We start from the raw sequence: 72,089 nt of genomic DNA, 5'->3' as shown, positions 1-72,089 counted from the left end.
GATTTATGTCATAGGTGTTCTGCCTATGTTTTCGTCTAAGAGTTTTATAGTGTCTGGCCTTACATTTAGGTCTTTAATCCATTTTGAGTTTATTTTCATGTACAGTGTTAGGAAGTTTTATAATTTCATTCTTTTACATGTAGCTGTCCAGTTTTCCCAGCACCATTTATTGAAGAGGCTGTCTTTTCTCCATTGTATACTCTTGCCTCCTTTATCAAAGATAAGGTGACCATATGTGCGTGGGTTTATCCCTGGGCTTTCTATCCTGTTCCATTGATCTATATTTCTGTTTTTGTGCCAGTACATGCTGTCTTGATTACTGTAGCTTTGCAGCATAGTCTGAAGTCCAGGAGCCTGATTCCTCCAGCTCCATTTTTCTTTCTCAAGATTGCTTTGGCTATTCAGGGTCTTTTGTGTTTCCATACAAATTGTGAAATTTTTTGTTCTAGTTCTGTGAAAAAGCCATTGGTAGTTTCACAGGAATTGCATTGAATCTGTAGATTGCTTTGGGTAGTAGAGTCATTTTCACAATGTTGATTCTTCCAATCCAAGAACATGATATATCTCTTTATCTGTTTGTATCATCTTTAATTTCTTCAACAGTGTCTTATAGTTTTCTGCATACAGGTCTTTTGTCTCCTTAGGCTTATTCCTAGGTATTTTATTCTGTTTGTTGTAATGGTAAATGGGAATGTTTCCTTAATTTCTCTTTCAGATTATTCATCATTAGTGTATAGGCCTGCAAGAGATTTCTGTGCATTAATTTATATCCTGCTACTATACCAAATTCATTGATTAGCTTCAGTAGTTTTCTGGTAGCATCCTTAGGATTCTCTATGCAGAGTATCATGTCATCTGCAAAGAGTGACAGTTTTACTTCTTCTTTTCCAATTTGGATTCCTGTATTTCTTTTTCTTCTCTGATTGCTGTGGCTAAAACTTCCAAAACTATGTTGAATAATATTGGTGAAAATGTGCAACCTTGTCCTGTTCCTCATCTTAGAGGAAATGGTTTCAGTTTTTCACCATTGAGAACGATGTTGGCTGTGGGTTTGTCATATATGGCCTTTATTATGTTGAGGTAGGTTCCCTCTATGCCTAGTTTCTGGAGAGTTTTTATCATAAATGGGTGTTGAATTTTGTTGAATGCTTTTTCTGCATCTACTTAGATGATCTTATGGATTTTATTCTTCTGTTTGCTAATATGGTGAATCACACTGATTGATTTGCATATATTGAAGAATCCTTGCATTCCTGGGATAAACCCCACTTGATCATGGTTTATGATCATTTTAATGTGTTTGTTGTTGGATTCTGTTTGCTAGTATTTTGTTGAAGATTTTTGCATCTATGTTCATCAGAGATATTGGCCTATAGTTTTCTTTTTTTGTGACATCTTTGTGTGGTTTGGTATCAGGGTGATGGTGGCCTTGTAGAATGAGTTTGGGAGTGTTCCTTTATCTTCAATTTTTTTGGAAGAGTTTGAGAAGGATGGGTGTTAGCTCTTCTCTAAATGTTTGTTAGAATTTGCCTGTGAAGCCATCTGGTCCTGGGCTTTTGTTGTTGGAAGATTTTTAATCACAGTTTCAATTTCAGTGCTTGTGATTGGTCTGTTCATATTTTCTGTTTCTTCCTGGTTCAGTCTCAGAAAGTTGTGCTTTTCTCAGAATTTGCCCATTTCTTCCAGGTTGTCCATTTTATTGGCATACAGTTGCTTGTAGTAATCTTTCATGATCCTTTGTATTTCTGCAGTGTCAGTTGTTACTTTTCCTTTTTCATTTCTAATTCTGTTGATTTGAGTCTTCCCCCTTTTTTTCTTGATGAGTCTGGCTAATGGTTTATCCATTTTATTTACCTTCTCTAAGAACCAGCTTTTAGTTTTGTTGATCTTTGCTATTGTTTCCTTCATTTCTTCTTCATTTATTTGTGATCTGATCTTTATGATTTCTTTCCTTCTGCTAACTTTAAGGTTTTTTTTTTTCTTCTTTCTCTAATTGCTTTAGATGTAGACTTAGGTTGTTTATTTGAGATTTTTCTTGTTTCTTGTGGTAAGATCATATTGCTACTAACTTCCCGCTTAGAACAGCTTTTGGTGCATCCCATAGGTTTTGGGTCATCGTGTTTTCATTGTCATTTGTTTCTACATATTTTTTGATTTCCTCTCTGATTTCTGCAGTGATCTCTTGGTTATTTAGTAGTGTATTGTTTAGCTTCCATGTGTTTGTATTTTTTACAGTTTTTTTCCTGTAATTGATTTCCAATCTCACAGTGTTGTGGTCAGAAAAGATATTTAGTATGATTTCAATTTTCTTAAATTTACCAAGGTTTTGTGACCCATGATATGGTCTATCCTGGAGAATATTCCATGAGCACTTGAGAAGAAAGTGTATTCTGTTGTTTTTAGATAGAATGTCCTATAAATATCAATTAAGTCTATCTTGTTTAATGTGTCATTTAAAGCTTGTGTTTCCTTATTTATTTTCATTTTGGATGATCTGTACATTGGTGAAAGTGGGGTGTTGAAATCCCCTACTATGATTGTGCTATTGTCGATTTCCTCTTTTATGGCTGTTAACATGTGCCTTATATATTGAAGTGCTCCTATGTTGGGTGCATAAATATTTACAATTGTTATATCTTCTACTTGGATTGATCCCTTGATCATTATGTAGTGTCCTTCTTTGTCTCTTGTAGTAGTCTTTATTTTAAAGTCCATTTTGTCTGATACGAGAATTGCTATTCCAATTTTCTTTTGATTTCCATTTGCATGGAATATCTTTTTCCGTCCCCTCACTTTCAGTCTGTATGTGTCCCTAGGTCTGAAGTGGGTCTCTTGTAGACAGACTATATACAGGTCTTGTTTTTTTGTAACCATTCAGCCATTCTATGTCTTTTGGCGGGAGCATTTAATCCATTTGCATTTAAGGTAATTATTGAATGTATGTTCTTATTACCATTTTCTTAATTGCTTTGGGTGTGTTTTTGTAGGTCTTTCCCTTTTGTGTTTCCCGCCTAGTGAAGTTCCTTTAGCATTTGTTGTAGAACTGGTTTGGTAGTGCTGAATTCTCTTAACTTTTGCTTGTCTGTAACGGTTTTAATTTCTCCATCGAATCTGAATGACATCCTTGCTGGGTAGAGTAATCTTGGTTGTAGGTTTTTCCCTCTCATCACTTTAAATATGTCCTGCCACTCCCTTCTGGCTTGCAGAGTTTCTGCTGAAAGATCAGCTGTTAACCTTATGGGGATTCCCTTTTATGTTATTTGTTGCTTTTCCCTTGCTGCTTTTAATATTTTTCCTTGTATTTAATTTTTGATAGTCTGATTAATATGTGTCTTGGCATGTTTCTCTTTGGGTTTATCCTGCATGGTACTCTCAGCCCATCCTGGACTTGACTGACTGTTTCCTTTAGGGACGTTTTCGACTATAATCTCTGCAAATATTTTCTCAGACCCTTTCTTTTTCTCTTCTTCTTCTGGGACCCCTATAATTCGAATGTTGGCGCATATAATGTCACAGAGGTCTCTGAGACTGTTCTCAATTCTTTTCATTCTTTTTTCTTTATTCTGGCAGGCCGATTCTTAACCACTGTGCCACCAGGGAAGTCCAGGATTTGGGAATATTGAAATTTAGAGTTGTTTCCCCTAATTCCTAGCCCTAAAGAACATTTAATAAAATGTTTCTTAATTTCATCATCCAGTGCTAACTGCTGTTAACATTTTAGTATATGTTCTTTCAGCTCATGCATGTGGGCATGTGCTTGCATACACAGACACACACACGCACATTTTAATGAGATCATATTATTTATTCTGCTTTGTAGCTTCTCTTTTTCATTTAGAAATATATTATAGACTTTTTCCTATGTTAATAAACTTTTTTACCTCATCAGGTTTAATACAGAATTTTAAAAATAATGTTTTTAGGATTGTACTATGATTAGCTTAATATCTCAGAGTCTTTTTATATGTAGGGTTTTTAAAAATCTTTATTTTAGATACATTTTTAAATGTTGACCTTAGTTTTTAAAAATGTTTTCTATATTTTAAGACACATTAGAAAATAAACTAATTATCTTCTGCATCTTGCATTTCATTATATTTTGGACCAACACACACTTTGAGAACCATGGAGAATATCCATCTCCCTCTTTTAGAAGAAGCCAAGCATTCCTATATAGATGATACTTTTTAAAGACCCTAGAAAAAAATCAATAGGACAATCAGTAATTTTTTTTCTTCCTTAGGAAAAAAAAAGTGTTTCCACCCCATTCCATTGCCAAGAAGAGCCTTGTGACTTAGATTAATCTGCCTCCCTTTCTGTGATGTTTAGTCCACTGGTAAAACTCCCAGAGTCAACTTCAAAGAAAGTTGAGATCCATACCTATTTTACTGTCTGTTTCTGAGTTTCTTCACCCCTTGTTTCGGAGTTTTCCAATCTGTTACTATAGAACTCAGTCCTGTCCCTTTTGTTGACAGGTTGCCAGGATACATCCTGGCAACAAAGGCTGGGGTTCCTGTTCCAGGCAGCCAGCCTCACATACTACATGAACTCTTGCAAGAGGGGATGTGAATCGTGGAGCTCCCAGCTATTCTGCTCCTGTTTCCACCAGCTCCCTCACTGAGGGGTTCAGCAGGCCATGACAAAAGCCAAAATAGAAAGATGAAGAAAAAATGTTACAAGGTGAGTCTCCCAGAAGGTGTTCTTTCTTGGTTGTCTGTCTCAAATCTTACCTTTCAACTAGCAATAATAATCTTGATCTCTTCCACTTCCTTCTCACCACTATGTAGTAATATTTCCTTGCTATAGAAAAGGAATCCAAAGAAAAGTAACCAATTCTTAAGTTAAAAAAACCCCTCAAATACTACTTAACAAATGAACAAATATTGTTTTACTTCATTGGATGATTCTGACAATAATTGAACTATGGATTAAATGTTTTAATGGCTAAAAGAATCAAATTCCATTTAAAGGGATGATTTTTTAAATTTTCTTAAGAAAAGTTGATAAAATATATTTTTAACATAAATTCAGAATTATATGTTTATAAGCCAGATTATCCATGAAAGAAAAGGGGTGATAAAGGCTATAGTTACTCAGTTGACTTGGTAGTTTTTTTTTAATTGAGATAAAATTCACATGGAGTGAAATGTAACTGATCTTAAGTTTAAATTCAAGTTCCTAAAAAAACAATGAATTTGATATATATATACAACCATGTAAACCATCACCTTAATCAAGACATAGGACATTTCTATCACACAGAAAGTTTCCTCACATCCCTTCCAGTCAGTCTCCCCTCCATAGGCAACCACTGTTCTGATTTCTATTACTAGAGAATAATTTGGCTGTTCATGAATTCTATATGAGTAGAATCATACAGTATGTATTCTTGTATCTGACTTCATTGGCTCAGCAGAATGTTTTTGAGATTGTTCCTGTTGCTGTGTATATAAGTAGTTCGATTCCTTTTATAGGTGAGTATTAATGCAGTATAGAATTATTCCACATCTGTTTATCTATTTTCCTATTGATTGATATTTGGTTTGTTTCCAGTTTGGGTCTCCTATAATTAAAGTTGATTTAAACATTCTTGCACAAGTCTTTTGGTGGGCATATGTTTTCATTTATCTTGGGTTCAGACCTAGGACTAAAACTGATGGATGATAGGGTAGACATATGTTTATCTTTATAAGGAGCATGAAATGATATGTCATTGTGGTTATAATTTGCATTTCCTTCATGACTAATGAAGTTAAGCATTTTTACACAAGCTTGTTGGAGATTTGCATCTCTTTTTTGTTAAGTATCTATTCATATTTCTTGCCCGTTTTAAATGTTTTTATTTTTATATCATCTTTATTGATACATAATTCACATACAATAAAATGCACCCATTTTAAGTACACAATCTGATGAGTTTTGCAAGTGATTACATCCATTTTACCACCAATGATAAAATATAAGAATATGTCCATTAACTTTGTATTTCATTCTCCACCCACCTACCCACCAAGTAATCACTGATCTACTTTCTGTCACAGATTAGCTTTGCCTGTTTAGAATTTCATATAAATGAAATAATTCAGTATATTCTCTTTTGCATATGATTTCTTTTATTCAGTATAATATGTTTGAAAGAGATCTATGTCATTGTGTGTAATTTGTTCATTTTTATTGTGGAGTAATATTCTGTTGTATGAATGTGCCATAATTGGTTTATCCATTTACCTGTTAATGTGTATTTATGTTGTTTCCAGTTTTTCACTGTTAAGAGCTGTTATGAACATTTGTTTTATATTCTATTTGTGGACATATATTTTCATTTCTCTAGGATAATTATTTAGGGACAGAATGTCCATATCATTAGGTAGGTATATATTTAACTTTATGAGAAATTGCCAGATGGTTCTCCAGAGTGGTTGCAATGTTTCACATGCCCACCAGGCATATATGGGAGTTTTGGTTTTTTCACATCCTAACACTTGGTATTGGTAATTTTAAAAATTTTATCCATTCTAGTGTGTGTACAGTGGTATCTCTGTGGTTTTATTTTGCATTTTCTTGACAAACAACAACTAATGATATATACTATTGTTTCATGAGCTTGTTGCTATTTTATACGTTTTCTGTTGTGAATAATCTATTCAAAGCTTTTGCCCGAATTAGGCAACCCATATTATGTTGCTTGCCATATATGTGTCAAATACATGTATTGAAAACATTTCTTCCCAATCTGTGGCTTATCTTTTAATTTTCTTAATGGTATTTTTTAAAGAGTAGAAGTTTCTAATTTATATGAAGTAAAATTTTAAATTCTTTTTCTTTTATGTTTAGTGCTTTTTGTGTTTTGTCTAAGAACTCTGAAAATATTGAGGTCATAAAGTATTTTCCTATACTTTCTTCTAGAAGCTTTATAGTTTTAATTTTTATATGTAGTTCTATGATCCACCTCGAGTTAATTTTTGTGTTTGGTGACAGTAGATGGTTGATATTCATTTTTCTGCTACATGAATCCAGTGGTTCCACCATCATTTGTTTAAAAGATTTTCCTCGCTCTATTGAATTGTCTTGGCATCTTTGTCAAAAAAGAATTGATCACATATGTGAATCAGCCATATTTCTGGACTCTATTCGGCTACATTAATCTATCTATTTGTCTTTATTGGCATCATTAATTTTTAATAAGCCAGCTCATCTTGGCTTGCATGTAATGAAACAAATATTCAAAACAGATATACGAGTTGAGTCCTTCCATGACTGCTTGCCAGTGGAACCACGCACAAGAGTTTGAATCAGGTTGGGCATTCTGTCTTGTATGTTGTCCAAATCTTTACCTAGGAAGTAATCTGACTTTAAGCAATTCTGTAATAAGCAAAAGCCAAAAATATGCAGTTATAAATTTAATCAAGAATGATAATCCCAGGAAAAGGGATGTATTTTTCAAACCCATTTACACAGAATGTAGCTTGAACTTAATTTTCATTCGTTCAATAATTTATTGATTGTCTACTGTATTCCAGGCACTGTTCTAGACAAGGAAAGTGGGAGGAAAATATTTCTTTTTTCGTAATTTCTGTAAGGAAACAATACTTAATATAATCTCTACTCTATTGCCTGTTTAACAGTGTATGTCTCACAATTACAGAGAAAAGAAACCCTATGCCTGATAAAACAAGCATCAGATTAAAAGTTTTTATGCATTCCTATGAATTGACAGAAAATTATCAGCACTCAAATGTTTAATAAGGAAAAACATTTCCTCAGTCTTTCCAAGTTTGCTATCACCGTCATAAATATACATTTCTTTTGAGCCTGAGAATGTAAGCTATCATTTCTGTCAGTTGCATTTTCCAACTTGTTTTAGAAATTGAATCTTATATATTATTTCTAAGAGAACTTGGTTCACAAACTGGACCTTAATATGGCTGTTTCTTCTCTGGATCTATATAATTTAAATGAATATTATTTTATTCTATTTAAAAAATTTTTTAATTTAATTTTATTTTTATACAGCAGGTTCTTATTAGTCATCAATTTTATACACATCAGTGTATACATGTCAATTCCAATCACCCAATTCATCACTCCACTATCCCCACACCCCGTGGTTTTCCCCCCTTTTTGTCCATATGTTTGTTCTCTACATCTGTATCTCAACTTCTGCCCTGCAAACCGGTTTATCTGTACCTTTTTTCTAGGTTCCACACACATGTGTTAATATACGATATTTTTCTCTTTCTGACTTACTTCACTCTGTATGACCGTCTCTAGATACATCCACGTCTCAACAAATGACCCAATTTGGTTCCTTTTTATGGCTGAGTAATATTCCATTGTGTATATGTACCACAACTTCTTTATCCATTCGTCTGTTGATGGGCATTTTGGTAGCTTCCATGACCTGGCTATTGTAAATAGTGCTGCAATGAACATTGGGGTGCATGTGTCTTTTTGAATTATGGTTTTCTCTGGGTATATGCCCAGTAGTGGAATTGCTGGATCATATGGTAATTCTATTTTTAGTTTTTTAAGGAACCTCCATACTGTTCTCCATAGTGTCTGTATCAATTTACATTCCCACCAACAGTGCAAGAGGGTTCCCTTTTCTCCACACCCTCTCCAACATTTGTTGTTTGTAGATTTTCTGATGATGCCCATTCTAACTGGTGTGAGGTGATACCTCATTTAGTTTTAATTTGCATTTCTCTAATACTTAGTGATGTTGGGCAGCTTTTCATGTGCTTCTTGGCCATCTGTATGTCTTCTTTGGAGAAATGTCTATTTAGGTCCGCTGCCCATTTTTGGATTGGGTTGTTTGTTTCTTTAATATTGAGCTGCATGAGCTGTTTACATATTTTGGAGATTAATCCTTTGTCTGTTGATTCATTTGTAAATATTTTCTCCCATTCTGAGGGTTGTCTATTCGTCTTGTTTATGGTTTCCTTTGCTGTGCAAAAGCTTTGAAGTTTCATTAGGTCCCATTTGTTTATTTTTGTTTTTATTTCCATTACTGTAGGAGGTGGGTCAAAAAGGATCTTGCTGTGATTTATGTCATAGAGTGTTCTTCCTATGTTTTCCTCTAAGAGTTTTATAGTGTCCAGTCTTATATTTAGGTCTTGAATCCATTTTGAGTTTATTGTTGTGTATGGTATTAGGGAGTGTTCTAATTTTATTCTTTTACATATAGCTGTCCAGTTTTCCCAGGACCACTTATTGAAGAGACTGTCTTTTCTCCCTTGTATATCCTTGCCTCCTTTGTCATAGATTAGTTGACCATAGGTGTGTGGGTTTATCTCTGGGCTTTCTATCTTGATCCATTGATCTAAGTTTCTGTTTTTGTGCCAGTACTATATTGTCTTGATTACTGTGGCCTTGTAGTATACTCTGAAATCAGGGAGTCTGATTCCTCCTGCTCCATTTTTTTCCCTCAAGACTGCTTTGGCTATTCGGAGTCTTTTGTGTCTCCATACAAATTTTAAGATTTTTTGTTCTAGTTCTGTAAAAACGCCATTGGTAATTTGATAGGGATTGCATTGAATCTGTAGATTGCTTTGGGTAGTATAGTCATTTTCACAATATTGACCCTTCCAATCCAAGAAAATGGTATATCTCTCCATCTGTTTTTATCATCTTTAATTTCTTTCATCAGTGTCTTATAGTTTTCTGCATACAGGTCTTTTGTCTGCCTAAGTAGGTTTATTCCTACGTTTTTTATTCATTTTGTTGTAATGGTAAATGGAAGTGTTTTCGTAATTTCTCTTTCAGATTTTTCATCATCAGTGTATAGGAATGCAAGAGATTTCTGTGCATTAATTTTGTATCCTGCAACTTTACCAACTTCATTGATTAGCTCTAGTAGTTTTCTGGTGGCATTTTTAGGATTCTCTATGTATAGTATCATGTCATCTGCAAACAGTGACAGTTTTACTTCTTCTTTTCCAATTTGTATTTCTTTTATTTCTTTTTCGTCTCTGATTGCCGTGGCTCGGATTTCCAAAACTATGTTGAATAACAGTGGTAAGATTGGACATCCTTGTCTTGTTCCTGATCTTAGAGGAAATGCTTTCAGTTTTTCACCATTGAGAATGATGTTTGCTGTGGGTTTGTCATATATGGCCTTTATTATGTTGAGGTAGTTTCCCTCTATGCCCACTTTCTAGAGAGTTTTTATCATAAGTGGGTGTTGAATTTTGTCGAAAGCTTTTTCTGCATCTATTGAGTTGATCATATGGTTTTCATTCTTCAATTTGTTAATATAGTGTATCACATTGATTGATTTGCGTATATTGAAGAATCGTTGCATCCCTGGGATAAATCCCACTTGATCATGCTGTATGATCCTTTTAATGTGCTGTTGAATTCTGTTTGCTAGTACTTTGTTGAGGATTTTTGCATCTATATTCATCAGTAATATTGGTCTGTAATTTTCTTTTTTTGTAGTATCTTTGTCTGGTTTTGTATCAGGGTGATGGTGGCCTCATAGAATGAGTTTGGGAGTGTTCCTTCCTCTGCAATTTTTTGGAAGAGTTTGAGAAGGATGGGTGTTAGCTCTTCTCTAAATGTTTGATAGAATTCACCTGTGAAGCCATCTGGCCCTGGATTTTTGTTTGTTGGAAGATTTTTAATCACAGTTTCAATATCAGTATGAGTGATTGGTCTGTTCATATTTTCTATTTCTTCCTGGTTCAGTCTTGGAAGATTGTACCTTTCTAAGAATTTGTCCATTTCTTCTAGGTTGTCCATTTTATTGGCATAGAGCTGCTTGTAGTAGTCTCTTAGGATGCTTTGTATTTCTGTGGTGTCTGTTGTAACTTCTCCTTTTTCATTTCTAATTTTATTGATTTGAGTCCTCTCCCTTTTTTTCTTGTTGAGTCTGGCTAATGGTTTATCAATTTTGTTTATATTTTCAAAGACCAGCTTTTAGTTTTACTGAACTTTGCTATTGTTTTCTTTGTTTCTATTTCATTTATTTCTGCTCTGATCTTTATGATTTATTTCCTTCTGCTACTTTGGGTTTTGTTTGTTCTTCTTTCTCTAGTTCCTTTAGGTGTAAGGTTAGATTGTTTATTTGAGGTTTTTATTGTTTCTTGAGGTAGGCTTATATAGCTATAAACTTCCCTCTTAGAATGCTTACACTGCATCCCATAGGTTTTGGATCATCGTGTTTTCATTGTCATCTGTCTCTAGGTATTTTTTCATTTCCTCTTTGATTTCTTCAGTGGTCTCTTGGTTATTTAGTAACGTATTGTTTAGCCTTCATGTGTTTGTGTTTTTTATGGTTTTTTTCCCTGTAATTTATTTCTAATCTCATAGCGTTGTGGTCAGAAAAGATGCTTGATATGATTTCAATTTTCTTAAATTTACTGAGGCTTGATTTGTGACCCAAGATGTGATCTATCCTGGAGAATGTTCCATGCGCATTTGAGAAGAAAGTGTAATCTCCTGTTTTTGGATGGAATGTCCTCTAAATATCAATTAAATCTATCTGGTCTATTGTGTCATTTAAAGCTTCTGTTTCCTTATTTATTTTCATTTTGGATGATCTGTCCATTGGTGTAAGTGAGGTGTTAACGTCCCCCACTATTATTGTGTTACTGTCGATTTGCTCTTTTATAGCTGTTAGTAGTTGCCTTATATATCGAGGTGTTCCTGTGTTGGGTGCATATATATTTATAATTGTTATATCTTCTTCTTGGATTGATCCCTTGATCATTATGTAGTGTCCTTCCTTGTCTCTTGTAACATTTTTTATTTTAAAGTCTATTTTATTGGATATGAGTATTGCTACTCCAGCTTTCTTTTGATTTCCATTCACATGGAATATCTTTTTCCATCCCCTCACTTTCAGTCTGTATGTGTCCCTAGATCTTAAGTGGGTCTCTTGTAGACAGCATATATATGGGTCTTGTTTTTGTATCCATTCAGCAAGCCTGTGTCTTTTGGTTGGAGCATTTAATCCATTCACGTTTAAGGTATATTCCTATGACCATTTTCTTAATTGTTTTGTTTCTGTTTTTGTAGGTCCTTTTCTTCTCTTGTGTTTTCCAGTTAAGGAAGCTCCTTTAGCATTTGTTCTAGAGCTGGTTTGGTGGTGCTAAATTCTCTTAGCTTTTGCTTGTCTGTAAAGCTTTTGATTTCTCCATCGAATCTGAATGAGATCCTTGCTGGGTAGAGTAATCCTGGTTGTAGGTTCTTCCCTTTCATCACTTTAAGTATATCATGGCACTCCCTTCTGGCTTGTAGAGTTTCTGCTGAGAAATCAGCTGTTAACCTTACAGGAGTTCCTTTGTATGTTATTTGTCGTTTTTCCCTTGCTGCTTTCAATAATTTTTCTTTGTCTTTAATTTTTGCCAATTTGATTCCTATGTGTCTTTACATGTTTCTTCTTGGGTTTATCCTGTATGGGACTCTCTGTGCTTCCTGGACTTGGGTGGTTATTTCCTTTCCCATGTTAGGGAAGTTTTCAACTATAATCTCTCCAAATATTTTCTCGGGTCCTTTCTCTCTCTCTTCTCCTACTGGGACCCCTATAATACGAATGTTGTTGTGTTTAATGTTGTCTCAGAGGTCTCTCGGGCTGTCTTCATTCTTTTTTCTTTATTCTGTTCCACAGCAGTGAATTCCACCATTCTGTCTTCCAGGTCACTTATCTGTTCTTCTGCCTCAGTTATTCTGCTATTGATTCCTTCTAGTTTAGTTTTCATTTCAGTTATTATATTTTTCATCTCTGTTTGTTTGTTCTTTAATTCTTCTAGGTCTTTGTTAAACATTTCTTGCATCTTCTCGATCTTTGGCTCCATTCTTTTTCCGAGGTCCTGGATCATCTTCTCTATCATTATTCTGAATTCTTTTTCTGGAAGGTTGCCTATCTCCACTTCATTAGTTGTTTTTCTGGGGCTTTATCTTGTTCCTTCATCTGGTATATAGCCCTCTGCCATTTCATCTTGCCTATCTTTCTGTGAATGTAGTTTTTCATCCACAGGCTGCGGGATTGTAGTTCTTGCTTCTGCTGTCTGCCCTCTGGTGGATGAGGCTATCTAAGAGGCTTGTGTAGATTTTCTGATCAGTATTATCATTTTAAGTAATTTCCCCAAACTCTCTGGTGAATGAAACATTTTCAGGCATATATGCAATTCAAGAAATAAGTTGTGAGTGGTAAAGAATGTGAATGATTCCAGAGCACCCTTCCTGAGGCAGCAGTGGAGATTCCCATGGAGTCTTAAAAACATAGAGAAAGCTTTTCTAAATAGTACAGTATACAAGTACAGCAGGAGGCACACACAGTGTTGGGGGCAACAGGAAAGGAAAATGTAAAGGAGGCAAGTTGCTAACAGTTCAAAAGTGATGACAAACTGCAAATAGAATTTCCACAGTGCAGTGCAACCAAACATTTATTTCAGAGAAGCCTCTAAGAGGAGGCTAATGGAGTTCTCTGCAAACAAAATTTAGTAGGATTCTGGTTGCGCTGAGTGCTATTTTGTAGATTCACATTGATTAATAATTGGATGTTTCACTGTTAAAATAAAATGGAGTCTCATTTGTATGCTCTAATTCAGGGGTTAGGAAACTTTTCCTATAGATGGCCACGTAGTAAATAATTTAGCCCTCATAGGCAAAAACAGTCAAGACAAATACATAAATGAACAAGCATGGCTCTGTTCCAGTAAAACCTGATTTACAAAAAGAGGTGGGCGGCTGGCCAGGTTTGACCAGTGAGCCCTAGTTTGTTGACACTTGTTCTAATCTTCAAGGAATTCTGATAAAATATCTTCCAAAATTATACATTGACATTTAAAGAGCTGTGACCTTGAAACTGTTCTTCCTCAGAGTGCTCAGTACTTTGGGGGGCTCTCTTCAGAAGAAATATGACTTCAAAGGAGAATTAAACTTTGAAAGTAGTATGTATTCAAAATGCATGTGGTCAAGAAAGACAATATATGAATAAGCTCAGCTCAGGAAAGCCTAACTCTGTGTTTTTCCTTCAGTTTTCTACCTAGTCATACAGCACCCGATACCTGTGTCTACCTAATCATAAGGCTACCTCTGGTGTGCTTGTCTAGCTTTGTTCTTGGGGGGAGCTCTATGCCGTAGATGCTCGTTGCTCATTACTTGATGAGCAGTCTTTACCATAAGGTCCAGGGCTTGGCCAAGCCAATGACTGGATTCTCTTTTCTCTTAGATTTGGTAAATAGACAGTCTTCCTTCAGTATCCTTGGGTGTTTGGATCCAGGACCTCCTGTGGGAACCAAAATTCATGGATGCTCAAGTCCCTTATACAAAATGGTGTAATATTTGCATATGGCCTATGCATATCCTCCAGTATACTTTTAAATCCTCTCTAGATTACTTGTAATACCTAATACAAAGTAAATGCTATGTAAATAGTTGTAAATACAATGTAAATAATATGTAAATAGTTCCCAGTGTATGGAAAATTCAAGTTTTTTTTTTTTAACTTTCTGGACATTTAAAAAATATTTTTGATCTGATGTTGGTTGATTCTGCAGATGCAAAACCCACAGATATGAGTGACTGACTGTAGTTATGCTTCTAAATCTAGAATGATAATCCCTTTTTAAAAAATTATTGTAATATAGTTTATTTACAATGTTGTGTTAGTTTCAAGTGTACAGCAACATGATTCAGTTATACATACATTCATTCTTTTTCAAATTCTTTACCCATATAGGTTATTACAAAATATTGGGTAGAGTTCCCTGTGCTATACAGTAGGTCCTTGTTGGTTATCTATTTTATATATAGTAGGTGTATATGTTAATGCCAAGCTCCTAGTTTATTCCTCACCCCACCCCAGCGTTTCCCCTTTGGTAACCGTGACTTTGTTTTTGAAATCTGTTAATCTGTTTCTGTTTTATAAATGAGTGCATTTGTATCATGTTTTAAAATTAGATTCCACATATGAGTGATATGTTTGTCTTTCTCTGTCTGACATACTTCACTTAGTATGATAATCACTAGGTCCATCCATGTTGCTGCAAATGGCATTGTTTCATTCTTTTATATGTCTGAGTAATATTCCGTTGTATATATGTACCACATTGGCTTTATCCATTCATCTGTCAATAGTCATTTAGGTTGCTTGCATGTCTTGACTATTGTAAATAGTGCTGCTATGAACATTGGGGTACACATATCTTTTCAAAGCATGGTTTTCTCCAGATGTGTGCCCAGGGTTGGGATTGCTGTATCATATGGTAACTCTATTTTTAGTTTTAAGGAACCTGCATACTGTTCTCTATAGTGGTTGTACCAGTTTACATTCCCACCAATGGTGTAGCTGGTGTCCCATTTCTCCATACCCTCTCCAGCATTTATTGTTTGTAGACTATTTGATGATGGCCATTCTGACCAGGGTGAGGTGGTACCTCATGGTAGTTTTGATTTGCATTTCTCTGATAATTAGTGATGTTGAGCATCTTTTCATGTGTTTTTTGGCCATCATATGTCTTCTTTGGAGAAATGTCTATTTAGATCTTCTGCCCATTTTTTGATTGGGTTGTTTGTTTTTTTGATATTGAGCTGCATGAGCTGTTTGTATATTTTGGTGATTAAACCCTTTCACTCACTTTGTTTGCAAATATTTTCTCCCACTCTGTTGGTTGTCTTTTCATTTTGTTTATTATTTCCTTTGCTGTGCAAAAGCTTTTAATTTCATTAGGTCCCATTTGTTTATTTTTGTTTTAATTTTCATTACTCTAGAAGGTGGATCCAAAAAGATATTGCTGCAGATTACTAATCCCTTGAGTTAATATTGTTAGGAATATTAAACAAGGGTTAGACGGTCAGATATTCCTAAGACTTGAGAAAATACCACAAAACTAGCTTTGAATCCTTTCTTTCCAAAAGTCCTTTTCTGTTTTTATTCATCTATTTAATTAATGAGCTTGATACTTGTTTAAAAATTTAGGTTAAAATTAAGCTAATCTTACTCAGCTCATTCAACATTCAACATATTTTGTCAGTGCCTACAAAGTGCCTGGCACTGGACTAGGTGCTGGGCATCTAACTATGTAGAGAGCAGATGAGCCCCTAATATTCATGGAGGTTACATCCAAGTGAACGAAAAGAATACTACACAAGTAAACAAACAAACAAGGTAAAAACATGCTGTAAGAGCTGTGAAGAAAATAAACAGCATTGTCATAACTGTGCACATAACTGTGATAGTGGTGGTGGCAGTGGTACATGTGTGCATGTGTATGTTCATGTGTGTGCATGTGTTCACACACATGTTTCTGTATGTTGCATGTGTATGTGTGTGTTTCTGTGTTTTAGGAAGAAACAAAGAAATCACTTGAGAAAGAGTAGTCAGGAAGGGTCTGTCTGTTTGAGTCAATGATATTTTAACAGAGATCTGGAAAATGAAATGAGAAAGCTATGCAAAGACGGGGAAGATTCTAGGCAGTGGCAAGAGCGTGTGCAAAGCTCCTTTTCACTCACCCCCCTAACCTACCCCAGAGTGAGAACGAGTTCGGTTTATTTGAGGAACCAAAAGGTGAACATGGATGAAGCACAGTACAGGTGGGAGAGAGTAAATGGAGACCAAAGCAGAGGCTTAGGGACACACCAGGTTACAGAAGTTCAAGATTTTGGATTTTATTTTGAGAATAGTGCAACAACCACGGAACATTTAGTCAGGGGAGGTATAGGATTTGTTTTATAACTTAAGTAGGTGAATATGACTGCTCTGAAAAAAAGAAAGATTAGGCAGTGGGAGTGGTTATTCACCCATTATGCCTGAAACAGCACATGGATGGCGAGGCACCCCCATTCACCTGCGTGGCAGTACACTTAGGAGGGCAGGCAAAACATCACAAGAAGTTTTTCAACATCACTGGAAGAATGGAGACAGGTGTGAAAGAATATGGGAAAGGAGAGGCATTAAGACGCAAAAAGCAAAAAAGATAGGAGAGGAGAAAGTGAGCAGAAAGAAAATATAAGAAGATGACTAGGGTAAAATAAAATGTTTACTTTTCTGTGAAATCATTCAAATGCACTTATACAGGGATTAAAAAATACTAAATCCTTTTTTTAGACTGTCTACTAGTCCCTTTTACCTTTTGCTCTCCTCTCCCAACCCCACATCTCCCATGCAAGCCCACAAGAAGATCAAGAACTTAGTTGGAGAGCTGGAGCAAAGGAAGGCATCCTCGTGATCATCTCACCTGCCTTCACTATCAGTATGACTTCTCCCAAGTTGAAAGATGTGGTCAAAGTTTATTTTAGTAAAATTACCGTGAAATGAACAAAGAACAAAGTGAAAAGTATTGAGGATTGGAGATAGAAGAAATACACGGCTGGAGAAAGACTCAGAATTCAATGTTTAGCCAACAATTGTCCTTATTAGTACCATCTGACCTAGTTACAATCCAGCATATCATTACCAAATACATGCTAGATGGACTGGAATCTTGGCATGGATTCACTGCCAAATGAAGATTTTGACAATGATTATCAGTCTGTTCTCTTGTCCTAGAAGGAATTTGGAGAGAAATGTATGGAGGGGTGTGTGTGTGTGTGTGTGTGTGTGTGTGTGTGCGCGCGCGCGCGCGCGTGCGCGCAACTAGAAGCAGAGTGCTCACCAAAGTGATAATAAATATAACTAATAAGATTCCAGCTTCTCGCCAAGTGTATATATTCATTGAAAGGATGGAAATACCTATAGTTTGTGAAAAATTTATATTGTGGCTCTTTTTAAAATCAGAAATGTGTAGTAAGTAAGTAGTTTTCATATTATTTGAATCACTTCAAGGCATTTTCTCTCAAAAATACCAAATGATTGTGCAATATTAAAATAAGATAAATCTTGGATTGCTTTATCTGTTCAGTTCCAAGTGAACCATATTATATATGAAACACATAACATTTCAATCAACAAAAATTAAAATCACATTTTCCTCTTCAGTTAGCCTATTTCCTATGTCAAATACCATGTCAAGTGGAGTTTAATTATTTTAACTATTGGGGTGGTTATGGGTAACAAGAAGTTTCCAAATAAACTTTTCAACAGAGACTCTCAGGAAATGCTTACTGATAAGTAGCACAGGAACACTGTTCTAGCTGTAATTACTGAAATGGACACTATCCATTGTGTGACTAAATAAAATAGGTTAGGTTGTGATTCACCAACAATTTAATAACATATAGTGTAACTGAATCTATTTCAATCTTAATTTTGTAACTGGAATTTTATAATTAATCAAGAGAGACAAAAATTTGTAGCCTAAAATTGTGTCATCCTTCCATATGATATTTACAAGACAGATTTAAAATCTATACATTTTCAAATAGTGATTTCATAATGTCTTAAGATAGTTCAGCTTATTCTACTTCTCCCATATAATTGTGGTATTATAAGATTCTGGTATTCAAAAAATCAGAAAACTAGAAAAGCTATGAACAAATAGTTATAACACTTAAATGGAAGCTTCAGAAGACAGCTGTGAGAAAAGAACAGTGAACAGAAAAAGTGAAAACAAGAAATTTATAAAGCCCACTGAAAGTAAATGTGAACTTACTAAATGCATCTCATCTACACCTTCCCACCCTGGGATCCAGAATAATGAAATAATTCTCAAGACAGAGAGAAAGGAAAAGCCTTTTTCGTCACCTAGGAGTTAATTGCCATATATGTCTTTTAGTGGAGTAGCCTTTGCAAATGGGACTTCTGGGCCTAAAAGGACAGGAAAGGTAAAGGAGGAGAATGAAAGGAAGAGGATGCTCACAATGACTCTTGTTGGTGTCCCATGGACCTTGGCTGATGGCATTCTCTGAAAAGTTCACCTGGAGGCTAGGATAACCACAAACCTTTACAGAAAAACTACAAAGGAAAAGAGCTCTGCTAGACCCTAGGATTGGTCCATCTGTCCTATATGAAGATAGTAGAATCACATAATTCAAATAATGCCATAGTAATAGTACAGTAGTTGCATCCATGAAGGAAAGGCCAAGACCATCACTGAAGCATTGGTATTATTGAGAATCTGATTGCTTCTTTTCAAAAAACACTTCTTACTTTGATAAAAAGATATGCCTCTCTTTCTTTAAGTGACTAGAGTAGGATTCTTTTTATTTGTAGTGACACACAATCCTAACAGATACATACGTGAAGTAAACGTACTGTAATAGCCTATTAACTCATAGATGGAAGGGTTGGATTATTTGGAAATATCTCTAATGGTGGTCGTGGTAATGGGAACTCAAAAATTATGTCCAAACTATCTGTTCCAGGCCCCACTGCCAGAGGCAGCATTCTGGGCTGAATGAATTATTAAATAAATCCAGCTCCAGCCAGGCCTTCTTAGTGGACTCAAGTATACTTAGGGCATTTATTATAAGGATACTTGTGCATGGAAACACAGGGGAATCAAACAGCCAGGCCTCAGGAAGCTCAAGAACTACCTGTTCCAGGGGAATTCCTAGCCAAAGAGTTGAGTGGACTCTGTTCTCCAGACCAAACACCAAAATAATGAATAGGTAATTTTTATAAAAGCTTCAGAATTCTAGAGGGAAATCAAAGGAATTTTAAACCAAGTTCTTTTTATTTCTGCTGATTATTCAGTGTTAATAATCAGGTATTATCCCCATTGGCTTTTCAGTTCTATACTCATTAGGTCTCTTTCTTGAATTGTTTCAAAAGCCTGCATAGAACTAGAGACCCGACCCTGCTTTCCTTTTTAGGAGAGGTGAAGAAAGAGCCCTATCCACAATCAAGCTCTGCAAGCCTGACCTGGTCACTGCTTTTCCACCTGTGAGGTGGCCCACTTCCTCTTTTATATTTGACATTACAGACATTAGTAACATCTGAATATAATTTCTCATTTCTTATTTGGAACATTGTGACAAGCTTCTTCCATTTTCTAATAGAATTATCACAAATCTCCAGGAGTGCAGATATTCTCTAGAAATAGTGCAAGATATAAAGACTAAAGAACATTGTATATCTTCTGCACCCAGGCAGTAGTGACAGCCCCTCATGGTTGCTCACCTGAGTGTTCCAACATTGGCCTGTTCCCATGCTCTACCCTGTTTCACCCACAGTCACTCCATCTCCTTCTTTTCTATCTTCTTTTTTTCTAATTTTAAAAAATTGAAGTGTAGTTGATTTACAATGTTGTGTTAGTTTCAGGTGTACAGCAAGGTGATATGTGTGTGTGTGTGTATATATACACACACACACACACACATATATATATATATATACACAAGTATATATATTCTTTTTCAGATACTTTTCCATTAGGTTATTATAAGATATTGAATATAGTTCTCTGTGCTATGCAGTAGGTCCTTACTGTTTATCTATTTTATATACAGTAGTTTATATCTGTTAATCCCAAACTCCTAATTTATCCACCATCTCCCTCCCCAGCTTTCCCCTTTAGTAACCATAAGTTTGTTTTCTATGTCTGTGGGTCTGTTTCTGTTTTGTAAATAAGTTCATTTGTATCATTTTTTTGTAGAATCCACATGCAAGTTATATCATATGATATTTGTCTTTGTCTGACTTACTTCACTTAGTATGATAATCTCTAGGTCCATCCATGTTGCTGCAAATGGCATTATTTCATTCTTTTTATGGCTGAGTAATATTCCATTGTGTATATATTCCACATCTCCTTTTTTATTTTATTTTATTTTATTTTACTTTTTATTAATTTTTATTGGAGTATGGTTGCTTTACAATGTTGTGTTAGCCTCCACTACACAACAAAATGAATCAGCCATACACATACAAATATCCCCTCCCTTTTGGACTTCCCTCCTGTTTAGGTTAGCACAGTGCATTAGGTAGAGTTCCCTGTGCTATACAGTATGTTCCCATCAGTTGCCTGTTTTATACATAGTTTCAATAATGTATATGTGTCAATCCCAATCTCCCAATTCCTCCCACCCCACCTCTTTCCCCCTTGGTATCCATACAATTGTTCTCTATGTCTTTGTCTCTGTTTCTGCTTTGCAAATAAAATCATCTGTACCATTTTTCTAGATTCTACGTATATGCATTATTATACATTATTAGCTTTTCTCTTTCTGAGGTACTTCACTCTGTATGACACTCTCTAGGTCCATCCATGTCTCTACAAATGACCCAATTTTTTAAACTTTTTATGGCTGAGTAATATTCCATTGTATATATGTACCACATCTTCGTTATCCATTCATCTGTCTGTGGACATTTAGGTTGCTTCCATGTCTGGCTATTGTAAATAATGCTGCTGTGATCACTGGGGTACACATATCTTTTCAAATTAGAGTTTTCTCCGGGTATATGCTCAGGAGTGGTATTGCAGGATCCTATGGTAACTCTATTTTAATTTTTTTAGAGAACCTCCATACTGTTCTCCACAGTGGCTGCACCAATATACATTCCCACCAATGGTGTAGGAGGGTTCCCTTTTCTCCACACCCTCTTTAGCATTTATTATTTGTGCTCTTTTTGATGATGGCCATTCTTATTTGTGTGAGGTGATACCTCATTGTAGTTTTGATTTGCATTCCTCTAATAATTTGTGATGCTGAGCATCTTTTCATGTGCCTTTTGGCCATCTGTGTATGTCTTCTTTGGAGAAATATTTAGCTCTTCTACATAGTCTGTCTTCTTCTTAAGCATAATTTATTTGTTGTGATGTTTCATGCTGCTGTTCTTCAGCTTCACAACTCTTTCTCAGTGTCCTTTCTGCTTTAGCAACCATTGCTGTTATCTTTTCCAAGAGAGGAATTGTGATTGAACCAGTTCATGTGTTCATGTCATAGACTACTGGTGAGCCTATGATGGATAGCCCTTGTCCAATGTCCAAGTTCTGACACAATCAGCTTGGGTTGGGGATCAGGAGTTGAATAATATGCTACAGAACATGACCACCCAGGGCCACCTATCCGCTGAGGGGGTGGGGCAGATTTCCTTAGCAGGGGCTGAGTATGACAAGCACCATAATTATAATATTTCATACTGCTTTGATCTGATAATTTTTAAAAATGTACTCATATTTCCCATAACTTTTCAGTATTTTTTTTTCCTTTTCAGGACTACAGGTTGGATTGTCTTTTAATGAAATATGAATAAAATGTTATTTGAATTAGCTGCAGAATGAAAATTTTGGAATTCATCAGAATATTTTTTAAAAGGAAGAATAATTTTAAAAATCTATAGTTAGTCTTCTAATTACGTTTTTCAGCTTACAGGATTATTTATGAAAATATGGGGCAGAAGACCTATTAGAACCATATAATAACAATTATGATATCATACCATCTACCAGACAGTGTGCTAAGCATTTTATCTTACTTTTAATCCTCATAATAACTCTGCAAGGTATTATCATCCTACCAAACATAAGGTGAAATTGAGGCACAGAGAGGTTACATATCCCAAGATTCTGTAGCTGATAGACATTTTGGAGCAAGTGTTTAAAATAGACCTGAGTTTATTGCAAAAGTACTTTAAAGTGGAGATTAACAGAGTATTACTGGGTTCTTGGTGTAAGCTACTTTTTCTGCTTTTACTCAGCAAATTAGACTGTACCAATGTATTTGAGAGCTTGCTTGAACTTGGACTCTATTTCCCAGACGTGTTAGTGAAATCTTGATTAAGATTTTAATGACCTGAGCCCATGACACACAGAAAGAGGCATGGGAATTGATTTAGCATCCAAAGGGAAGATGCTGTTGTAAATAAACTCTTTCATTCTTGAAGCTCTGTCTAAATGCAGCAAAATTCTACAGCAGAAGTTCACTTGCTAGTCCAGAGTATTTGTCAAGATTTTTAGCAAAAATGTTTAGACATATGTCAGCTACTACTAGTAACATAAGATGGAACATGGAGCTAACTGCCTGGAGCAACATTAAACAGAATTTCAGAATTGGAAGGAGCATACAAGTCTGGCTCTGTGTAGTATACACAGTCTCAAGAAGTTAGGTACAAATTGCATTTAATAAACCAGAGGGATCTATTTTCCTACTAAAAGTTTACTTGCAGAGTAAGGTCTGCAATGGATCCTTTTAGGAAACCAAAGAACTTCCTTTGCCTGGTCTTTAGATGTTAAATGTTGATGTTCTCCAGATTTCCACACTCATGGTCTTTTTTCAGTTGTATGTTATATATAAGAAACTCTATAAAAGTTCCCCATTTCCTATAGGGAAATCAAAATTCTTGCGATTCATTATAAGGCTTTTCATAATTTGTTCCCAGTATACCTTCTCAATTACTTATATAAATTATTCACCATTCTTTTCCCTTTCTCACTTTACCCACTACCCACCTTACTGCCCATCTACACACACGCACACACACACAAAACCACTCACATCCATCTACACTCATATATACACATCCATATACATACACACTCACACTCTTCCACTCACACATATTCACACACCCCCCAATCACTGACATCCATGTACATATACACATTCACTTCCATCCATACACATACCACATCTAACAATTCACACCTCTATCCATACACTCATATCACACCCATCCACTCACAGTCATGTACATACCCACACCTAACCACTCACCATCTACACACTCACATATACCTACGCTCACACTTGTACACATACATTCATATATATACCTATAATCTCACCCATCTGCCTTCCCATTTGCTCAAAGTAATCCTTATGTCAAAGTGGCATATTCTGATTCTTACAATTCTAAATAGGAAATGACTCTACAAAATGGAAATGTGTTTTCAGCTCAGACTCAAAACTGGAAGTAACCTTTTCCACCCAGGAAGGGTTTAAGCATCCACCTCCAATTGTTAGAGAAGGCTGACTGAGGTCCTGAGGACAGAGTCAAAAGGAGAGAAGGAAAATATTATGCATGCAGCACTTTGACAAGAAATATAGTCAGTTAACCAAGAGCAGAGTGTATTAAAGTCAAGTTTCTGAAGATAATAGTTAATAAAGGCTTTACCAGTTGTAAATATGCAGATACAGAAACAAAGAATACAGTCAAAGAGGACGGGAGAGCAAGCTTGAAGTGTGTATGGGAAAGACACATAGACCACACAGAGGAGAATGCAAAATCTGAAGGATTATTTCTTCAGTCACACTGGTTGAGGATTCTCACAAGAGCTAAAGAGAGATACTGGAACCCATTCTATAATGTTATGTGAATATTTATGTTTTCGTTACTATAGAGTAAATTGAATTATAATTCTCATTGTAGAGGGCTGACTGGGGCTTCTCAGCAAGGCCTCTGGGATGGAGTCACCCTGGTGGGGTTTCCAATGGAGACTAGAGCTGGGTGACCCTGAGCTGACTATTAAGATTCTGGGTCACAGGGGGGCCAAAAGTAGTTGAGCAACATTTTTGCAGAAGGCTCCATTCACAATGCTGATCTCTTTCTTTTGGGGTGTTTTGGTCTTCTATTACTGCCTTAGCAAAATACCATAAAATAAGCAGCTTAAAAGAACCCCAATCCATTATCTTATCATTCTATGTCAGAAGTCCAACATGGGTATCCTGGGGTAAAATCAAGGTGTCAGCAGACTGTGTCCCTTTTTGAAGACCCTGTGTTTGTTTCCTTGTCCTTCCCAGCTTCTAGAGCCACCCACATTGCTTGCACACAGCCTCTTCCCTCCACTTCTTTTAAAGTCAGCAATGGCTACTTGAATCCCTTTTTCCTTCAGTTGTCCCATCTCTTTCACTAGATGGGGGAAAGTTTCTCTACTTTCGAGAACTCATGTGATTAGATTGGGCCCGTCACTTCTCATCCTGCTTTCTCCAGAATATAATGGAGTTGAAATATAAGACACACTTTTCTAGTGGTGAGCTGGTCTGTGTCTTCAGAGCAAATTAGCAGTGAGGTCAACCACAGGATGCCGCATTCTTCACTCCCTTGCAGATGGCACCTTGTCCTTAATGTGTTGGGTTGTCCTTCTAGATTTAAAGTGGAGACAGACAGACAATGGGAACAATGAAACAAAGAGAAAGAGAGCACAGGCAGTGGGAGAAAAAAAGCCTGCTGAAAACACAAGAAACAGTAAAAAACAGCATTCACAGAATTGATTTTAAATTGAGTTCTTCCAATCAAATACTCCAATCTTTCCGATCCTAGGTGTGACTTAAAATACACACAGATCTTCCTTTTGTTTGTTAAAGGAAAAGAGAACAATGCAGTTGATACTCTCACTGACTTCCTTGCTATTTGACACTTATTGGGCATGGGCTGGAAGGAGATTTTCAGTAAAGTTTAAACTACAAAAAATTTAAAGTACAAACTAAGAACGTTTGCAAATAAAGAGCTGTCACCACATTTTATGTTTGGCCTGGGCTCTGGGGACCTGGAGAATGAACAAGTTTCTCCTAGACACCAAGAGACTCCTTTCAGTGGTTTTCTCAAGCAGGGGATAGCCTTTGTAAGATTTCCTGAGCAATGAGAGGTTGTAGTGGAGGATTCTAACCATCGACAAGTTCAAACCATCTGGCCTGTGAAAGAGTTCCTTGTTCACAAAATTCAGAGATGAATGAATGACAATAGCTTTTTAATGACTTATTTACATAGGAGGATGAGAGATGTGGGTAGAAGAGCAACAGAAAGCCCCTGTTCGGAAACAGCCTTCAGCTGGTGGGTGTACCCAAACGACCGAGACTCCAGGGTCACCACCAGAGAAGACATGCTAAATGTACCAGGAAATAAGAGGCACATTCATTTACACACAGCAGAAACCCAGCCTTGCCTTTTGGGCTCCATCCTGGTTTTGACTTTCTTCCCAGGGACTTTCCTCAGAAACAGCTTTGCGTGGAAAGAGCACTATTAACAAAGGGTGTTGATGTCTGTAACGAATGGTAATGATGATCAGTTTAAGTGTTAACCAGGCTTTGGGAGGCACCGACCTCCTGGAGGTGGGTAGAGCTAAGGCACAACTTTGAGGCTCTTGTAGGACAAGTGGGTGATGTGGTTAAAAAAGGTTCCTTCAGAATACAGTGAGGCCCATCTCTCTTATGCCAATCTATCTTGGCCAAGAAGATCCCATCAAAGGCAGCTATATTCTTCATTGTGTTTGTTTTAACCTGGAGGCACTAGTCTAGTAACTGCACTTCTGACATGAATACTCTGTGGCTTGGAAGTCTTTGCCAAAGATATTGCACTGAGTTAGCTCTGAGACAGTAAATCAAGAGTGTGAAGACGGTGGGAACTCTGTGCAAGCATATCACATAATGGGAACTGGTAAACAATGAATCTATTTGTAATTCTTTTTAAAATTTAATACTGAAACAAGGGTATCTGTAGTTTTTTCCCCCATTATTTTTTATCATAATACATCAAATTTAGACACTTAATGGATATTGGATATCTCATTCTTTATGAGAAGGAATTACTGTACTGTGCTGTTCTTATACATTTTCAGTTTAAACTAACATAGGTGGTACTTGAGAAAATGGTCAGCTTGGCAGAAAGAAAAAGTTCACCAAATTCTATAATCCCTGCAAGGAAGCATAAGTCTCTTAGGAAGTATTTCCAGCCCAAATCTTGGAAATGTAACAATAGTCTATATTATTAATAGCTTATTTATGGTTCTTTTTATTGACTGGTTCTTTCTTAATCTAATAACTTAAGATATCCAACATTCTTCATTTGGGAAATCATTTAATGGTTAATCAAGGGCCCTGACTAGAACAGAAGAGTAGCTCTTATTATATCAATGGATAACTAAATAATTATGGGAATGCTTCCAAAAAGTTCAGATGGTTTCCAAAACACATTTCTTGCCTGTTTGTGTTTTTCTTTTTCCTTTCTTTCTTTCTTCCTTTTTTTTTTTTTCCTTCTATCATCTCTCCTGTGGCTGATCTAAACACAGGCTGCTTGATTTTTTTTTTTTCTTTCTGAAATTAGGTTCATCATTTCCTATTACCCTTTAATAATGTATGAAAATTCTTTCTCAGGTCACTGGTTCTTTTCTTTTTTGCCTTGGATATTTCTCTCCTTCCTTGAACCAAGTATTTCATCCTGACTCAACTTTCATTAGGAAGTTTCCCTTCTGAGTTTTTACCAATGAGTACGTCATGTTTTTAGTAGTTGTCTCCCAGAGAAAAGACTTCAACTGGGTTCTCAGTCTTCCGAGGGCAAGTGCTCTTTATAGTGATTTTCAAATATTTAACGGAGGAGAAAAATGGAGGAAAAGGGCATTTTAAAGCTAGAATCACAAAAGGTCACAAACTCAATTGAGTTTGAGAATCAAGCATGAATTTTTTTTTTTTCTTTTGGTACGCGGGCCTCTCACTGTTGTGGCCTCACCCGTTGCAGAGCACAGGCTCCGGAAGCACAGGCTCAGCGGCCATGGCTCACGGGCCCAGCCGCTCCGCGGCATGTGGGATCTTTCCAGACCAGGGTACGAACCCGTGTCCCCTACATTGGCAGGCGGACTCTCAACCACTGCGCCACCAGGGAAGCCCCAAGCATGAATTTTGAATTGAACAAGGGGCTGATGAGAAACTTTGCAAGAGTGCAGATTGGCTGTCCAATCTATAGGTTCAGCCCTTACTCAATATCCCAGCTTATGTTCGATGTTGCCACGTTGGAAGATGGGCTCTAGGCCTGATCTTCCAATTTTTCAAAAGAAACCAAAAGTCCCAATTTTGTGTCACATCTCTCAATTTTAAAATAATGGCAACTAATTCAAACATTTTTAACTCTATGCAGGCCAAAAGGGGCATATCTCTGAGCCAGGTCTGGCTTATGAAACATTTCTTTAAAGTCTTAAAAAAGAGCTATTGGAATAGAGTTATTTTATTGGAATCGAACTATCCCAGATGTCAGAAAATATGGCATGTAGATTTGTTTGTTATTCAATGGCTGACTCTCCCGGTTTTTTGTCTATCCTTTGAATTTCTATACATTAGAGGCCTCTAACGCTACTATCCTGGTGGTTTCCATAACCAGTTCTCCATCGCTCCAAATGTCAATATTACAATTACACAATCATACCTGTGTGGCATTTATGACTCTTGAGTACTCTGTGATTTGGATACTCAATATAGAGTGAAAATTACAGGCTCGATCTAATAATAGCTTTCATAGGGTGATATTATGAGCCTTAACATAAAATGCCCTTGCAGAAGGCTCTACTTAGAAGCATAAAGGTGCATTTCTCCCATTTTTGGTTTTCATAGCTTTCCTAACACCATAGACTATTATGTCTACACCTGACAATTAGATGGAATAAAAGTGAAAGAACTTATATCTTGTTTTAAAATTCTTCACAGTGAAGGAGAGACAAGGAAGGGGAAATTTTTCATTAGCTATTCAAAATCAGCCTGGGAATGTCAGTATGGACACCCAGATTCCCTAGAAGTCATGCCTCAGGCTAAATGGCTTTTCTGAAAGTGTTTCCATTTTTTACCTTTCAAACACTGCTCCTGTCTTTCCCAAGCCCAACCACCTCCAGTTCCCAGTTGCTCTTTTGTCCATGCATATCAGAATTACTGAGGACTGCAAATGCTACTGGCCCAGGAGCTACCCAGAAGGGAGTGAGAGAACCAACCAGGGTGACTGGACCAGCTCCCCTCAACACTTCCTGGTCATCTCTTATCTATGAATGGGATTACCTTACTCTGACTCCCTCTGTGGCTGCGGTGACCATATGGCTGGGTAGTCAGTACAGGAAGAGTATCATATAAAATTAAGAAGAATATGAATATGCCTAAAATGGCAGGTTTCCCCTTATGATATAATTCAGTTGATCACAATGGAAGAGCAACATTTTCTAGCTCTTGAAGGCTAGTGATGGTGTAAACATTATAAAGATATGTTTTCAGTGGTCTGAATGAGTTGGGGGTTGAATATTAAGCATCATATTATTTTCTAAGTTGCTATGAAATAATTCATTTGAGTTTATTGCAATAGTAAGGTAATATGCAGCTTGAATATCACAGATTTTTATTGCTTATATTCTGAGAGTGGCTGTATCAGTCAAGAGACAGAAACCATACCAGTTATTTAAACAGAGAGAATATAAAGAGTTGTTAACCAGGAATGAAGTTGTTACCTAGGTAACTAGCAAAGTAAAAAGAGAGAACTATTGTATAAGGGAGGTGGCAGCTACCATTCCTAGGGCTGAAGGATCAGAGGGAAAAGGTTTGAATTATTAAGACTTAGCAACTTAGAAGAAGCACCCCGTGGAGCTGAAAATCCGATTTCCAAAGAGGAAGAGCAGACTGGCTGATGGTGCTTTCTGCTGGGGGAGGGGAAATCAATCTGATTTGCAAATGTTGCAAAAACTGTAAACTGGTTTCAGCTACTGCTACACGAAAGAACCGCTTTTGCTGAGATAAAGAAGTATTGCTGGGGTGATACTCACAAGAACCAAAAGCAGGCAGGAAACCCTTTAAAAAGACACAAGTCTTCTCTCTCCTCTAACCTCACATTCTTCCCCCATTACCAGTATTGGTAAATCATAATGCAAGGCTGGCTGGCAAAGCAGAAATGGGGTGTGCAGAGTCTCGGTGCCAGCATCACAAAGATGGATATAGGAAAGAGAGTATGGAATACAGAGACAATGCATTAATAACTGGCACAACAATGATGCCTCCTAGCTCTTTCAAAATCTCATGGAAAAAAAATAGGATTCTATCCTTCTGAAGCAAAATGCCAATTAATTTTTTTCTTAAAAAAAAAAAAATTCCAGGAAAGGAGGTATTGTGAATCAGTTTCTTAAGAACCATTGGCTCAGTATTTAAAGTTTCAAGCTTTTTTATTTCTGATTTTTAGGAAAAACTGTATATTTAATAAGTCAGTTTTGCCTCATAAAACCTCTCAATTTTTTTCCTCATCAAAAAAAGCTCCTGAAATTTGAAATGTCACTATTAGAATTCATTTTGTGCCTAGATAATGACAACTATTAAACTATAACTCAGTGTTAGGTTTTCACATGAGTAAAAGACTCTTAAAAATTGGCTAAGATACAAATAAACATTTATTTCTCTTATGTAAATAAGGCCCAAGGAAGACACTCCAGAGCTTCTATGATGGCTCTAATATTATCAGGGACCGAAGTTCATCAGCATCTCTACTCTGTCATGTCAAGGGTTACATGAATGTAATCTGGCCCAAGATGGCTGCTAGAGCTCCAGCCATCAGTTATCAGTATGAAGGAAGGGCAGAGGAGCAGGTTGTGTCCCCTACTTTTCAATAGGAGTTTTTACAAGTGCCACATAATATTTCCACTAGCTACAAAGAAACCTGTAGACTTTTGGCTGGGAAATCATGTGCCCAGCTAGAAAGTGAGGCTCTGTTAACTTGAGAGAATTTGCACAGAGTAACTCTTGGTAGGGAACTAGCTGTCTCTGCCAGACTCTGGGAGGGATATTACCTCATCAATCATAATTCTTGGTGTAAAAGAGTCTATCAGCTCTTTTCTGAAAGCAAGATTTCATTGGTAAGGAAGACTGGAGTGTATATGAGGATACCAGGCAGGGGAGGCTACTGAATGGGATGGATGGAAGATATTGAAGACAAACCTCCTCTATTTTATAATTTTACTCAGAGCCAGCATAAGTCCCAACTCCACCTTTCTTATTTATTCATTTGTCCATTTAAAGAATTTGGATTCTATACTAACAGAGAAAATGTCATGTATCCATGTTTATTTTGTTTCAAAGAGCTAAATTATTTTTCAAAAGACTTCATCACACTTCTGCTTGTGTTCTTTCCCCTCTTTTATAGAGAAACACCTCCTAATGCTAAGATGAGTTTTGGATTTTCATGGTTATTATATTCATCTTTGTGAGTTTGTCTCTCCCTTCCCATGAACACCAAAGGGCATGGAAAAATGGCATCATATTGATAAAACGTGATGCCTTCCAAGACATTCTTTAAACAGTCTATTTGCAAATATGGTCAAAATGAATAATTCAGGCCAGTTGGAGTGAACATTTCTCCATGGATGCTTGGGGTGAAACTGGCTGGCTTTGCAAAGTGGTTCTCTTTATAAACTAGCAACGTTGCTTTATGATGTATCTGGGTGACAGGCCAAATTCTTAAGTGATTTAAGTATATGTATTTAGTATTTTCCAGCACTCTCACTTTTAGAACTAACTTATAGGATAGAGCAGCTGACTGTGCTGTGCCTTGTCACATTGCCTTAGCAGAATCACTGGCAGAAACATCATAAATTTCTCCAGTTCCCCAAAACTTCACTGGCTTCTAGCTACCTCATCTTCCATACATTGATACATTTAATCACAATAAGACCATTTTCAGGAGGACACTGGAGGAAGAAAGAGGATGATTAAAAAAGAACCGATGAAGATTCAATGGGAATTTTATGATGCTTTGTCATTTTTGCTGCAGAGAAAATATTTGTAGTGCACAAGCACCTGCATGCATAAAGATCCATCCCTAATCAAAATAGTGACAGGGCTGCAAACGGAATGCCCTCTGACTTCTTTGGGAAGCCTTCACTTTCACCCTGCAGCCAATTCCTCTCACCCGCCACCTGCAGGTAGTAGTGTAGATTTTTATTAAGGATACTGGTGAGATCAGGAAAGGATTATGTATTGCACACCACACAGGGAAAAACTTCATCTAGAAAACCATTCACAGCAAAATAAAGTGATCCCTATCGCTTAAGGAAAAACGCTGTCTTCAGTAACCTCAGTTTCTCACCTGCTTTTTCCATCTTGGAGATTTCTCTTCTTCTGTGCCCTATTCCCCTCCTCCCTTTCACCTCTTCCTTCTTCTAAAAGGGAGCATAAAAGCAGGTGAGAGCTTAGTTACCTTCCCATGGGGCATATGAATCGTACATTAAAACAGGGATAAGGGCTTCCCTGGTGGCGCAGTGGTTGGGAGTCCGCCTGCCGATGCAGGGGACATGGGTTCGTGTCCCGGTCCGGGAAGATCCCACATGCCGCGGCAGCGGCTGGGCCCGTGAGCCATGGCCGCTGAGCCTGCGCGTCCGGAGCCTGTGCTCCACAACGGGAGAGGCCACAGCAGTGAGAGGCCCGCGTATCGCAAAAAAAAAAAAAAAAAAACAGGGATAAAAAACTTAAGAGAAGAAGCTCTGCCGGTGGAATTTTAGGCAGAATGAATAATGGAAAGAGTCGAGCATTGGAGCCAAAGAGAGCTGGAATTGATTCCCAGTTCTGTCATTTAGAAACTGACTGTCTTGGGCAAGTTACTTGTCTCTTCTGAGTCACAGTTTCTTCATTTGTAAAAAGAAAATAATAATACCTGCCTCATAATCATTTGAGAATTAAATGAAATTATGTAAATAAAAATTAGTACAATATCTGATGCATAGTTGGCACTCAGTAAATATTAGTTCTCTTACTTTATGATTAGGGAAAGATGCAGGAGGTGTTGGAGCAAGTCATGGGGCTTTCTCAGAATTCTCACCTCCAGGGAGCAGTGTGGGGAGGCGGGGAGACTGCAGGCAAGTCTAGGGAAATACGCTCATTTGATCGCATTGATTTTTCCAATCTGTCTCCTTAAGTACTTTTGCTGTCTGCAACTTCCTGGTATCAAGGAAAATGGGAAACTGAACCAGGAGATCCTTGGTGAACAAGAAATCAGAACCAAAAAAGCAGAGTGGTTTGGAGGATTATTTCAGTCATGTGCTGTTTAAAACCTGATGAAATAATTTTACTGGATTCTTTGTGTTCTCTAGAGCCATTTTCTCTTTGGATGGTGATGATCAAGTGATAAATTTTGTTCCTTCAAGCTTCATTTTCTGTGTTGGTCATTCTGTTTGGGGCCAACACATTCTTTTGTCACATGTGTTAATATCACTGTCCTAGGATCTGTCAAAATGAAGAATAACTTCCTTTTCTGTGCCAGACCTGATTTGATAGCCTTAATTGCAAAGATGTAGACCTTTCTTGGCACCAAAATATGGGAACTGGGTGCATATCTCACAGCTCTTTTTGTCCCTTATCAACCGCAATGTCCAAACAGTGTTTTGATATTACCAGCACGGCTGTCCTTGCTGTGCCTGAAGCCGTGTCCGCTGTGGTCTGCAGGGTCCAGCCTCAGATCAGGTGCTTCTCCCTCTGTGAATAGGAGCCTCTAATCCGGAGTGAGGTCATCCTTCAGGAAATGAAGAAGGTCCTAAGACTTTTGAAAATTACCTTTCTTGAGCTAGATTGTAGACCTGGGATAAAACTGACTCATGCCTTTACCCAAGGTAAAAACTCCTTTGGCTTCTGACCATAATGAGATCTTATCAGCCCTTTCTTCTGGTTTAATAAAATTGTTGGCCATGTTTTTTACAAAAGGTATTTTGAAGATACATAGATAGATAGATAATCTCTCTATAGAGATATATCTATATAAAACAAGAACGTGAACACAATAGCTATAAAAAGAGCATCAAGCGAAGTCTGAGCATCTTCATCCCAGGAAAGATATACAGATATACTGCCAGGAAGGGCATAGCCCTGGGTTGCATCTTGGCTTGACAGTTACGGCCACAATTTAATAATACTCCCGTCCCATGATGAAGAAGAGTGGATATCTGGTAGGTTACAAGAAGTTTACCTCTCTCTGATGGTTTCCCTGGTAATCCTCCTATTCACTATTGAATTACTTCTTCTGCCAGTTCTTAACCCTAGGCCCATGGACACTCAAAATTTCTAGCATATTACTGTAGCTCAAGTAAATCACAACTAAAAATATTTGATAAATTATTTCAATAAAATTAGTTTCACTTGTACTAGTAAGAATTTTATTTTTTGCTTTTAAAACTATTATTCTGGGAAGAGGTCCCTAGGCTTCAAAGAACTGACAGAGGAATCCATGGCACTAAAAAGAATCCCTAAGGTAGTGGAAGGAGGTCTTTTTACATGATCTGCAGTTTCATTAATCTAATTTTCAGAGGCCTTGGTTCTCTCCTCCATGATCTCACCACCGTGCCTCTTGGTTTGTGCCATATATGTCTGTGATGTGCTATTAATGTCCATCTTCCTTTGGGCAGAACACTACTTTCACCACAGTAACAGTGCAATTCATAATGGAATTTTTTTTCGTACTTATTTCAACATTTACTGAACAACTCCTAAGTGCTAGTTACTATGCTAGCCAAAGAGGATACTAGGTCAAAAAAAAAACAAAAAACACTGTTCTTTATCAACTTAAAATCTAAGTGTGTGTCTGTGTGTGTGTATGTAATAACTTCTTGATTTATGTTTCCCCTGCAGATCTTGGAGGCATCTGAGGTTTCATGGGGACTTTCCAGCATTCCAGACTGCTGCCTTGCAATGAAGCTCTGAGTCACTGTCTTTGGGTCTAAGGTACTGGCTACAATGTGGAACCCCAGAACAGCCAACCTGACTAACCTTCTCTCTAAGCAGAAGCCCAAAATATGTCTGGCCTGAAATCAGAGCAAGCACTAGAGAAAGACTTCTTTGTTAATGGAAAGAGGAAAGGAGAAAACGGTTTCCAACACGTTGCAACAATCTTTCCACCATTCTAAAGAGCCTACCTTCCTTATAAACCAAGCTGTTCTATCTAGTGCATCCCTTTCTAGCTTTTTGCCAGAAATTGAGCATGTTAATCCTGGTGAAAAAATAAAGACGGACCCTCAGAAAAACAGACCTGGAACTGTAATACTCCTAAAACGGTCCAGTAGGAGGATTAGGTCGGAAAGTCAGCCCAGCCCCTCTGTGATCCCATCCCGCAGGCCCGCGTTCCAGGTGTGCCATATCTATGGCCGAGAATTTGGGTCCCAATCGCTTGGCATTCACGAGCCCCAGTGCTTGGAGAAGTGGCGTACTGAAAACAGCAAGTTGCCCAAGCACCTGAGGAGGCCAGAACCTTCCAAACCACTGCCTCTCAGTGGAAGTGGATCCTACAATCTTCAGGCAGCATTCCAGAGTTCCCAGGCTCAGCTACTGCCCTGTGAATCCTGTGGTCGCAAGTTCTTGCCAGATCCGCTTCTTGTTCATTAGAGAAGCTGCAAGCCAAAGGGTGAGGGGCCCAGGGCACCAAACCCCAACAGTTCTGATAATCTTGCTGCTCTCAAGAAAGCTTCCGGTGACATCACAACCCGACCAAGGGCTCTCATCTGCTACGTCTGTGGTAGGGAATTTGGCACTCTGTCCCTTCCTATACATCAGCCCAAATACCTGGAAAAGTGGAAAATAGAAAATGACCGGCTCCCCAGCGAGTTCTTCCAGGCACTACCGTGAAAGCCTCAGCCCCTTCCAACTGGACAGTCCAACCAAGAGGGGCCGAGTCAAGCTCAAGCTCGTACCCTGCCCAAATTGTAGCCGGACCTTTGCCCCTGACAGCTTTCTGGTGCACCAGAGAAGTTGTACAGCTCAACCTAGCGGGCCAAAAGTTCAAGATTTGACATTATGGAGTAAAGGTGGCCTCAAAGAGTCCACTAATTCCAAGCAGCAAAGGAGCACGGCAGTACCCACTGTGACTGATAAGGTAATTCGTGCCACATGATATGCACTGGGTGGGTCTGGGGGTACATTCTGCCTCCAGGGGAATGAGAGAAAAATGTCCCCAGAATCAGCTCCCTCAACTCTTAAGATGGTTTCTTTCAATGCCTTATTTCTGCCTCAGTGCAGCCTAAGTTGACCCCCTGTCAGACTCCAGGGCTATATCTCTGTTGGCAAAGTAGATTTAAAAACACCCTTGCCTGGTGGATTCATAGTCTCCTTCCATTCTGCTGCCTAAAAGAGAGAAGGACTTCTTTCTTCCTTGATCCCTCATACCAATAATCCTTGGGAGAGACTGGTATTTGAAAATGAGTCAGTAATGCTGTGTCTACATTACAGAGAAATAATTCCCATTCCAACAGCCAATATTTATTACTGGTTTATTTTAGTCATCTACCTTAGGAATTCATTTTTGGCCATGCTGGTTATACTGAGTTTATCGTACTAAAATAAAATCTGTGTCAAAAACCCCAAATGACTTTAGCATAATTAAACACTGGAGCACTTGCAGAAATAAACATGCTTTAAAATGCAGCATGTTTTCTTTTAACACTTATATGGTTGTAGTATCTGGGGGATTAACCCCAGTGCAGACCCAAAGCCAACTAGGTGTGTTCATGGATCTAGGAAGTGCTCAGTTTCTGCTGCTGCTCTGTACCCTGTGTTTGGGTCAAACACCAGGCCATGACTTGGGCAGTTGTAAATAAGCATGACCCCAGGGATCCCCAACCTGTATGGTGAAATGTTGTTGGGCCTTCACCTGAAATTTCATCCTCAGCCAGGACGGGGAAGGATGCAAGATAGAGTGTGGTCCATGTGTTTTGTCCTTCCATGAAGCCAGGGAAGTGGTTGTGCTGCCATGTGTCACACCTTACAGAACATCAAGTCGTGAGAAATAGGAGGTGGTCAAAGGCTTTTCTCTGTGACTTGCTACTTGAAATGTCCCACCTGCAGGAGTTTTTTAAACGAACTGTTCTCAGGAAACTAAGGTTACCCAAGCTATTGCAAAAATTAAACCAGAGGGATTGGGGGATGGATAGCCATACTTCATTTTTTACCCAGTTTTTCTTCGTTACTTCTTTTATTGCATTACTTTGGCAAATGTCGGGTACTTTTCCCTAACTTCTATGTTTAAAATGAAATCTTTAAGTGAGATCTTTCACTTACTGGTTTAGAAGGTTCCAAGACAGTGATCTTAAAGCTGAAGAGTCAGACTAATGGGCATATTTTCCGATGAAATGGAAAAAGAACAGCTAGTTTCTTTGCCGAATGAAAACCCAAACTCATAAGTGTGGCATGGGCTTCAGGCTGGTCTCATAAACATGAACTGTTTTTCTCATCTTCTGGCTGTTGCTTTTCTTCCAAAACGTGTGGGGTCTGGATCCAGTGAGAAAAAGAATCCATGTCTTAGAGCCACAAATCTGAAACTCCGTTAGTGTTCTGACTTTCAGCCCTGTTTCCTGATTGTGTGCATTTGCTTTAAGTGTTCTCATTACAGATCTCAAGATAGGAAAGAGTGTGGTCAGAATTCTCGTGCTTGTTGCTGTAACACATACTTTGTGCTCCCAAGAGTGGAGCCAGCAGGCTGAGCATAGCGTGTTCTCACTCAGTCACGACTGCTGAGAGAGGCTGGCCTGGGCCCCTGGCTTCACAAGAGGACACCCCTGACTCACGCAGTCATCTGGAGGGGAGAATGTCAGGAGGAGAGGCCAGTGAGGGCTGTCGGTGACTTGCGCTTTGAGATCAGAGTAGAGGGAGTCCTTTGGAACAGGGGCATCTAGAGGACACGGCTCTGTCAGAGTATGACCAACTCTGCTCCCGACCTGAAAAGGTGCGTGTCAGTGAGAAACTGGCACCCACTGCCGTCAGATGTGTGCTGGCCCTTTTGGGGACCACACAGGCTTTAGTGGAGGGCATAGAAATGTCATCCAACATAGGGTCCCTTTAGCTGCCAATTTGGAGCAAGCTTGGGTTCATTAGAATGGAGAAAACTCCTAGTCTTCTGAGAGGCATAAGATCTCTTGAACCAACAGACTTTATCCCTTCCCTTGAAAAGACATTTGCCACTGCATTGTGCTTTCAGCAGAAAGCCTCTCCTGGGTAGTGTAGTTTTCTCCTTTGGTTGCATTTTGACCCTGTCTATTGCTGTTTTTCTATCTTTGTATCATTTAAGATTTAGATAGTGCAGTGAATCATTCATTTCCATAAAGATCACTGCCTTGTGCATTATTAGCGTTCAGAATTTCATCTGCCTGTGGCGGCCAGCTTTTGGCTGACTGTGAGACACATGCATTGTTTTTTTCAATTCAGATGTTTGCTTCCTCTCTTCTCATGTCAATCAGAACAATTTCCCTCTAGAATCCTTGTTCTGACTTCAGATTAGAATCAGCGATCTTGCTCAATGTTCTCAGGGGGCTCAATCTTGTAGTGAACTCAGGTGAGAAAAATATTTTCAGAATCATGATCACAGAACTTGGAAACAACTCATTGCAGTTGGGCAACAGTGACTGTTCCGCTGGCAGAGTGGATTACCCTCCGCTCGGAATGTTCCTTCTACATAGATTGGCTCAGTTCTCTGATGACACAGATGCTCCTGTTACCCGTCAATCAAATCTAAACAAACAAACGCCGCTAAGACGGTCCTCCTCCAAGTCGTCGATGGGCATTCTGTGCCAGCTCTGCTTTGCCCTCTCACCACTGAATGGGCTTGAATTGTTCCATTGCTTCTCATCCAAAACGTAAGGCTGAATTCACTCTCTCTGATCTCACAGTGAAGTTGTGAAGGATCCCAAGCAGCGTGGTAAGAGGAATAAAACCGTTGATGTGGATTTTTATTTAAAAGGACCTAGAGTCTGTCATACAGAGTGAAGTAAGTCAGAAAGAGAAAAACAAATACCGTATGCTAACACATATATATGGAATCTAAAATAAATAAATAAATAAATGGTTCTGAAGAACCTAGGGGCAGGACAGGAATAAAGACGCAGATGTAGAGAATGGGCTTGAGGACATGGGGAGGGGGAAGGGTAAGCTGGGACGAAGTGAGAGAGTGGCATGGACATATATACACTCCCAAATGTAAAATAGATAGCTAGTGGGAAGCAGCCGCATAGCACAGGGAGATCAGCTCAGTGCTTTGTGACTACCTAGAGGGATGGGATAGGGAGGGTGGGAGGGAGACGCAAGAGAGAGGGGATATGGGGACATATGTATACATATAGCTGATTCACTGTTATACAGCAGAAACTAACACACCATTGTAAAGCAATTATACTCAAATAAAGATGTTTAAAAATAAAAAAATTAAAAACTAAATAAAAGGTGTGACTGCCTGGGGTGTTGCTCTCCCATTATATGGTGTCAGAGCAACATCAAACTCCCCTTTTTGCCTCTAAAAGAAGGAAAGCCTGAGCAAGCAATATCCAATTTAGCAAGGTTTTAAAAGTAGTGTTAATTCCAGATGAAATTTGATGCATAATATGGAAAACTATAGATTATCATTTTAAATTTTAATATTGCATTTATTTAATGAAACAATTTGATGTCTGTTTTAGCAAGCAATGGTCTAAGTAACACTAAAAGTGTACAAGAATAGAGGTCACTATTGCCTCTTATTTTAATATGAGTGAATACATTTTAATATTTGCATTTAATATTTGTGAAAATTTTCCCTTTTCTATAAGCTGACAGTATTTCATTCTTTGACTTAAGGCCTTTCTGGCTAATTGGAACACAGATTGACAGAGTTAATTAAATATAACTACCACCTAAAATGAAGCATTTGTTTAATTACCTTTTATTAGTTACATAATGCTTAGGGTTAGTTTCTTAGTATTTTTCTGGTAACATGTGAAACACTGTTTCTAAAAACCCTATACTATATTACAAAATAGGCATTATTTTTCTTTAGGGAATGTCTTTTTTTTTTTTTTTAATAAAAGGTTCTCTCTCTGAATGTAGTTTTAAGCTACCTTTGGCATCCTTGATGCTCAGGTTTGAACTAAAATCCCATCAGACACATCTCTAGCATCAGGTGCTGCCATCTGGTGTTTTCTTTTAATGTAATGTCTTCTACACTCAAAAATATTATTGCCTTTCTCTTTGTGTTACCTTCATATTTGAGAACGTGCCCTTATAATACAAACTCAACTTATTTAGGGCTACAGTTTTATATTTGGTTTAATAGCATCAGTGCTGTTCCATAGCTAAATATCTCATTCTCTAAAGGCAAACCCCTCAGTGGGAAGGTCACAATCAGAAAGACTCAGAAGGGTAGGATGGATGTTCTCACATTGTCAAATGTTGTATGTGTGTGTGTGTGTGTGTGTGTGTGTGTCTATTAGGTAAAAAGTATTTGGATTTTATTAGGAGGAATGGAATAAAGGGAAGTAACTTTTATTAAATATCTTTATGATCAGTACTTCATATACATGTTCTCATTTTAATCGTCGTAATATTACTACATGACAGATATTGCTTCCCTACTTTCCAGGTGGGGAAACTGAGATTAAGCAAGTAGCCCAAAGTCACACGGTGGGCTCGGTAATGGTGTCAGAGCCAGATCTGTCTAATTCCAAAGAACAATACCTTTTTATGTCACTAAAGAGAGAGGCATATGTGTGGTACAAAAAGGGTATGGCTATGCTGCCAAGCTTATAAGTGTTAATTAAGCAGGACAAAGAGGACAGAAGTTTGTTCATTCAATAAATATTTATTGTTAGGCATTGGACTAAGTACTAAATATAGAGTCATAAACAAGGTAGACACAGTCCTTGATCTCCTGGAGTTTTTAGTCTTATGGAAGAAATGATAGGAAATAAATATAAACATTCAAATTGTAATGTGACAGTGTCTAATGGTGGGAGGTGGACATTTAGGTTCTTGGTTAGAGACAACCTCGTGACATTTCAGCTGAGACATGAAAAGTACAAAAGCATTAGCCAATAGTCAGGATGTGAGGGGATGGGAACGACAGGAGGAGGAGATATGCTGGCTAAAGGTAGCACGTATGAAGGCCTTGAGGTAAGAGAGATCTTAAAATGGAACTAAAAAGTCCACATGTGGCCAGAGTGTGATGAAGGGAGGGGACAGGCACACAAGATAAAGCTGTGGAAACAGCACAGTTTCCGCCAGCTGCCCAGTGGACATAGAGACCTCAGTTATTTGGCTACTGCAGGAATCCAGGTGAAAGCAGATGAGAGCTTGGCCTAGGGTGTTGGTAGCAGAGATGGAGATGAGGAATAATGGGCAGAACCTGGTAATAGGTGGGATGTGGAGGAGTAAGGAAGGGGGTCAAGGATGACTAAGATTTCTAGCTTGAGCAACTGCACTGCTTGTGTCACTTTCTAAAATGGGAAAAACTTGAGAAATGGGTAGGCTCTTGGGGATAAAGACCAATTGTTTCCTTCTGGACATAGCAAATTCAAAATGCTTGTGAGATATCTAAGTAGGTCAGTCAGGCTGAAAATATAAGTCTGGATCTCCAAAGTGGAATTGGGCTGGGGTATACATTTGTGCATTGTTAATATATATTTAAAGTTGTCAGAATGAGTATAGGGCTAGAAAAATCAACCCAGGGCCGAGCCCTGAAGCATTGCAGTATTTAGGGGTTAGAGGAGAAGGAGCTGGAGAATAAGGGACTGGAAACACTGGAGGAACAACTTGAGAGCATGGTGCCCTGAAAGTTGTGACGGGAGAAAATGTGAGGAATAAGGGTGTGGAAAACAGTCTGCAACGCACAGAGGTAGGATGAAGGATGGAGTAGGATGAAGGCCAAAAAATCTATTTGTTTTGGCAATGTGGATTTAGTTTGACACACTTGGAGAGAACACATTCAGAGTCGTGACGGGGGCTGCAGACTGTATGGATGATAAAGATAGGATGTGTTTTGAGAAGTTTGGCTTAGAGACTAGAAGAGAAATAATGGGTAGGCTAGAAATAGAGATCTTAGCTTAAGAGAGGTTCCCTTAGAAGATGGGAGCTTGTAGACTACATTTGAATATTCTAGATATCGATCCAGTAGAGAGCAGGAGATGTGATAAGAGCAAATGTAAAACCTGGAGGAGAAATGGGCACCAAGGTGGGATCCCAGCCTTTGCAAATGGAGAGGATTAACAAGAGGGGACATTTCTCCATTTCAGGAGGAGGTTGAATGCAGGTGGAGGTGAGATTGTAGGTTGTTAGTGGGAAGATGAAGGAGCTACAGTCTGTTAGCTTAGATTTGATATTTTCTCAGTGAAATACCAGGTAAGCTTATCAGGCCTATCAGATGAGAAAGAGAGACATATAAAGAGAGAGGGAAAAGTGAATCTTAAGGGTCTACTTAGTCCTTTGTCTCTTCATGCCTTCAGTTAAACTGAGTTTCTGAAATAAAGACAGGCTCCTAGAACCGTTTGCCTCTTTAATTCCCAAACACAAGCATGACTTGGAACTCTTCGGAGGTGGTAGATGAAAAGTTCAGTGTGATCCTTCTGCGGATTCTTATCCTTTTAGCCATCTTCAGTGGCCCTAGTTCACCTCTGAACTAGCACTCATCAGTGCTGATGTCATAAAAACCAGGCTCGACCTCACAAACCAGCCCCTGATGATGCTGCCAGCTGGGCCACTAACATCCAGCTCCATGTGCCATTTCTTCATCTTTCCTTGGTGCCAACCATGCCTGAGTATCAGGGGGCAGCATTCTAGGATCCCACGGCTCTCAGGTGTACCAAGCGCAACTTCAAGGTAACAAGAGCATTCCCTTCTGCCCTGTTGGCTCCAGAAACCAACCCAAAGGAATCTGTGTGTATATAGCGTGTGTGAAATATGTGTTGAGGGTGAGAGAGAGTTGCACATCTGATGTGAGAGCAACAGCGTCACTGATGAAATTGATATATATTACTTCCTAATATAAAAATTTGAATAATTCTCATCTGTACAAATTACACTCTAACATATTCATTTTTAAAAATCAGCCTCAAATTATAATTATACATATGTCCTACGTATCCATAATGAGAGAGACCATAATAGATGTAGCTACCTCTCTCAGAGCCCAAAGATGAAAGCAAAAATAGGTGGTCCTTGCATTGGTACTCCAATATGTGGATTTCTGCTCCTCTGAAAAGAAGAATACTGATGGTAACCTCTGTGATAAGAGAGGATCGCATATTATAAATTCAGGTATTATTCAAGCCTAAAATGAACAGAACTACAACATGCTGTACCCTCAGATAATTTTTCTAGCTTAAATGATTTCATGTGTCTTCCTAAGCCTGCTTCTCCATGTCACCCCCATCGCGCTCCTTCCAGCCTCAAACACACAGACATCCACATTTTCTAGTGATAGACGCTTAGGAAATCTTTATGTAATGACTGAATGGATATACATAGTTCTTAGAAACTTAAATTCCAAGGTCAACAATTAAAATCTCTCCCAAAATTCTTAGACCTCCACCAAAGGCAGTGCAACACAACCTTGAAAAAGTTCCTCTTGAAATGGAGGTGATTGTCCTATGAACAGACTCTCACTGCTAGATGTGAGGACAAGTTCAGCTTTATGAATAGGTGGAAATTGAGAGAATTTGACTTAGGACTCACCTCTTGCTTTCCCTTTATATTATGTAATTCATCTCCTTCTTACATCCATTGTCTCTTTCACATATTTACCTCTGTGAGGCTGTCTTATAGGAAGAGAGATGTCCTACAAATTGAAGAAGGGTCTAATAAATGGAGGAAATCAATAAATTTCCAATAATCCTGCTCCAAGCACCAACTCTAATGCCATAATGCTGTCATTAAAAGTCCCCAAGCAGCTCTCACATTCGGGCTACCTTTGTTTAAGCAGAAAAGGTAAAAACATAAAGATATCACTGGTCCCAACCTAAAGCTTCAGGAAATCAGAGGCAGAGGGTAGAGAGACAGAGAGGAAAGGGAGAGATTGGGACCAAAAACTCTGATAAGAAAAGAAAACGAAAAGACAACAACCAAAGAACAAAACTATCTCCTAAGGTTAGAATCCTTTCTGTCCCATATCCAAGATGATATCTTTCTTCTTTCATTGGAAAACTTCTTTCCTGGGCCTTCCCCCAGAGCTGGGGGCCCTTTAGCATACAAGTTGTAGACAAACCAGTCATGGGAAATAACCCATCTTCCAAGTTCCAGGTCAGATAGTGCCTATGCTTTACTCTTTTTCTCTCTAACTATAGCAGCTGGAAAAACTGTGTCTGCCACAATTTTTAGGTTTTTCCTTTCTTGTCCCCATTGCTTCATTTTACCCTGTGACCCGGAGGCATCTGACCATGAAGGTCAGGCCTGGTGCTAAACTGAGGATCACAGGAACCAGACACCAGGGACACATCCATTTTCTTCAAGGAAAGTCATTCTTATAAGAATTTGCCAAGAGGTTGAATCAATATCTCAAACACCTCACTTTCTAACCAATATCCTTCCAAGGGATCAGAAAAGAACGCTTCTATCTCAAATGTGAAAAGAAAAAGAAAAACCTTCAGCTAAGAAATTGTATTCCTTTCATAAACAGAAACTAATTTGGAATTCGTTCTTTGACTTAGATTTTTCAGCCTTTGTATGTCAGGACAAGGAAGTAAATAGCTAAAATGCCAAACATATATTCAAAATACCAATAGTTTGTTTTAAAAAATCAGGAACATGAAAATACTTTAATGTTAACAGCATTTCCAAATGAATGACCAAGTCTTTCTTATTGTTAAAAGGAGCAAAACAAAACTCCAAATCACAAATAGCAGACTCTCTAATAGTTGGCCAATAGACAGGCTGGATTGGAAAATTCCTTTACGTGGCATCCAGTGATTTCCAAAAACAATTTAATTTCAAACAACGATCCTTCCAGATGTGACATTTGGGTAGGATTGTTTGAAAACACCAGAAATGTGAAATACCAAGTGGTTTTGAGACACTGCGATTGTTGAGGTTTGAGACTGAACTACACAGTTACTCCTATATATTAGAATGCTATTAGTACTTTGTCTGCGTGTGTAGGACATGCCTGGGGGAATGGAAACTTAATTATACACTTTCAGTCTCAGTCAAGTTTGTTGAAATTGTGTTTTAAATGGCCACAGGCAAAACTCTGACTTTGGGAATGGCTTTGGGTGACCTGGATCTCCTTTCCCTTTCAACACCTTCTGCATCTTCCCTGCTCCTACCAACCCCCATCTTTTGATACTGTTGGAAGGGGGTCGGGAAAATCTGATAAAATCCTTCATGGAAAAATCTCTCATAGGACTATTTGCATTTTGAAAGAGGACCTGGGGAGAAAGGATTTTAATCCAAAGGAATGAGCTTTTGAGGTAGTCGAGAGAGCAGAAGTAGGGATTTTACAGGTTTCTCTCAAATCCCATGCGACGGCTGACTGTGGACACACAAGGCAGAGCATGATACTCTGCCGACGACGGACGACATGACGCCCCATGTTTCTAGAAGCCGCTGAAATCAGACAGACCTGGAATCAGTTGACAGATGCACAACAAAATTACATATCTCTGAACAAATTTCTTCCCTCAGCCTCAGTTTGGCAGGCAAGAGCTTAAATGTGAGAATACCCGCAAAAGACCTGGGATCGTGTCTGAGAAACTGCCACCTGTCATCTCCTCCGTGCTCCCTTCACAGTGGCGGTGCAGTGACAGGCAGTCTGCAGATCCACTGTCTGGGTGGAAAGCAACTTCACCGTTTACTAACAGCTCTGTACCTCAGTTTCCTGGTTTGTAAAATGGGGGTATTACATTTTATCCAGGGGATTATTATGAGAAGTATTGAGATAAAGCATGTTAAGTGCTTAGTACAGGGCCTGGCACATAGAAAGTGCCTCGTAATTGTTAGCTGCTACTTGGTCAGACATTTTCAATATTGGAATACGCACATGGATTTCTAAAAGAGGTTTTACTCTCTTTTCCGCAAGTACAGGGAAGAAAAACTTTCCCTCATATTTCCCCATCTAACCTTACTGCATTCTACGACATGCCTTGTTCACTTACCACAGACATTTCAATTATTTGGCCTAGTAGAAGAGATCAAGAGTGTGGAAAATCTAAAACAGCAGCTATGGCCCAAATTCTTTATGTTTAATTTTGTCATGCAGAAAGAGGAACACTATTGATGGAATGATACCCATTCAAAAGCTGCACAGTCACATAACAATTCCCTCAGACTCTGGCAGGATTGGCCCTGTTTTTGACAACCTGGGATCCAGCTAGAAGTGAGGGAAGCAAAAAATCCTCCAGCACGTAAATGACTTAAGGATTATGCACAGTTACTGTGTGGAAGTGCTGTTGGACCCTCCTCCCTTCATGGAGGGTTTTCTTTTGCCTAAGGATAGGTTTCCAGCCTCCTGTCAAGTTCAAAGTGCCTAAGTGCTTATACTCAAAGGGAGCAGGTAATTTTCAGTGTGACAATTGCTAATGTACCACTGCACATTTGTTTTCTAAAATACCTCCCCTACTTTTTAAATTCCAGAGCCAGAGATTCAGTCCTTTGACTCAAAGCACTGACTCCATAGGAAGTCCCAGCTAAAATGCAAAGATTCCCTAGCTAGGTAGCAAACCATGTCTAGCTATTGGCATATTAATACAGATTAACCATAAGTTTAGCTCATTTCTTAAAAATGAGTTGTAAGGCAAATACCTTTTATTGGGGAGATAAGTGGGGAGAGGGAGTGAAAGAACAGCTGCTCTAAGTCACAAGCTCATATGCTTTCAGGGTTTGGGCAGCTGCATGTAGGGCCATAGGGAATGGTGGAGCCTGTGGTATGCTGGAGAGTAAGTCCCACCTAAGGATATTCACACTGGAAACTTTTAAGAACTTTGTGCCAGTCAAATAAAACATGGAAGTCCATTGGCTGAAATGGAGGCGAGTCCATCAGTTTACAATCTGAGATCCAGAGTGTAAAACAGAGGAGACATAGTTCCACGGGGTAGCCTGGGTGAGATGCTGTAAAGAGGACAGCCTGGGTCATGAAGGACCCATGAGGGGACCCACATAGTTGTGTAGTAGTTGAGTGCAGGGTCCACTGGCACACACGCTTCGTGCCGGGGCAAAGGGTAGCTCACCCTAGCTGCCAAACACCATTTGGATCACGTGTGGGAGACTCCAGAACAATGAGGCTATTCTTGTGGGTCAGATATCTGGGAGCCAAAGCTTCTAAGAATTTTACAAGGCCACAAAAAGTCCAGGACCCTAGAGAGGCTTCCCATCTGGAGAGTAGTCTTCAGAACTAATCAGTCTGATTGAGTTCAAACATATCAATGGGCAAAGGAGTCAAGAATGCTTACTCCACTCAGCAAGCCCCTTTCTCCCCCGGCCCCTGTTTCTTGATTAATTTCATGGGGAATGGGCTCTGTGCACACCAAATAGGGATCTGTCAACTAGACTTATTGCCTCAGACAGAGAGCTTAGGAAAAAATTTTAAATGTTCCCAAATAAAGGTGGTGAATTTAAATACGATCATTCCCACAGTTAGGGCCAATTCCCAGTTCTGTCCCTAGCATAGTGCCTTGCACATTGCCTGTAATCAGAACATTCTTCTGAGCAACAGCATCTGGGCTACACTTGAACCACCTCCTGAGAGACAGCCCTTTCCTCCGAACGCATTTCCATTTAGTGCCATTCTCATCTGCCGAATCAGTCTCAGCTGTGTTTTCAGCCGATGTCTCTGGTTTCTTTCCACTCACAGTGCAACTTCAGTGTCAATATTTAGAATCCAAGTGCTTTATTGGCTTTCACGAAGTTGAAAAATCTCTGATTCAACTCAGATATTTACAGACTGGCTCCTTACCAGTCATGCTCCATCCAAGAAACAAAGTACACATCAACCTATAGGGCCAATTCTAGGCCATGTCCTGAGACAGGGCAAGGGTTGTCCTGTGTATTCTTTTCCACGGCCACCATATTTAAATTTTGTTATCTTGTGACTTGTGTCATTACAGATGGTAGATCACAACCAGATGGTTTGAAAATGTGTTAAGGTGGGACATCTTTTTCTAATTTACTCAAAGTGGTGGTGCAGGCCACAGGGACAGTTTCCCTTTCAAGACATTTTCACACCTCTGGGTTCTTTGATTTCTCTTTGACTCTTAGGTTAATGAATGTCCCCAAATGAACACAGGACATGTGGCTGTTTTGTTACAGGGATGTTATGGTGCAACCTAAAAGGAAGAAAAAGGACCATTAAACTTTTAGCAGTGTTTGTTTGTTTCTAAGTAACGTGTGAAGCATGTTACCTGGGGAAAGAGCGAGGCATTTTATTTACATACATAATTTGGTAATAAAAAAGACATCTTTTACATTTTGATATAGCTGCTTTGGCCCAGCCCCACTAAAATAGCCTCTTCGAAAAGAACAGGCCAACTGCTTCAATGACAGCAAATAAATCCAGGTAACTATGGCCTTACAATGTGCAAATGTGCGAGGCTTCCTTTGTTCCCTGGTAGCAGGGAGGTAATTGTACGTGTGACCTTTTAGAGGCAAAGCTCTCAGCTCTCTTTCTTCCTGAGGGGATTGAGTCTGGAAATGATCATTGGAGGCTGAAAGGAGGGCAAAGGCAAAGCCAGGGAAAATGTAGTGGAATGACTAGTGCGATACAAAGGGAGCCTTACAGTACCCCTGACATTAACTGAGGAAAACGACTAACTTAACTTACTTGTCTTTTGTGCACACATACTCATGCTCGTGCATGTGTGCGCACGCGTGCACACATACACACACATACACACACACTCATATACTAAAGGACCTTGAACTTTCTCTTACTAGAAGATGAGAAACTGGTGTCAGTTATGTTTCAAATGCCAGATGCCATACACATGGGCACAGAGGGCTAGCCCTGCTTTTAATCTATCCGTCCCTGGTGCAGGGGCTCAGGCCCTGACATTCTAAAACTGTATTTTCTGGATGAAATTGTATGTGAATGGAATTGTTACCCACTGCACTTACTCTGGCAAAAATGTTAATGTCCTGGAAAAGAAACTCAGTAAAACACTTTATAATTTTCTCTAGTTCTTTTTTTTCTTTTTTTTTCCTCCCATGGTATTTTTTTTTTTTCTTTTTTCAACTGGAGAATTTCTTGGGTGACAAATTAAAGGGTTTAGAATTTAGATCACTTAAAAATATTCTCCAGTTTCTGGCAAAAGTAACCCTAAAACACATTATTTGATTTTGGAATTTCATCTGACAATGTGTATTGCTGACTTTGAACTGACTGCATTGCGTGAGCAGGGAGATGCAAAAATACTCCACTAAGCTAGGTCTGCATGAGTGGTGTTTAATCAGCTTCACTGAGGAATGATATACAGACGATAAACTCCATCCATTAAACACATACAATACAATGAGTTTTGAAAGTTTTATATACCTGTCACCACCATAACCCCTGATTTGATTTTTAGCCATTACAGCTTAGTTTGGATGTTATGTAAATGAAATCAGGCAGAAATGTAGTCTTTTATGTCTGACTTCTTTCAGCATAATGATTCTGAGTTTCATCCATGTTGGTGTGGGTAGCAGTAGTTATTTTTTATTGCCGAGTAATAGTCCATTGAAGGGTGGAATTACACTGTGTTTATCTATTCATGGATGTTTCCAGTTGCATTCGTTTTTATTATCACTTAGGAGTGCTGTCTACTTCAGTGCAGACAGAACCAGTTTACATTTCTTCAATATGGAAGAATCAAGGTGTTTTAATATGTGAAAAGTATAAATTGCCTCATCTGGCCCATTCCTTGATCTGATTCTGTCTCAAAGGTCCTCATCTTTGAACTCAGGTCTCAACGCAGTCAAGACAGTTTCCATTACTGTTTTTCATTGCCCAGTCTCTGCCTGACTCCCAAATAATACAATGCCTTCACATGGCCAAGGCAGCACTCTTGGTGTGGGAAGTACTTGCTTCTAGTACTGTCTGTCAAGTCCCTCCCCAGCTACTGAAGCATGGCTACCTTCTAATGACAGGAGGATGGAGTCTGGGGTCAGGACCAAGGTGGGAAGCCAGGGAGACCCTTAGAAAAGGTGCTGATCTTTGACTGCATTCTTGAGGTCTGATACTCATGTTTTAGTCCTGTATTGAATAGCCCGATTCCTGCTTTCACACTTCCTCTGGTCAGTTATTCCACTATGGACTTTAAAGCTTTCATATTAACATACTACAGTACTGTTAAGCAGTTTTTGAATAGGTCATGTTGTTGGGCAATTTGTTTGAGGGAGTTCTGCCCACATCAGTACAATTCTACCCATTCAACAAACCCATTTCAATTATCACCCTCTTCACTGGTTTCTGGTCAAGACTCTTCCCTTTCTTCCTACTTCAGGCTCCTATAGCATTCTGTCTCTGTATCATGACACGTAAATTTTGCCTTCTAATTTAGTTTACATGCTTGTCTCCATTACTAAGGAAAGCTAAGGATTGGGGTTCCCCATAACCTCCAGCAGGGTGAAGGTGTATACTCAATTTAAATGCTTGTTGTTGGAAGGAACAGATGAATAAATCCATGGAGGCAATAAAATAGAGGACTGTGGTCTCTACCTTGGGGAATAATGGTGAGTTTGGTGTGGCTAGCAGACCTGTTTCATGGGGCTTAGGCTGGGCCTGAATGAAATCAGTCTGCAGTGTTTGGACTTTATTCTGTAGTCATAGAGAAGCACAGACATTCCTGATATCAAATCAGACCAGCCAAGTTTGTACAAAACTTAATCAAGTGCACAGGGTGAGGAAGCAGTCGGAGGCTGAATATCATACGATGATTTGTCAGTCCAGCTACAGTGGGTGACACAGGACCCAAGGGGATGGTTCAGTCCATCCATCTCCCAAATCATCTTTTCAACATAAGATGGCTCATACCCTACAATCCCATCTAGTTATTTGTGAATTCACTTTTTGGTGAATGCAACCAAGCTAGGGAAACAAGCCTGAATAAAATGAAAATATTAGGAAGAGCTATACTTAGATCATCTTATGGTGGAAACAGACTCGTGCTAAATCCTGTCCTCAGATCATTTTTCCAGGCCTTTGTTACTGCTTTCTAAAGTAATAGAGCTGAATTCGAGGACTTCAGTTGAGTTACATCATGCAAGCATTTAACTAATGTATTTTCAACTATAAACCATTGACAGAAGAAAATAGTATTGGAATAATGTAATTTAAGATATTGTCAATATTTTCATTTTGCATTGTACTTTTTTTTTTTTTTTTTTTTTTTTTTTTTTTTTTGCGGTATGCGGGCCTCTCACTGTTGTGGCCTCTCCCGTTGTGGAGCACAGGCTCCGGACGCTCAGGCTCAGCAGCCATGGCTCACGGGCCTAGCCGCTCCGCGGCATGTGGGATCCTCCCAGACCAGGGCACGAACCCGCGCCCCTGCATCGGAAGGCGGACTCTCAACCACTGCGCCACCAGGGAAGCCCCTTTGCATTGTACTTTTATGCTATGCAGAGGTGTATTCATTCGTAACGTTATTTTAATTCCAGTTACTAATTGGTTGCATTACTAAACTGTAATATGTACAATACCTTGAATATCATCTTTTATCAGTTATTTAAGGAATTTTCAGAAAGTAATTGGGGCTCCACTTGATTTTTCCTTTTAGGACTGAGTTTATTACCTGATCTCTGCTTAAGTTTTGACTTGGGAGTTGACATTCTTTTTTATTACTTTATTATTCTTATAAAAATGACACAAGTTCATTATAAAAGTTCAAGCTGTCATAAAAGTATAAAATTAGCATAACAGTTACCCCAGCTTAGTTTGACCTTAGTGAGTATCATTCCAGACATCTATGTAAATAACATATAAATAAATAGACATGCAGGTTTTCATAGAAATGAGATCATCACATTCAAGTTATTATTGATAGAGGTAATATATTTAATTTTACTTGAATTCAACAAAAAGAAAGCAGAGTGAAACTGATATTGCTGAACTTCAGAAAAATATTTCTTCACTAAAAGAATGTTAGTTTCTAAAGGACCCACTAATGCTAAGAAACAAAGATACGTTATTAAAGAATATGAAAAAAAATTTAACTCCATGTTTCAATTTTATACTGCTTTAATTGACTGTTTGCCATGAAAGGTGGAGAAATTAGTACCATTAACATCTTTGTACCTACCTCTCCTTCTGTGACCAATTTTTGTAAGTAAAGTATTTTTATTTGTCAAGGTGTGTTGCTTTTCTGTTCTCTTCCCTAACCATAATTTCTATAGTCATTTTACCTTAGTTCTGTGTTTAAATGGATTCATTGCCATTCTTATAAGTCTATATTTCTCCATGTGGATTACAGCTTCAATATTTCTGAGCTTTTTTTTGTTTGCTGTTTTTGTTTCATCTCTTGATTGCTTATATTTTATGGATTGATGTTTTTCAAAAGTGTGTAATTTATTGACGAAACAGGGACATTTTAGAGAGTAAAAGAAGGGACTATTAATACTTAGTCAAGAGAACAGGTACATTAGGAACTGTTTTACACAAAGCAGAACTTAAGATCTTCCTAAAGCTAGAGGTGGTATATTTCATAAGTTCTTGCAGGCTTCAGTTCAGTACTTTTAGAGGCATTTAAATGGTGCCAAATGGCTCCTTACACAAAGGAGCATCTATTTGAAAGAAAAGGTTTGACTCTGACTAAAGGCCCAACATCTCACTTCCTGGGGTTAATGGATGGGTTTTAGGGAGTCCCCCAATCATTCCAAATCGTATCCACAGTTCTCTGTACATGTGCGTTTTTCTGAGGAGATGGCCTTTGCAACCATTAGATTTTCAAAGGGGCTTATGGCTCCATATATATTACTAATTGATATTTCACAACATAGCTCCCAAAAGCTACATCACTGGTGCATGTTCTCCTAAAAATAATATCACACAACTATAATTTCACACTATTATTACTTAGTATTTATTGTGGGATTAATATAAGAAATGACCAAATGTACTAGTCATAACTTCCACTTTAGTTTTTAATGTCTCTTTCATTAAGGTTCATGCAATAGTATTTAATGTTAGGAATATCTTTTCCTTCTGACCAATTACTATACTTCCTTCTATAAGCTCTGTTACCTATTGGGTTGTGTGGTTCACTATGGTTTTCTTTCCACCTGAGCACTCAGGGAGGTCGTCAAAAGCTATGTGAAGCTATTTGAAATAGGTATCCTAGTCTAGGTTTTCTGGAACTATGTCCATTCCTCTTCAATCAACATCTCTCTTAAGGCTCTCCACTAAACCACCCTCTTTCCTTGGTCCTTATTCTTTTCCCTTTGATTCAGTGGTGATATTACAAATTGTAAAAAAGAATGGATGGATGACAGGTCATCTACACTGATTAGGAGAAAAGTTGTTAAATGTCCACTTCCCTTTGCATTGCACAGTCCTGGCCTAAAAGATTGAACATGAGGCATTCCTGACAAAGAAGAGACATTAACAGAAAGAAAAAAAAAATGCTGTGTGGAAAATAGAATAATAATTCCAATGGTGGCCAGAAAAATGATTGAAAACATATGAAAGTTAGTGGATTCAACGTGAAAGAAATATACACATATGAAAACTTCCCCTGAAGTGTTCAAGTGCCTCTGGCTACATCCAACCTAAACAGACTTTCCCAGGAAACGGAAAGAACAAGGGCAAAATATGATGAGCCCTAATAAACTCGCTGTGTAGGGGCATTTAGCTGCCCCCCTAAAACAGTTCACATCAGAAATAGTGCTTATGTAGTGCTTATGTAGATCAAAACTGTTGATCTAATCCTTTGCTTTGCAGAAACTTTAGACTGACTGGCTTCCTCTTTGCCCTCCTTTGATTACACTTCCTGGAGTTGGCTTGCCCTGGCAGGCCCTGTGTAGACAAGCCCCCTGGGCACACCTTCCACCACCCGCCTTGCTCAGTTATGTGAGTCCCAGTAGCACACTAGCCAAGAAGCGGCCGTCTACCCTTTCCACCTGGAACATGGTCTCTTCTTCCTGTTCCTACTCTCCATCCCCCACTCATCCACTTCCATCTGAAAACACTGAAAATGCTGAAGAGTAAAACCTTGGCAGTGGCCGTAACCACAAGTTGGAGATTGTTCAACTTTCTCTGGAAGTTTCAGACTGACAGTTGTGAAATTAATGAACAATAAAAGAGGTTCTCTTATCTCTGTTCAGACCCATGGGGATGCATTTTTCTCTTCAGCTGTGTGTCTGGGTTGCTTGCACTTCCCTAGAGCGTGGCTTAGGAGCGAGATGCTCAAAACCTAAGAATATGGAGAATATTGCAAGTTCAACTGCAGTTCACCCACAAATATAGAGCATGGGGCAGGCTTTGGAAAATATAATATAGAATATCTTAGCCTTTTTATGGTATTAATTTTCTCCCACATCCCTGTAAGTTATTTTGTGCCTGTCTTCTAGCCTCTGTGTCTGCCTATTTTCTTCTAATTTTTCCTTCCAGAAGAAGCCTTATGACAGTGTGATGTGAAATGTCTTCGTTTGTGACCCATACCCATTATTTTGCTTACACGCTTGGTTAAATACTACATTTGGCCCATACTTTCCATATGGAGTTCTAAGAAATTCATTATTCTCAAAGTAAAAAGAATAACTTCTTATTTTCAAACTTCAAAAACCTGCATCGAATTAATCTTTCAAGTAAATAAACATATAAAAATAAGAAGGAACTTTTGGATACTTTGAAGATTATTACTTCTGCCTTACTCTTTCTCTTAGGACTTGAATTCCTTAAATATTTATAAAGCCACTTTTCAAGTGTTAGACATTGCTACATGGCTAATAAGAAGGAAGGATAAAGAACTATTTCATTATTTTGATTAAGGTAGTATATTGACATAGGTCAGTATAGGAAAATAGAATAAAAATATTTTTCCTCAAACAATGTGCTTTTTTAAAGACTTGGCTCATCCCGGAAGTAACTCCACTTTCCATTTTGCTTGGTCTGCATTAATTGTGGATTTACTCATCTAGAATCTGTTATTTCTGCTCAGGCATGCAGAAATCATAAAACTGTTTCCTTCTGATTTTGATCTTTCCCTGTGCTTTTTCCACTGCAGATGTAACCCCTAAGAGTCTTAGTTAAAAGCAAGCTGATTCTAAAACATGCACACATTTCACCATGTTTTATTTCCCCAGCGGAGACCACACGACCAACTTAATTTGGTTCTGCTTTCATGCCACCCCAGTGCTACTTCAGAAATATTGAAAAAGGTCAGTTAATTCCACTGCAATTTCTTGCAGCTCAACTTAACTGGGCCTCTTCCATTATTCTGTGAGTATTCTTCCCTAATTGAATCACTATTTCCCACAGTGCTTAATCCCAGTATTTTTCACTATTCTATTTCCCAGAATCAGAATCTCTTCATTCTCTAAAGATCACTTTGCCTCATACTTAGAAGACTAAATTCATTTTATATTAGCTTCACTAGTGCCTCGCTTCTCTACAGTAATCTTTCTCTAACTCCACCTATTTTATTTTTCTTCCTTTTCCCCTTCCCCTTTCCAGTTACACCCTTGACCCAATCTTCTCTTGCCTCCTCAGAGACCTTTTTCTATTGATTATCCCTTTTCTCTTATCTTAGTTCCCCAGCCAGGATTGAACCCAGGCCCTCGGCAGTGGAGGCTCGGAGTCCTAACCACTGGACTGCCCGGGAATTCCCAGGCCTACAGTTTCTTAATCTCCATCCCAAACACTCCTATCCCCAAAACAGCAAAAAAACAAATCTTTCTTAACTCTACTTATCTCTCAGATTTTCTTTCTGCAAACTTTTGGAAAGTGTATTCCTCTTCTTATTGACCTAATCTTTAACTCCTAACAATTTAGTTTTTATTCTTATCACTCCTTTGGAACTAAGCTATCCAATGTCACTGGCTTATAACCTACTGGTAACCAGATCTACCTTCCTTCCTCAGCCACCCATTACTCTCTGTAGCATTTGACAGAGTTGATGACACCAACTTTCTGGAACCAGAAGTGTTTCCAGAATTCTGAAGGGAGTCTTTTTTCCTCCATGCCCAAGTTTCTTTAACTTCAAACTTGAACCTTTATCTTCTTAGGCTGCAATTTCCCTTGCTCGATCTCCTTATTGTAGATATTCTCCTGGGAATTTTTCTCCATACACTCTCTATATATGCCTCTTCTAGAATTTTTATGGTTTTAAACCTCTTTTCTGTGCAAACAGTTTTGAATCCCACTAATCCTGAATTACAGGCCTCTGTTTCTTATTTTGCCTGGACTAATTTGTGTTTAAATTCCACTAATACATCAAACTCAACAGGTCCAGAACAGAATCCCTTTTTTCTCCTTCCCCAACCTGTCTTTCCAGATTTCTCCCTTTCTGAAAGTGACATCACCATCTTCCCTGTTATTTAGAATAAAACATTGGTGTTCTCTTGGACCCATGATTTACTTACCCCCCAGAGCCATGAATGCTCAAGCTCTCAAAGATACGCTGCCCTGCTACTCCTTTTATATACAGCCAAACAGACTTTCCTGCAGTGAAGTTATAGGTTATTTCCCTGCCTAACAGCTTCCTATCACTTACAAAACAAAATCCAGATCTTAGCCTGGCATTCATGGTTGTTCACAGCATGGCCACCACCTACCTATTTGATTCTAGTTCTCAGTGCTACACTGAGCATCAGGCAAGCTGAATTATTTGCTATTCTCTGTACTAACCTTCAGATTCCTGTCCATGGGGCTTTGCTCATGCTGTCTTTGCTCAGCCTCCAAAATCTTTCTCCATCCTTCCCAGCCCTTGTGGTCTAAATTTTACCCATTCTTCTAATGCTACCTCCTTAAAGCTTTCCCTGATCTTCACAACTGGAAGAAACATTTCCAACCTCTGAATTTAATTAGATTTTAATAATATAACCATACTATTTTCTTTGGCTTCATGTTTATATGAATTTTTTCCCTTCCTTTTACTTGTAATCAGTTTGTGTCTTTATGTTCATAAAATGTGTTTCTTATAAGCAACATATAATTGGGTCTTGCTTTTTTCTTTTTATCTAGTCTGTCAATCCATGCCTTTTAATTGTGTTCTTTGGTCCATTTATATTTACCCCAATTATAAATATACATAGAATAAAGTCTACCACCTTGGTGTATTAATCATACTTATTCCTCCTGCCTTTATTTTTCTTATTTTAATTTTTAAAATATTTTTCAGTTTTATTTTATTTTTTAAAATTGTATTGAAGTATAGTTGATTTATAATATGTTAATGTCTGCTGTATAGCAAAGTGATTTAGTTATACATATATATATTATTTTTCATATCCTTTTCCACTATGGTTTATCAAAGGATACTGAATATAGTGTGTTATACAGCAGGACCTTGTTGTTTATCCACCTTATATATAATAATTTACATCTGCTAACCCCAAACTCCCTACCCTTCCCTCCTCTACTCCCTCTCCCCCTTGGCAAACACAAGTCTGTTCTCTGTGTCTGTGAGTCTGTTTCTGTTTAATAGATAAGGTCATTTGTGTTGTATTTTAGATTCCCCATACAATTGATATCATATGGTATTTGTCTTTCTCTTTCTGACTTACTTCGCTTACTACAATAATATCTAGGTCCATCCATGTTGCTGCAAATGGCATTATTTCATTCTTCTTTATGGCTGAGTAATATTCCATTGTGTGTGTGTGTGTGTGTGTGTGTGTGTGTGTGTGTGTGTGTGTGTGTGGGTGTGGGTGGGTGCACGTGCGCACATGCGTGTGTGTGTGTATATATACATATATATATATATACATACATACCACATCTTCTTTATCCATTCTTCTGTCAATGGACATTAAGGTAGTTTCTGTGTCTTGGCTGTTGAAAATAGTGCTGTTATGAACATAGGGGTGCATGTACCTTTTCAAATTATGGAGGTTTTTTTCTGGATATATGACGAGGAGTGGGATTACTGGATTATATGGCAACTATATTTTTAGTTTTTTGAGGAACCTCCATACTGTTCTCCATAGTGGCTGCACCAATTTACATTCCCACCAACAGGGTAGGAGGGTTCCTATTCTCCACACCCTCTTCAGCATTTGTTATTTGTAAACTTTTTAATGATGGCCATTTTTAATGGTGTAAGGTGTGGTACCTCATTGTGGGGTTTTATTTTTTTAACATCTTTATTGGAGTATAATTGCTTTACAATGGTGTGTTAGTTTCTGCTGTATAACAAAGTTAGTCAGCTATACATATACATATATCCCCATATACACTCCCTCTTGCGTCTCCCTCCCTCCCACCCTCCCTATCTCACCCCTCTAGGTGAACAGAAAGCACTGAGCTGACCTCCGTATGCTATGTGGCTGCTTCCCACTAGCTATCTGTTTTACATTTCGTAGTGTGTATATGCCACTCTCTCACTTCATTCCAGATCACCCTTCCCCCTCCCCGTGTCCTCAAGTCCATTCTCTACATCTGCGTCTTTATTCCTGTCCTGTCCCCTAGGTTCTTCAGAACTTCTTTATCTTTTTTTTTTTTTTAGATTCCATATATATGTGTTAGCATATGGTATTTGTTTTTCTCCTTCTGACTTACTTCACTCTGTATGACAGACTCTAGGTCCATCCACTTCAATACAAATAACTCAATTTTGTTTCTTTTTATGGCTGAGTAATTATTCCATTGTATATATGGAATATTGAATATATATACAATATTCCATTGTATATATGTTTATATAAGATATATAAACATCTTCATTATCCATGCATCTGTCAGTGGACACTTAGGTTGCGTCCATGTCCTGGCTATTGTAAATAGAGCTGTAATGAACATTATGGTACATGATGCTTTTTGAATTATGGTTTTTTCAGGGAATATGCCCACTGGTGGGATTGCTGGGTCATATGGTAGCTGTATTTTTAGCTTTTTAAGGAACCTCCATACTGTTCTCCATAGCGGCTATATCAATTTACATTCCCACCAACAGTGCAAGAGGGTTCCCTTTTCTCCACACCCTCTCCAGCATTTATTGTTTGTAGATTTTTTGATGATGGCCATTATGACCGGTGTGAGGTGATACCACGTTGTAGTTTTGATTTGCATTTCTCTAATGATTAGTGATGTTGAGCATCCTTTCATGTGTTTGTTGGCAATCTGTATATCTTCTTTGGAGAAATGTCTGTTTAGGTCTCCTGCCCATTTTTGCATTGGATTGTTTGTGTTTTTGGTATTGAGCTGCATGTGCTGCTTGTATATTTTGTAGATTAATCCTTTGTCAGTTGCTTCATTAGCAAATATTTTCTCCCATTCTAAGGGTTGTCTTTTGTCTTGCTTATGGTTTCCTTTGCTGTTCTAAAGCTTTTAAGTTTCATTAGGTCCCATTTATTTACTTTTATTTTTATTTCCATTTCTCTAGGAGGTGGGTCAAAATGGATCTTGCTGTGATTTATGCCATAGAGTGTTCTGCCTATGCTTTCCTCTAAGAGTTTTATAGTATCTGGCCTTACACTTAGGTCTTTAATCCATTTTAAGTTTATTTTTGTGTATGGTGTTAGGGAGTGTTCTAATTTCATTCTCTTACATGTAGCTGTCCAGTTTTCCCAGCACCACTTATCGAAGAGACTGTCTTTTCTCCATTGTATATTCTTGCCTTTATCAAAGATAAGGTGACCATATGTGCATGGCTGATCTCTAGGCTTTATATCCTGTTCCACTGATTGATATTTCTGTTTTCGTGCCAGTACTGTACTGTCGTGATTATTGTAGCTTTGAATTATAGTCTGAAGTCAGGGAGCCTGATTCCTCCAGCTCAGTTTTTCTTTCTCAAGATTGCATGGCTATTCGGGGTCTTTTGTGTTTCCATACAAATTGTGAAATTTTTTGTTCTAGTTCTGTGAAAAATGCCATTGGTAATTTGATAGGGATTGTGTTGAATCTGTAGATTGCTTTGGGTAGTAGAGTCATTTTCACAATGTTGATTCTTCCAATCCAAGAATATGGTATATCTCTCTATCTGTTTGTATCATCTCTGATTTCTTTCATCAGTGTCTTATAGTTTTCTGCATGCAGGTCTTTTGTCTCCTTAGGTAGGTTTTTTCCTAGGTATTTTATTCTTTTTGTTGCAATGGTAAATGGGAGTGTTTCCTTAATTTCTCTTTCAAATAGGAATGCAAGAGATTTCTGTGCATTAATTCTGTGTCCTGTTACTTTACCAGATTCACTGATTAGCTCTAGTAGTTTTCTGGTAGCATCTTCAGGATTCTCTGTGTATAGTATCATGTCATCTGCGAACAGTGACAGCTTTACTTCTTCTTTACCGATTTTGATTCCTTTTATTTCTTTTTCTTCTCTGATTACTCTCGCTAAAAGTTCCAAAACTGTGTTGAATAATACTGGTGAGGGTAGGTAACCTTGTCTTTTTCCTGATCTCAGGGAAAATGGTTTCAGTTTTTCACCATTGAGAACAATGTTGGCTGTGGGTTTGTCATATATGGCCTTTATTATGTTGAGATAAGTTCCCTCTATGCCTACTTTCTGGATAGTTTTTATCATAAATGGGTGTTGAATTTTACTGAACACTTTTTCTGCATCTATTGAGATGGTCTTATACATTTTATTCTTCTGTTTGTCAATATGGTGTATCACACTGATTGATTTACATATATTGAAGAATCCTTGCATTCCTGGGATAAACCCCACTTGATCATGGTGTATGATCCTTTTAATGTCTGTTGGATTTTGTTTGATAGTATTTTTTTAGGATTTTTGCATCTATGTTCAAACTACAGTGATATTGGCCTGTAGTTTTCATTTTTTGTGACATCTTTGTCTGGTTTGGTATCAGGGTGAAGGTGGCCTCGTAGAATGAGTTTGGGAATGTTCCTCCAAACTTTTGGAAGAATTTGAGAAAGATAGGTGTTAGCTCTTCTCTAAATGTTTGATAGAAGTTGCCTGTAAAGCCATCTGGTCCTGGGCTTTTGTTTGTTGGAAGAGTGTTAACCACAGTTTCAATTTCAATGCTTGTGATTGGTCTGTTTATATTTTCTATTTCTTCCTGGATCAGGCTCGGAAGGTTGTGCTTTTCTAAGAATTTGTCCATTTCTTCCAGGTTTTCCATTTTATTGGCATACAGTTGCTTGTAGTTATCTCTCATGAACCTTTGTATTTCTGCACTGACAGTTGTTGCTTCTCCTTTTTCATTTCTAATTCTATTGATTTAAGTCTTTTCCCTTTTTTTTCTCAGTGAGCCTGGCTAATGGTTTATCAATATTTTTTTATGTCCCCCAAAACCAGCTTTTAGTTTTATTGATCTTTGCTATCGTTCCTTCATTTCTTTTTCATTTATTTCTGATCTGATCTTCATGATTTCTTTCCTTCTGCTAACTTTGGGGTTCTTTTGTTCTTCTTTCTCTAATTGCTTTAGGTGTAAGGTTAGGTTGTTTATTTGAGATGTTTCTTGTTTCTTGAGGTGGGATTGTATTACTATACACTTCCCTCTTAGAACTGCTTTTGCTGCATCCCATCCTAAGTTTTGAGCCGTTGTGTTTTCATTGTCATTTGTTTGTAGGTATTTTTTTATTTCCTCTTTGATTTCTTCAGTGATCTCTTGTTATTCATTAGTGTATTGGTTAGCCTCCATGTGTTTGTATTTTTTACAGTTTTTTTTTTTCCTGTAATTGATATCTAGTCTCATAGCACTGTGGTCGGAAAAGATACTTGCTACAGTTTCAGTGTTCTTAAATTTACCAAGGCTTGGGCTTCCCTGGTGGCGCAGTGGTTGAGAGTCCGCCTGCCGATGCAGGGGACATGGGTTTTTGCCCCAGTCCAGGAAGATCCCACATGCCGCGGAGCGGCTAAGCCCATGATCCATGGCCACTGAGCCTGTGCATCTGGAGCCTGTGCTCTGCAGTGGGAGAGGCCACAACAGTGAGAGGCCCGCATACTGCAAAAAACAAAAAAAAATTTACCAAGGCTTGATTTGTGACCCAAGGTATGATCTATCCTGGAGAATGTTCCATGACAGCTTGAGAAGAAAGTGTATTCTGTTGTTTTTGAATGGAATGTCCTATAACTTTCAATTAAACCCATCTTGTTAATATATCATTTGAAGCTTGTGTTTCCTTATTTTCATTTTGGATGATCTGTCCATTGGTGAAAGTGGGGTGTTAAAAGTCCCCTACTATGATTGTGTCATTGTTGATTTCCTCTTTTATGGCCATTAGCATTTGCCTTACATATGGAGATGCTCCTATGTTGGGTGCATAAATATTTACAATTGTTATATCTTCTTGGATTGATCCCTTGATCATTATATAGCGTCCTTCTTTGTCTCTTGTAATAGTCTTTATTTTAAAGTCTATTTTGTGTGATATGAGAATTGCTACTTCAGTGTTCTTTTGATTTCCATTTGCATGGAATATCTTTTTCTATCCCCTCACTTTCAGTCTGTATGTGTCCCTAGGTCTGAAGTGGGTCTTTTGTAGACAGCATATGTAATGGTCTTGTTTCTGTATCCATTCATCCAGTCTATGTCTTTGGTTGGAGCATTTAATCCATTTGCTCTTAAGGTAATTATCCAAATGTATGTTCCTGTTACCATTTTCTTAATTGTTTTGGGTTTGTTTTTGTAGGTCTTTTCCTTCTCTTGTGTTTCCTGCCTAGAGAAGATCCTTTAGCATTTGTTGTAAAACTGGTTTGGTGGTGCTGAATTCTCTTAACTTTTGCTTCTCTGTAAAGGTTTTAATTTCTCCGTCGAATCTGAATGAGATCCTTGCTTGGTAGAGTCACCTTGGTTGTAGATTTTCCCCTTTCATCACTTTAAATATATCCTGCCACTCCCTTCTGGCTTGCAGAGTTTCTGCTGAAAGATCAGCTGTTAACCTTATGGGGATTCCCTTGTATGTTATTTGTTGTTTTTCCCTTGCTGTTTTTAATATTTTTTCTTTGTATTTAATTTTTGATACCTTGATTAATATGTGTCTTGGTGTGTTTCTCCTTGGATTTATCCTGGATGGGACTCTGTGCTTCCTGGACTTGACTGACTATTTCCTTTCCTATATTAGGGAAGTTTTCAACTATAGTCTCTTCAAATATTTTCTCATCCCTTTCTTTTTCTCTCCTTCTGGGACCCCTATAATTCAAATATTGGTGTGTTTAATATTGTCCCAGATGTCACTGAGACTGTCCTCAATTCTTTTCATTCTTTTTTCTTTATTCTGCTCTGTTGTAGTTATTTCCACTATTTTATCTTCCAGGTCACTTATCCGTTCTTCTGCCTCAGTTATTCTGCTATTGATTCCTTCTAGAGAATTTTTAATTTCATTTATTGTGTTCTTCATCTCTGTTTGTTTGCTCTTTAGTTCTTCTAGGTCCTTGTTAAGCGTTCATTTTCTCCATTCTATTTCCAAGATTTTGGCTCATCCTTACTATTATTACTCTGAATTCTTTTTCAGGTAAACTGCCCATTTCCTCTTCATTTGTTAGGTCTGGTGGGTTTTTATCTTGCTCCTTCATCTGCTCTGTGTTTCTCTATCTTCTCTTTTTGCTTAGCTTACTGTGTTCGGGGTCTCATTTTCACATGCTACAGGTTCGTAGTTCCCATTGTTTTTGGTGTCTGCTCTCAGGGGATAAGGTTGGTTCAGTGGGTTTTGTAGGCTTCCTGGTGGAGGGGACTGGTGCATGTGTTCTGGTGGATGAGGCTGGATCTTGTCTTTCTAGTGGGCAAGACCTCGTCCAGTGGTGTGTTTTAGGCTGTCTGTGAACTTATTATGATTTTAGGCAGCCTCTCTGCTAATGGGTTGGGTTGTGTTCCTGTCTTGCTAGTTGTTTGGCATGGGATGTCCAGCACTGGAGCTTGCTGGTCATTGAGTGAAGCTGGGTCTTAGCATTGAGATGGAGATCTCTGGGAGAACTCTCACTGATTGACATTACAAGGGGCTTGGAGGTCTCTGGTGGAACAATGTCCTGAACTTGGCTTCCCCACCTCAGAGGCTCAGGCCTGACACCTGGCCAGAGTACCAAGACCCTGTCAGCCACACAGCCATGTACGTGGGGAGCTTCTTGCCTTTTGGGAAGTCTGATTTCTTCTGCCAGCGTTCAGTAGGTGTTCTGTAGGAGTTAATCCACATGTAGATGTATTTTTGATGTATTTGTGAGGAGGAAGGTGATCTCCACGTCATACTCCTCCACCATCTTGAAGGTCCTCTCCTTGCCTTTTCTTTTAATCCTCTGTTCCTCTTTTCCTATATTTCTTTGGGGGACGGTTAACTCATCAACTTTTAAAAATTATTCTCTCTTCTCATTGACTTTTTAGTTATTCCTCTTGGCATGACTTTATACTTTAGTGGTTATTATAGAGGCTAAAACATGCATCTTTAGCATATCACATTCTATGTTTAAAAATTACTTCAAGAAAAATATAAGAATTCTATGACAATCTATTTCCAGTTTTTAGTCCCTACAATTTATGCTCTTGTTTACTATAACTTTACACATTAGAGAATATAAACTCCATTTTCTTTTGTTATTAATTTTCTTTAAAGAGCCCATGGTCTAAAGTGATTTTGTCATATATATGTACAAAAATTAAAAACATTTTTTAAAAGAGTGTTTTAATTTATTGACCTATTTGCATTTTATAGTGTTTTTCCATTCCTTCTTGCAGAACCAGATTTCTAGCTGATATTTTCCTACAGCATTTATAATGTCTTTTAACATTTCTTGTAAATCAACTCTGCTGAGGAAATTCTTTCACCTTTTGTCTAGAGAAAGACATCTTTAGGACTTCCCTGGTGGTCCAGTGGTTAAGACTCTGTGCTTCCACTGCAAGGGGCATGGGTTGGATCCCTGGTCAGGGAAGTTCTGCATGTATGCCACACGGTGCAGCCAAAAAAAAAAAAGTCTTTATTTCACCTTCATTTTTGAAAGGTATTCTTACTGACTATGGAATTTTGAAATGACTTGATAATTTTTCCCTTTAAGCATTTTTAAAATGTCATTCTCTTGTTTCCTGTTCTTCATTTTCTTTTTTCTGATGAGAAGTCACCTGAAATTCTTATCGTTTCCTTATTCCCTTGTATGTATTGTATCTGTTTGAGAGCTTTCAAGCTTATCTTTGGTTCTTAGCAGTTTTACTAGTACATATCTAGTTCTGTTTTTTTGTTTATCGTGCTTGGATTTCTCTGAGCTTCTCAGGTATGTCATTTTTAGTTATGTTCAATGCATTATAGGCTTTAAATTCCTCCATGGTAAACTGCCCGTGCTTTGTACTTAGTGTAAGGCCTGGAGCCAAAGGTCTCCTCCTGGTTCTTCTACTACACCTTTAGACTCCTGTGGACTCTACATGCCTGCAACAGAGGGGGGTTCCCTCTTAGTACTCCCAAGCCTCCCCAGCAGTATACTGCTTTTATCTGGGACTAGCACATGGCCTAATTCTCCAGCTTTACTGTCACATTTAGGCAGGCCCTATGTTCCTGAATTGGTGAGCGTTGATCTCAATGCTCCTGACTCTCTCCAGTGTTGGACTGTCACCCTCTGTTACTAGGTGCAAGACCCAGTGGGTGGGAAAGTTTCTATAGACAGGACCTGTATACTCACACTCAGCTGTCCTGCCCTTATCTCTGTGGCAGACAAATGTTGTTTCTAATTCATGTAAAGTTGGAGGGTGGGAGTTGTTCTCTTGTTTCTGCTGATCCACCCTCAAACTGAGGCACTCCTTTTAGTTCATTAGTTTACCTTGCAACTTTGAGTATCTAATAGGCTCAAAAATTATGTTTCTGCAGGCTATCTGATTTGTTCTCATTGTTTAGGTGGGAAAAATGTTTCTTGTAATGTTCTATATCCTAGACAGAAGGGTTATATCCTTAACTCTTCTTTAGATTTGGTTCTCCCAGAAACAAACGTTAAGAAAAGGATTTGAGTTCAAGTAGTCTGGGGGGAGGTGATCCCAGGAACCCCAATAAAAGTAGTGGGAGGAGAGACAGGGAAAGAAGGAAATCTACATAGTGTGTTAATGAGTAACTGTGATACAGTCCCACTGGGGAATTCTGGAGCACTGTATGGAAACAGCCTAAGTGAGCAAGCTGGGTCTTTATCCACCAACTCCCAAGTGTAATTGATTAGTTGTCCTGCCTATAAGCGGAGTCTACTGGAGATCAAAAAAGGCAGAGACTCGCAGGTGCAGCAGAAATTTTATACATGAAGGAATGTGAGAGGGCACAACAGTGTCTGTCAAAAACTCTCTCTGTGCCAGTTAGGACATTAATTACTTTATTCCTCAGTCATATTGATGTACTGAGAGGATGATTCATACCTGATGTATCTTTGTATTCTCCCAGCATGGAGAATAGTCAGAAGACAATCAATCACTATTTATTCAATGAGAAAATAACTTTTATAAAATACAAATATGTAAAATTCTGGTTAGCTCTTCTTCATTTCCTGTCCTCCTCCCAAACCAACATCCTTACCCCCCACCTCAATCACCCAGGTAGTATAGTTTATTCTCTTAACTGCCAAAAAGGTTAAACTCACCAGAATGGTTAGACTCTTTTAAAAAATTACTGATTTTTCTAGCTAATTTAAATGTATTATAATTTAAAAGTATAATTTCCAAACCTGAACTTTATCTAACAGATATTTTGTATTACTTGCAGCCAACAATGATAAGGCATCCACCAACAGTTGTTTGCTACATTTGTGGTCGTGAATATGGAACAAAATCAATTTTCATCCATGAGCCACAATGTCTGAAAAAATGGCATAATGAAAACAACTTGTTGCCTAAAGAGCTAAGGAGACCAGAACCGAAAAAGCCAGAAGTCAGGACCATTACTGGTAAGTTTTTGGAAAAAAAGACTTGAGTGTATAAGGGAAGACTTTTCCCTCTAAACTTAAAAGAGTAGAGGTATTCTTTTATTACTTGTTCAAGTAACTGAAATCAGCAACATTTACTGTCTTGGCTACAGCCAAATAGAAAAAACAGTTCCAGAATACCTGACCAAAGTGTTGTCTTCAGATGCTGAGACATAAAGATACTATATCCTGGCAGACTGTACAAGGAGAGGGACTCACTGGTATTTGCTATATTTCCCAAAAGTTGCTTTCATATATTATCAAACACAAATCTTGAAAACTTTGTAGCTTAAAAAACCTTTGGGGACATCTGGAAACATGTTTTCAAATATGAATGTGTTTTAGTGTTCGAAGAGCGGGGGTACGAAAGTGAAATGCTTATAGGGTCTGCTAGTCAGGATACACAATTGAATAAGTTTGTCCATGTGTGGAAAAAGGGAAGGTGGAGACTATGAGTGGGAGAGCACTGCCTTTCTTTTTTTTTTTTTTTTTTTTTTTTTGCGGTACGCGGACCTCTCACTGTTGTGACCTCTCCCATTGCGGAGCACAGGCTCCGGACGCACAGGCTCAGCAGCCATGGCTCACGGGCCCAACCTCTCCGCAGCATGTGGCATCCTCCCGGACCGGGGCATGAACCCGTGTCCCCTGCATCGGCAGGCGGACTCTCAACCATTGCGCCACCAGGGAAGCCCAACACTGCCTTTCTAAAGGAGACAGCTGCTATCCAGTTCCAGCTGGTGTTACATTTAAGAAATTTAGCCTTAAATTTACTGTGATGTATCTTTCAATAATAAAAAAGAAACTGGAAATCTAGACTTCTATATGAAATGTCCAGATTTTAAAAATTTTGCAATGAATACTTTGTAAAACACTGCACAGGTTGACACTGGAACTTCATAAACTGCCATGTGTGGTCACATTACAGAGCCTTATTACTTACTCATTTAGGGTGAGAAAGAAGTAGTTCAGAGAGTGTGTTTGCCATACAAGCTCAGACTTGCTCATCATCTGCCATTGTCATTTTCTCAGTTGATCTCCTGATTCCCCTCAAAGGAAAACTATTCTTGGTTTTAAGAGAATCATTCAATTAATTGATTTTCTTTATGTAACCATAGGTACCTTGGAGGTCATTTAGTATCAGTTAGCCCAAAGTACTCTTGTTAGAGATGTGACCCAAAGAGACTTTTTTTTAACAACCCACAGAGTGGAATCTATATTGTCATGATAAAGTTCTAAAGGCTGCTAGAACCCAACTATTCACAGTCCTTGCCTAAAGGAAGACTCTGCATGAAAAAGGTGGGAAAAGAGCTCAAGATGAAAATATCCATCTACTGAAATTAGAACATTTGCTCACAAAGAAATTGTTCGCCTCTTTGAGACTGTCTTCCCATCATTTCTCATTTGGTGTCAAAAATCTATTTCCTTCACTTCTGATCTTTATCACTTTCTCTGCTTGAGCATGCTTATCACAATTCTAGAAGAGGTGAGAGAAACGACTGGTTTGGAAACCCTGGAGTGTTCACCATTCTGTTACTGGCTACAGATGGAAAAGGCAGGTCCTATAATTGTACTTTCTGCAATTTTTCTCTTGGCTCCATGCTTTTGTTATTTCCGAGGTTGCCCTTCCTCTCTAGGCAAAGAGAATTCGCATGAACATTTCCATCCCGTGGACTTACTGTAGTCATAGGATTCAAATAGCCCTTCCTCCAGATCCAAAGTACAAGCCCTAAAACTTTTAGAAATGTGATGAATCATCTTCAACTGAGAATCAGTGAATACTCTGGAATTTTTGAGTCCATATTAAAACTTATATGAGTAAAGAGAAAGTCAGTGCCATTCCTTTTTAAACTGCTTTTAAAGCACTCAAAATATACATTCAGGGCTTCCCTGGTGGCGCAGTGGTTGAGAGTCCGCCTGCCGATGCAGGGGACACGGGTTCGTGCCCTGGTCTGGGAAGATCCCACATGCCGTGGAGCGGCTGGGCCCGTGAGCCATGGCCGTTGAGCCTGCGCGTCCGGAGCCTGTGCTCTGCAATGGGAGAGGCCACGACAGTGAACGGCCCGCGTACCGGAAAAAAAAAAAAAAAAAAAAAAAAAAAATATATATATATATATATATATATACATTCATATCCTGCATGGAAAGTGACACTTCCTTTGTCCAAGGGAGAAATACTAGGTTGTCCTGTTGTGCTGGAGTTTAATTTCCCACGGAGAAAAAAATAAAAGAAAAAGAACATGAGTAAGCTTGTTAAAGAATCTAAGGTTTGCTATGTTTGTGTGAACCACTAGACAGAAGTCATATGGGTATTGCCTGGGCTTTAATGAAGAAGTATATGATGTGAAAATAATTTTTTAAAAACTATGTGATATATTTTTGCATGCCTGGCTACATTTGGGGGGGCCTATTTTGGGCAATTCTAAGACATAGTCAATTTAATGTACTAAAGCCATTCTATTTAAATAAGGTTTATTAAAGTTAAATCCCATACTGTTTCTCTAAAATAAACCCATATGCCTTTTTTCCTGTGCTCTGCCAATGGAGATTATATATCTCTCAGCTGCCTTTGTTGTTTTCTTAAGGACTCTTTTTTTCATCAGATGAACTATTCTGTTTGCATTCTTCACTTTAATTACTTAAAGAATCTCTGAGTTTACGGCCATAAAGAGATGATAAAGTTTTAGGATGTAATTCATCTTAAATTCACTCTCAATTGTCAGTTATGTCCTCTAAAAACATTCCACTGAAGGATTACAGGAGAAGAAAATTCAAATAAATGTTCTTTTCCTTTTGTAAGCTTATATTTAGAGTCAACTGAAAGAAAGCCAAAAGTTATATTTGCAAGATAATAATGTGTAAGCAAAGATGTTAATAATTAGTGAAGAATGCATATCACAACACATAAAACAATGTCTTCCCCTTTTTAAAATCTGAGGACTGAAAAACCTCTAGTTCAGAGCTAACCGTACTCAACCCTTAAAAGACCGAGCAGCACTTTTTTTTTGGCAAAAGTAATACGATTTGTTTAAAAGCCTCAGTCAACAGGTATTTCCTGAAAATACTTTCCATAAAAAGTAGAGCATGGTTCTCCAGAATGAAAACTGATCCATTTTCCCATTTTCTTTTTCTTTTATTTTTTGTTCTTCTTTTTTTTTCTCCTCTGTTTTTCTTTAACTTTTCAGCCAAGGGTTTCTATGATCTTGATGCCTTAAACGAAGCTGCTTGGAGAAGTGCCCAGAGCCAGTTGGTTCCCTGTAATATTTGTGGGCGTACCTTCCTGCCAGACAGACTGATTGTTCACCAACGATCCTGTAAACCAAAAGTCGCCAAGTAAAGCTCTTTCCCCCTACGAAATAGTTGCAGGAATTAAATCCTTTGGAAAGAGCTGGGATATGACGGGGAGGAGGAAAGGGAGGGGAGGAGAGGAAACAAGGAAAAGTGGAATTGACCAAAGGCCATCGAGCACGAGACGCCCAGCTCAGTGCTTTGGGGGCCTGGTGTGACCACTGTGTCACTGCTTTTAGCGTGCAGCTGCCTGTGTGTGTGCCTTGGCATGCCAGGGCCTCGCATGTCACACGGTTGTCAGGCAGAATTACACGTGGCCGCCCCTCATCAGAGCTGGCATTTTTATCTCCAGGAAATTTCAGAGCCAGTTGTTGCTGTTTTTCTTCTGGTCTGATTTCCTGAACAAGATTCTGAACCTCACACTTAGGACTATTATTCAGTGAACAGAGACTTTGGGTGGTGACTTCAGGCAACTCTTTAGTTCCCGAGAAAAACTGGATTCCCTCCCATCCCTGTGCTTTCTGAAATAATGTGCCACTCCCTGCTATTTCTGATCCAGGGAAGTGTTTTTAATTGAGTTAGTGACCAGGAATCTTCTTTTCTCTATAAAATTGTTCAACAGGAGACACATACAAAAGAAGAGCTAAGGACTCAAAGTACTAGAAGCACACAGAACTCATGCTCCCTTACAAATAGTGAAAAATGCTACAAGGAAAATTCAGCATCAGTGCCAGCCTCATATGTTGGGAGATTGCTGTGATGTGATTCATCACATGGGTGGAAGCTAGCTCCCTCCTCCTATAGAAGAGGTCCAGCAAGAGTTCTCTCTGCCCTCCTAGGGGCTTATAGGTGTTTTATTGTGGAGATCTAAAAGCCTGCCTGGAAGTCCTGTGCCTCCCAAACCAAGGGCCACGCACAGTACATGGGTTGTGAAGCTGCTCTGGATTTGAGTCCTTGAATGTGTATTCAGAGAGGCGGGACTCCTGGGAGGAGGCCAGGGCCAGGGAGGTGCTCTGCCCAGGAAATTCTGCTCCCCCGGGGCAGCGCTGCTTTGCCTGGACTCCCAGCGGTTTTGCTTGAGATCTTTGCTCATTTTATGGCTGACTTTCAGCGCCATTTTGGATCCACCAGGTAGGTTCCTGCAAACCTTGCATTCATGACCTTACACAGCACAGTTAAGTCCAAATTATATAAGCAAATTTATTTGACCTAATAATTTGGTCATAATCTACAGGTTATAAAAGTTTAGGTTAGGATAACGGTGCTAATTATTTGGGTTTTCCTGCCTGTTCCAAAGGAAGCAAGAGATGAACTTCTTAAAAAGTCTTTTAGATATCCCCACATAAGATTAGCATCTTGTAAAGGATAGCCCTTAATGACTCATACCTGATGGTTTGTTCTTTTCTTTTGTTAAAAAAAATGACAACAACATCTAATGTGTAGTGAGTGTACTGTGGGTCAGGCACTGTGCCTAGTGCTTCCTATATATCAGTTTATATAAATCTCACATCAACCCTACAAGTAGATAGTATACTTATTTTATACGTGAGGAAACTAATACTTAGACTAAAGTAGCAAATTCAAGGTCACACTGGACTTGAGTTAAGGGTCGGAGTCAGGAAGCAAACTCAGGACTGTTGGACTTCCAAGCCCATAATCTTATCCATTGCCATTTGTGTGCTAGATACCACCATTAATAAGATTAACTCCAACACAAATGATCTGACAAATGTCAATTTTGTACAATGTTTAGTAACTAAGGCAAATGGGAATTTTAGCATGCTTGCAGTTTGGCTGCTGGTCTGGGTTTATCTTAAACCCGAGGTGAAAACCAAAGTTTGAACTGCATTGTGTGTTATTTATTTACTTATTTATTTATTTATTTATTTATTTGCGGTATGTGGGCCTCTCACCGTTGTGGCCTCTCTCTCGTTGTGGAGCACAGGCGTGGGACGCACAGGCTCAGAGGCCATGGCTCACGGGCCCAGCCGCTCTGCGGCATGTGGGATCTTCCCGGACCGGGTCACGAACCCATGTCCCCTGCATCGGCAGGAGGACTCTCAACCACTGTGCCACCAGGGAAGCCCTGCGTTGTGTTTTAAAAGCCACTTCTGTATTCTGCTGATGTTCAGAAGCCAGACAGCAAGGGAAATAAAGCAAGAGTTCTGGCCTCAACTTTGAAATGAGTGGCCATTTGGGGTCATAAAGAGAGATTCGTGGACCTTCGCTTTCAAAGCATGAGAAAAACAAACCAAAACTACTTTATCTGTAGGAATTATTAAATCTGAGTTCTTGAAGTGGTTGAAGAAGATGAGCTCTTGTAAGAACTGTGCTTCCACAGGGAACAGCTTGAGGAATGTCAAGGTGCCGACCGTGGGACTTCCACTTCTGGCTCCAGCTCCAGCTCCATCTGAGCTGGCCTGGAAACGTTACAGGGGATCGAATCTGAAGCAAGTTCAGTCACAATGACATCAATCCAAGGGCTCCCATCTTTCATCAAGGCAAGTCACTGAAGTCTCACCATTAATAGGACAGAGCTCACCTGCTCTCTGCCGACTGCCCTCCCCCCAATTTGTTCACATCTGTGCAGATTTTTTTACTC

General features: G+C 38.6%; 1 protein-coding gene across 1 annotated transcript; it reads left to right on the top strand.

Annotated features, from left to right (window-relative positions):
- Positions 1–34,383: 34,383 nt before the first annotated feature.
- LOC116751695 (zinc finger protein 474-like) lies at positions 34,384–69,536 on the top strand. Its single transcript, XM_032627918.1, is given in 4 exon segments — positions 34,384–35,217; positions 35,219–35,407; positions 66,004–66,184; positions 69,385–69,536. Coding segments are annotated over 4 exon segments (1,356 nt in total).
- The last annotated feature ends 2,553 nt before the right edge of the window (positions 69,537–72,089 follow it).

Source organism: Phocoena sinus, chromosome 3, assembly GCF_008692025.1.
Source record: "Phocoena sinus isolate mPhoSin1 chromosome 3, mPhoSin1.pri, whole genome shotgun sequence".
Classification (NCBI taxonomy): Eukaryota; Metazoa; Chordata; class Mammalia; order Artiodactyla; family Phocoenidae; genus Phocoena; species Phocoena sinus.
Note: the sequence above shows the minus strand (reverse complement) of the source record. Positions and strands in the feature narration are given on the sequence as shown.